Below are 60,948 nucleotides of genomic sequence, written 5' to 3' on the forward strand. Positions count from 1 at the left end.
TACAATGCCGAGGAGCCAAAATACGATGCCGAAGGCAACGAAGAGGAACCCCCGCATTACGATGCCGAGTGCACCCAAGAAGGACAAGAAGAAGAAAAAGAAAAACAAACGCCTTATTATAAGGAAAACGATGAACCCGCAAGCTACCACACCGAAGAGGTTGAGAAGCAAGAAACCGGTTACGAAGCCGAATTGGACGCCTACAACGAACCAGCGGCGTACCACATCGACGAAACCGGCGCGGGTTACTCTGGTCATTTTGGGACCGAGTACAACAACAACGACGACTACGTCGAACGCGTCCCCTGGAATCCCCCCAGGGACGACGGGCCCAAGGGATACAAGAAGCGAAACTGGTTCGCGGGTGCAGATAACGCCGCCGTCGAACCCTTCGAGTATATCCCTCCCTCAGAGCGCCAAAAATTCAAACCATCCGAAGAAATCGCGGACGAGGTCGAACCGGCACCGGCGACATACATCCTGCCTCGACCCCAGCATAGTCCGCGCCTCCCCCTATTCCCGCCACCGCCGGCAAGGTTCCCGGATGCGAAACCCCCATTTTTGAAGAAGAAGGGCAAGAAAGGCAAAGAATTCAATGAGGTGCACGACGATCCGCTCATGAGCCGGGCATCGGGCCCAAGCAAGAGCACCATGTATCATCCGTCGACAACATCGGCGGATTGGAGGGCAGTGGATAGTAGGGACGAGGAGGAGGAAGCCGAGGTGCTTTTCTCGAGCATTACGCTCTGTGCGCTGAGGCCGGAGGAGTTGCCGCTGGAGGCGCAGCAGTTGTATATCGAGGTTTATAATATGTCCAAGGGGAGACGAGTAATTCCGGAGGTTGTTAAGGTGCGATTCATTTCATTTCCTTACTTTTTTGTCTTGTTTATCAGTGAGTGTGCTGACGGACTTGGCCCTGAAATAGGAAGATTTGCAGAGTAGGTTTGAACGGTTTGGGAAGGCCGATCTTCTCACAGGCTACCACCACCAAGATGGCACGGCCATGTACGAACTCAGTCATCTTCGCGAGATCGTCATCGAAGGAGCACGATGCCAGATCTCAGGGGCATCGGCAGCCGACTGGAACAGCAGCGTCCATCACCCGCTTCTCTCTGTGGCATTCAGGAATCTACCCTTGGGAACCAAGATCAGGGTCTGGAATACGTAGGCAGAATCTCCTCTCGGCCGCCAACCGGTCTCTTTGTTCTTCCTTTCGCTAACTCAAACTTTCCAGTTCCGCTGCCTCCATCCTCCCCGACTTCCTCCCCCAAGACCTCCTCACAACCCCTTCCCCACCCGCTGCTCCCTCCTTCTGCATCGCCCTCGAAACCAATCCCTACATCTGCAACTTCGTCCGTAAGCAACCCCCCGATTCCCCCTCCATCAACCAAACGACCTACCCGCCCCTACAAACCCGCCTCATTGCCGTCCCCATCGAAACCACAACTCCTTCCTCCATTTCCCCTCCCGGCACCGTGCCACCTGTAGCCGTCTGGACCTGGGCCTGGATGGCCCGCATCCGCCACTTGGCCCCCTGGGCCCACATCCCGCCGTTGCCCGTCGTCCGGGTCGTCGGACACGATTGGTACCTCTCGTGGGCGTACGGCGAGTGGGAGGAGGCGGAGCTGAGGATGAAGTTTGTTGGGGAGTTGATTGTTGGGAATACGAGGAGCGTGGTGGGGATGTATAAGATTTTGGCGGTGTTGAGGAGGTTGGCGACGTGGGTGGATAATGAGTTTGAACCTTGGGCGAAGGAGGTGTTTGGTTGAGTTGCTGGAGATGCTAGCTTTTGGTTTTGCAGGTGAGGGAAATTGTAAATTAGACAGGCCGCGGACATCACTAGCGAGTTTCGGTGTACGAGTAAAAAAACTCAAATGGATATAATAACTACTTGTTCTGCTTCTGAGGCGCTGGCATCGCGGCTCGATGTGTGCCGATACCACTCGTTCGAGGTTGATAGGCCTCGTAACGCGGCTTTTCACATAACAACCTTGCCATAGGGCGGGAGGGTTTCTGTCCCCTAGATAGATCACCAGTGATGGACGGGCGATCTGCAACAAGGTTACGGATATCCGAGATTTGGATTCTTATCTCGGGTTGGCAATCTTCGTATTCCATGCATTCATTGCTAGTGCAACTGAGGACCTGCAGGTTTAGTAAACTATAAAGCCAAGTCCAAACTGATAGAAGGAGGCAAAGAAAGACGAAAGGAATAAGGGGGAAAAGGAAAACGAAAAAAAAGGGAGCACACGATCTCTTCCCCTTTTCGGCCTCGAACTAATAATAGAAATGCCCCAAAGCTCCGAAAGCCAATCGGGGACAGTCTTGTCTGGAGGTCGGGCAACAACCTGGAACATGAAACGAACGAACAGCCCCTGCGCCGAGATCTTCGAAACAAACGTGCCCCGTCCCATCACGGACACTATTTTATCCGACTGGTTCGTTTTAAGTTATTATCTATCTTCCCCTTGTGATTTTTTTTTCTTTTCTGTGAATAAAAAAGGCGAATGGGGAGCATTAATATCAAATTCTGAGCAGAGAGTGATCGACCCAGCCCTAAAATTATTATCCCAAAAGCTCTTTTCTTTTAATTACATCCAATTCCCCGTGGCTTACACCTTCGTCGACTTGTTCGCTGGCATCTTCTACATGTCTACGATGGCGCTGCGATCACCCGACTCTGAAAAGGTAGCTCGCTATCGGCGGCGGGCAGATTTACTTTCTGAAAACCACCGACGGAAAAGAAGTTTCAGCCGACCGCCGCGGTACCAGGACCAGATACTGCGACTGCGCGAGGAGGGAGAGGACGCAGATGACGAAGGCGGGCTAGACGATGAGGACTGCGAAGAAGAGGGCGATGATGAGGAATCAATAAGCCCTCTCCTAGTTGAAGATGAGGATGAGGGCAAGGATGAGGACGAGGATGAAGAAGTAGAAGCAGATGACGAGGAGCAAGATTCTTCCGATTCCGAAGCGGAGGGAGCCAACGGAGAAGACTCCTCATCATCCTCGGATTCCTCCGACTCTGAAGAAGAAACATCCACCACCGCCATCTTCGCGCCCAGCTCGACCGGACAACCTCTACTCACTTTAACAACGGTCCCGTCCTCACTTCTATCACCATCCCCTCCTACTTCAGCTGCAACCTCGATAACTCGCGAAACTCAGACCTCCGCAATCACCGGGAGCCCAGCCATCTCCAATGACGGCGGCAATAACCTCGTCGCTCTCCTCCCCCCAATGGTCACATTTTCCAACATCGGCCTTCCACCGGCCGACCTCCTAGGCATATCTGCGACTACTCTTCCGTCAACAGACCCTAGCGCTACCGTTCCTGCTGATCCCCAAGTTGGTGATGCGAATGCGGCCGCGCAAAGCAATACAGCCGGCCAAACTACCGGGATCGTGACTGGTGTCGCAGGTAAAAAGCTTTAATTTCAAAGATTTACTATTTCTTCATGTTCTTCATTCTAACGAACTCCTTCTACCTAGCAGGCTTCGCACTAATCTTCACGGGAATCTGGTACTTTCGCAAAAAACGTCTCGCAGCCTCCGACGCAGATCCGCTCACCGAAAAGTCCCCGTCCTCTCCACAAGGAGAGCGAATTTCGCCTCCTCTATCTCTCTCCAGTGCGCAGATGGTCGGTGGGCAGCTTCCGAGGCAGATGTGGTCTGATTCTATGAGGGACTTGGAGGAGCAGGTTCGTGTGGCATATGTTGCTGAGCAGAGGGAGGGAGGACGGGCGGTGTGATGGCGAGGCGGGAAACTTCTAGAGGAACTTGACGTCAAGGACAGGTCTTGGAATCGAGTGTAACAAAGGCTTAATGATCATTTATATAGCAAGTGACTCAATCGGGTACTTGACTATTTTTTTTTCCTTGATGGATTTTTAACTTGCATTGGATCCCTTATCGACTCTCTCCTGGGCGATCTAGCCCGCTACTATGGCGCCAGATACCAAACTCTTGAAGGATCTTCTTGGTGAGTATTCGTAGGAAGGGTGCGTGAATACAGTAACCGACAGTCACAAGAACGCGGCCTGTTGTTGAATATCATTGACGAGGGAGATCCTATTCCCCTAGGGCAAGTAAACTATATCAAATCACGGCTTGGTGTCTACGCATTCTCGGAGGTGGGCCTCCAGAAACAATATCCGCAAGGTTCACGCTGACCTGGAGGACGCCATGGCTTGAAGGTGCTTGCCACCGAGGCTAGTGTCTCGCAGCGAAAGTTGTTTGGCTATCCATTAGTCCATCTCATGCATCACTACTTGGAGAAGATAGAGGAATTATAAGGGACTCGGACGGAAGACGCCTAAGCGAAGATGTCTCAACACCATATCATAGCTCTACTAGTAACGCCACTCCGAGATGTATGCCGTCAAAGCTCGATCCTATGTGCACATCGAAGAAGAAGAGAAAATACTAGCAACAACCTTGACGTGGATTGCACTCTGTAGGAAGATCTCTTAACTTGGCGATACATACTCTATCTGGGCCGAGCGGGGCATATTAGCCTTCAGCTGCCCCGGTGGTGTACCGGGCGTAAGTACCCTGGACCAATAGGAGGATTGACTTATGTCTGGAAGGGTCACGCCCATACTCTCGAGTCTCCTCCTAATAGCTTCAAGCTCGGGAGAATCAGCGCTATGGGCAGCCAAGATGGGGGTTCAATCTGACTCGGGGCGCTGCACGGGAGGATCAACCGGAATACCGGCCTCAACCATGGCGTCAAAGATTTCGATGTGTCCGTATTTGCAAGCGACGATCATCATGTCCAGAATGTACCCATCCGGGGCCTCGTACTCAGCGGCCAGGTCGAGGACCTTGGCCTCGAACACAAGGTAGCGGAAGACTCGGTGGGCGCCAACCCGGGCCGCGTCATGAAGATCGTAGAGCCAGGCTCTTCTAGCTTTCTTACCATAGGGAGTAAATCAATTGACAAATTTGATGACGTCGGCACGATCGGCTAAAATAGCACCATCGATAGCGGGGCCGAGAGGCACGTCGTAGGTCGTAAGCCATTGTAGCAGCTCCATGTCGCCCGCCCAGGCGGCAATGCAGATTGGCGCAGGGACAAGTTCGCAGCCGGGCTCGCTGTGTTCTAGCTCTGCCAAGTACTCGGGTGTAGTGTCGGGATGGAGCCAAGTCGTCTGAGCAGGGTTGGCGCTATGGCTAATACAGAGCGCCGCGAGCTCGCGGTTGCCATGGACACATGCGTGGTGAAGGCCCCACTGCATAGCCCATTTCAACCTGGATCTCGAGTGTCTTTTCTTCGTTAGGTGGTCGATCAACATACGAGCATGGACGGGTCGGTTTAGAATGGCAGCTTTGATAATTGCTTTGTGGATGGTGAGGTCGGTCCGTCTTCGGGGTGGGCCTTGTGAAAGAAGGTATTCCAGCATCGAGGTCTCCTCTACTCGGACAGCACCCAGGAGCGCGTAGTGGGCGGCGGCCCACAGGAAAGGCGTGTCGTGCGCAATAAGTCGCCTCAGCAGCCTTTTCTGATTGCCCACAATAGCCGCGTAGACAGGAGTACCGAATTCGCAGCTCTTCGTCGATAAGACTTGTTTGATATCGTCATCGTGACCGCCACTCTTGATTCCCTTTTCTGCGTCCAAAAAGGGTAAAAGAGGACCGTATATCTCCGGCTTCCCCAGGAGGATGGAAGCAGGCAAGAGATGAGTGGCCCAAGTCTGCTTCGTCTTGTACCTGGATTTTGGATCAAGCTTCTCAAGGATACGCCATGGGAGGCCTATGAAACATAGCTGTGGGTGAAATCGATGTTATTGTTTTTCGGAAGAAATTCCCCAAAGGGGAAATTCTTCCCACGGAAACTAAGAACTACGAGAGGTCATTTCGGCATCTGGCAACAGTTGGCCCAACCTGCCAACCTGCCAACAATAGCCAATCCTCGCCCCAGACAATTTGCCCGCAGAGTAGCTGGAGGGCAGCTAAGCGGTCCTCGCTGGATGTGATGCCCAAAGTGTCGAGAATCCGGTTTAGGAAAGTGGATGCATTGGCGTTCCACTCCGGGTTTCCTGTTGTATATGGGCGCCTTTCGGGGAATCTTGCGAGGAAGAGAACTGCGGAGGAGATGAAGCGTACGGAGCAAAGAGAAACCCGTATTCGGTTTCCATGATTCTTTTCACTTCTGGGAGCTTTTTCTTGTCCTGTACGTATAGGCGGTGAAGAATGTTCTTGTTCTCAACCCACGGGTCTTCAGATAGATACCTGGTAGTCTGAGTCTCCCTGATTGCAGGACTAAGTGCAAGTCGAACTTGGATAGGGATCTGATGAATAGGATGTCCTGGATGATGTGACCGACGAACTGTTGGGAATGTTTACGGCCGTGAGATTGGAGGTCCAGTAGAGAAATTGCGACACTTTACGACTGCCTTTATAATTTCTCAACAGTGAGGTTTTACATTGTGTAAGGCGAGGCTCTGGCTGTTTATACTATGACATGATTAAATGCAGTGTAAGCGAAGTACATCGAACGTACATCCAATTGACATTTCAACTTGACAACTCATACGCACCCCAGGCGCCAATTATTGGACCAGATTTTGGATCAGATTTTGGACTGGGCCGGGTTTTGGATTTGGACCAGACTTTGGACCACATAGATTTTGGATCAGATTTTGGACCAGGCTCCGAGCAGTGCAGGTTCTTGGCCCAGGAGCACAAATACAGCGAATCAGGCATTTCCGTTTCCCGTCATTGTTATTGATGCCTAACGTGATCTCAATGAGGAGAGCCCGAGTACGTTTGCATCGACACCCCCACTAACAGCGGCGTATTAAATCGAAGCACGATCTAAACGGCGATTGGACCGGATCTCTAGGAGGGTATAGGAGGTAGAGAACCCTAAAAATGCTGCAAATTCCTTTGTTCATGTTATGTATGGTTGAATCTCCCATCTTTGTCTATCTAGGCCCACTCTACCGATGTATATCGACACCTTATTAGCTTGAAGCAGCACACTCTCGGGCTATTGTTACGTTGAAATTTGAACAAGTCCTCCGGTGAAGTATCTTGGATGGGCCTTACTATAGTTGGGTGGGGATATTTCCTCCTTAGATATATGCGTCGGCACATGTATCTAGTAGCTGGATCAATACAACGGTTGTATCACCCTTAGCCGGTGAATAGAGTTACGTAGTAGTGAGCCGCACACGACCTCGCCCTGGTCTCACAACCCACTCCTTCTAGAGACCCGCCCCCAAAATCTTCCCAGGTTTTCGACTTTGAGACAACTTTCCCCATCTGTTGCTATTAACCACTGTGTGTATCTAGGTAAAGCGGCAGTGACAGGACACAATGCCAAACTCTCAGGATATACCGCTTACAGCTTACACTAATATTAATAATATCAATGACAATAGTGACTTTAGAGAATATAAGTGTCACGACCACAATAATTAAGGCCGGGGTGGTCAGGACTGGCAGAAGTACGTCGTGCTTTATCAATCTGGAATAGACTGATATCTAGATGCTACCATCGGTTCCTTGGCAATGGCGTCTGGCAAGAGAACTGGCCATGCACTGGGGACTTGTACTTCATCGATGTTCAATAGTACTGAGTCGACATTATCACGCCCTCGGCATGTCTGCGTAGCGCAGAGCTATCCTAGTCCTAGAGCCACTCCTAGACTATTTCAGGCCGTCAAGAGCTGAAGGTCTACTCCCAAGAAGCAACCATGCCGTCGCGGTTCCCATCTCAATGCCTTGAATGGTCGCCATGGCGCCCGACGTGCAGCGCCTCTTACCCACAACCGTGCTAATCTTCTTCCGGCTCTTGTTACCTCGACCGCTGTCGAATAGGCGTCGTATTATCTAAAATAACCTCAACCACTTCGCGATCAAAAGACAGACGAGTGCAAATAAGAAAAAACTACCCGTGATGCCTAGAAAAGCATTTATGTTGTCAATGTCTTGCCAGGGAACTCGGACATTCATTCCGAAAAGAACAAAAATCAGATATCCAGCCATGAAGAGGGCAGCGATGATGGTAACCCTTTTTAGAAGATCATTAGCACGATCTCCCTGGTTAAGGCTATCAATAGACAGTTGGGCCAGATAGTTGCTGTGGGAGCGTGAAATAATCTTCTCGAAGTGGATCAGATTATTTGTCATGGTAATAACATGGTCCTGGATGTCGCCGAGATACAGTCCCATGTCCATTCGAGGCGCGAGGTCGTAGTCTTCATTGCAGCGTTTGATAAAGGAACGCAGGACGTCCGCTTTGCCGCCGAGCAGGCGCATGACGCATATGATATCCTTCCGCGCCATGTCGGTCCTGCGGATGAACTCCCGGTCGTCATCTAGTCGAGCGGTGAATACCTGGTCTTCGATTATGTCCGTTTTGCGTTCAATTTCGTCGATAGCAGGCGCAAAGGAGTCTACAATATCATCTCTATCGACTGTTTTAGTTCCGTGACGCTGAACAAGAAGAGTCGCATACCGCAGTTAAGATTAATTGAGACTTACATCAACGCGTAGCAGACCCAGTCACTGCTCAGTTGTACGTGCTCCTTTAGCGTCGCCATACGCGACCGGACGTGCGAGGCATGGGTGTTGGGTACAAAGCTGAAGCTGATTGTCCCTTCCCGGAACACCACAGCGTACACGTTGAAGGGCGTATAATCGATCCCGTCAGCTTCAACCACCCGTCCGGGGGACCTGAAGCAGGCGAAATAATAAGACGGGAATAGTTCGAACTTCTCCCGGCTTTCCTGGGTGGTTATATCCTCGATTGTCAGAGGATGGATGCCAAAGGCATTGCAGATAGCTTGAACCTCTTCTCCAGTAGGATTTTCCATATTAAGCCACCAGAATCCGTCAGAGTCTTCCTTAGGAAAGCTAAAAAGTTGCCTAATATCCTCGCCTGGGGGGGCAAGGTCACCAAACTCGGCGGCGTAGATCGTGGAGTCTCTAGCGGTCGAAAAGAAGCTGAACCGGCTAGCGTCCGCCCGGCCCTGACATATATCGGTGAGGCCGTTGCCCGCATCCGCCCCATTTAGAGGGGATTGGCCGGCCTGTATATTGGTATGATCTCTATCTCCAGACACTCTGAGAAGGCTCTTCGAGGTAATAGAAGTAGGTAGGAGACTAGGGAAAACGCGAGGACTAGACTGCCTACGTTTTTCCGACGTCATAAGGATTTCCAAATAGTTGAAGTCAATACAGAGCCTGCCTTTGGTCTGCCCATTCTGGAGAGGGTGGCAAACATCATCTTCTTCAGACCTGTCGGCCGGCAAACTGCTTGTGTCTCGATTGACGGTGCGCGGTCTGCCATAGCAACCAGGGTCGCTCCCTATAGTCGTAGTAGAGGGAATTCGTTCCATATTCTTCTTCTCACTCCCTCCTCTATCACCTTCTGGCCGAGGTGTGGGTGTCCCCCGGCGGTGTGCGTCGACCAGCGATTTCGCGAAATCAGGTGAGGGAGGGGAGCGTCTCTCGGACGAAGCAGTTGCGGAATGTAGGCTATCACTCCCGCTTCGGCCGACGTCAAGGGTATTATCGTCCACATCCACTATCTCAGAAGCGCCCGGGACGAGCGACCGGGCTGGTGCGTTGCTCATTGTCCAGCAGTCCGGCGCCCTTTGGTCTATTCAAGAAATTTTGACGAGTGTAGAGCCGCGATAGTACGGTTTCCGCGATGATGGGCGTCCAGATGTGGGGCTCGAAAGCCACGCGTTCGGGGCAAGCTCAGGAATCTTCTCCAATTGACATCCTGAAGTAGCTAAAGCCGCCCCTATTTAGCTAGCTTTTGCATTGCGTACACGCGATGGGATATATGGTACTGTGGAGTCGGTAGAGCAGACCTCCATGTAGAAGGCGGCTATTGGAGAAGTTGGGAGCGACGAACTCTGGTCAGGTGTTAATGGACGCCACCGCTGCACTGCCCGAGGGGGCTGTGCAACCTCTCAATCTCAGCTTCCGACCTGCTTGAGTTCTAACACTCTTTGTCAGGGGCCAAGGCATTTAAAGTTTTTGAATTACCTCGTAGAAATTAGTATAATTTCTCATCGAAATTCACGAAGCAGAATATTCGAGTTACGGCTGGACACTTTTACGGGCCTATATAATACATTGTATGCCCCTATTTAATGCCTCCTCCCTCCTTTGAAAATGTTCAGGCCGAATATACCAGAATATCCCAGAGGTTAATACCTCATCTACTTCTTTATAATGTAGAAATTTGTTTATGCTACGAAATAACTTAGAACGGTACAGATGGCACGTGAGGGGGACGTATGACAAAAACACGGCCCCACGGGGACGGACCAATCAAAGGAAAGTCGAAGGGACACCGATCAATATCGATCGTTGACGGGCCTGGTCCCGAATCAAGTTTTCGGATCCAGGTCCAGCTGCAGAGAAGCTCGCCTTGAGTGCTGCTTCCGGGTTTTGCAACTCGCAGAAACACAAGCTGAGTCACTGTATGCATTGATGAGTCATCGCTGTGGAATGCTGGGTACCAGCTTCTGTTAAGTCTGCAATAACACCAGCACTCCATGTTCCAGACGCCCAATCTTTGTCTCTTCGAAGCCTTCCATAGGATGCGACAGAAGGCCGTTGTATGTAGCTCACGGCTGGCGGCTAACTAAACCCACAGCGCCTTGTGCCTTGTTTTATGTTGGGTTGGAGTGTGATGCAATAAACGGTTCTAGAACATGCCACGCCCCTCCAGCCTCGACCAGCAAACCGCTCCGCCAGACCAAGGTATCGCTCGATATTAACCACTCTTGACTTCTCGGATCGGATTATTAGTTTCGAGATTGGTATGCCATCGCTACATGTAATAACGATACTAAACTAGAAAAATAATAGACTGGTACAATCAGTCATCAGAAGCGTGATCGTACAACCCGCTGCTCGGCTGAATGGCTAGTCCTTGACCGTCCCGGCTTGATGGCGATTTCAGCTTGAACTGGTGGCATGGGTATGGCGTTAATTCTTGTCGTCTCCAACGGTCTCGGTGATTATATGAGCTTGCTCCTATTGGGCTGGATCTATGTAAGTGATACGGTCTGTTTATTCACGATAGAAGCCAGCGGTCCGAATACGAGCGGTGCTGGTGTTCGCTTTGGCCGTGCCCACGCTCAAGCCCAGCCTTCGACTGGTCCCGTATCACCCCCTTGAATTTCAGAAAGTTATTCTGTATAAAGTTTTAAGTAACCCGGTAGGATTCCCAGTCTGAGATCAATTCGTCTCACTTGACGTGTCTATCGAGTGTGGAATTGTGTGGTCACAGGTGCCACAGGATTGCCAGTTGAATGTTTCACGGCGGGTTTCGGACCGGGCGGACCAGGTGGGCCGTACGAAGGTTGCTGGAGAAAAGTTTCCTAATCCCCATTTGGGTAGTCGGAATGGGGCGGACGACACGTATTAACTGAAAGTGTCGGGCTCACTGTCTCATGGTTCGATCATCGGCATAGTTAATACGTCTCCCTTGAGTCAAGACAAGAGCCTCTTGTTCCGTGTCTTAGGTATGTTGCGTGTGACCTTCAATCGACTCACTTTATTAGCATTAACGAGGATCATAGGATTTTCTGAACGCCCTTAGAACTTCAGGCGTGTCGTAGTTCTTATCCCCGTCATAGGTCCACCTTGGGAACCCGAGCCTGCCCTTCTCCCCCCCGCGAGGACTTAGTACGATAGTTAACGGGACATCTTACCCTGTTCAGCTAAAAGGGGCTTGCTTGTACTGCGAGTGTTATTAGGTTGTTTTCAAATTATTTTTCACATGCTAACCACAACGCCGGTTTCTGTACGTCTTCAAGTCCGTCACTGTCAGTGGGGGTTAGGATATATGGTGGAATGTAAATGTTCACACTACACTCTAAGGATTGAGTTTGACTGAAATACCATGTGAAGCTCTATCTCTCGAGATATATAAGTAATAAATTTCAACATCCTGCGGACCTGTTCATATCCATTCTTATCCTCGCCCGTTATTTTCTAAATCAATCTAATAAAGACTTTACCAACTAGCCGTATAATGTTGCTCACTTCAGCTCTCGGTATCCTCGCTCTCTGTGGACACGTTGGCAACTCTGTCCTAGCGCAGACGCTCAATGACCCAGATGGGCTGGTCAACCTGCGGAATCTCGCTCAAGAAATAGAGAGAAGCGTGCCCGACAATAAGTCAATTCCGATTGTCTTTGGTAGGTATTCCTAGTGTTCCCGAATGTAGCTAACAGCAGAACGTAGTGCCCGGATTCTCTGGTTGGGGCGCACCGCTGTTCGGCGCCCTCAACTACTTTGGCGGTGTATTTGACATCCCAAATCTCCTGGTCGAAAGAGGGTATACAGTCATTGTTTCTCCCGTTGCTCCAATCTCCAGCAACTGGGAACGCGCTTGTGAGCTATACAGACAGCTTACATTCGGAAAGTATATTTCATCACTACCTACTTCAATGTTCTTAGCTGATTGCTACTAGATTCAGCACGGTCAATCCAGCGACAAAGTCTATCGACGAAGTCTATGATGTAGACGTTGATTACGGCAATTACTTTGATGGAGATCCAGCTCATGCCCCAGAGCAAACCAGTACCAACGGTAGGAGACGGGCAATTCTGTTTTCGAACTCATCAGACTTTCGTAACTGGACGTGGGACCGGGATCACAAAGTTCATTTTGTCTGCCACTCTCAAGGTGGAAACACGGTGCGCTACCTCATTAGTCTAATGGCCCAGGGCGCGGGAACTCTGCATCGCGCCTACTTTACGGAGGCAGGGAGAGATGACTGGACTATCTCCGTCACAACCCTGGGAACCCCTCACAGAGGAACGACTGTCGTAAATGCCCTGGAGAGTTTCCTTTCTGTAAGCACCCAGGCCTCAGCTCCCGGACCGCCAAAATCTTCAAAGACTAACGAAAGATAGCGATCAAGGCAGCAGGCAGTCGGCCTAGTTGCGAGACTCTTCGCTACAGCGTCCTTCTATCCTCCGAATCAGAGGGCTTATGATCTTCAGCTGGACCACTGGGGGATCCGCAGAGACACAGGGGAAACCTTCCAGGATATGCTCGCCCGGTTGGAATCAGTCAACGGATCAGTCTGGAGATAGCTGAATTCCGACAAAAACGGTCTTTACGACAACAGTATCGAAGGCGTTCATGATCTCTCCCTGAAGGCAATTAATACCTCTGAAAATGTCTTTTACTTCAGCCTATCCTTCCATGCAACGGATCCTTTCCCCGAAGCTTGGCCTGAGTGGGGGATAGACGCAATTGACTCCTTCCCCACTAGTTTAGAGGCTTTTACACGGGCAGTGCTGAGCAGAATCCCAATCATCGGAGGCTGGCTAGCGGATATAATAGTTGGCACGATCACTAGCCTTGGATGGATAATCTTGACGACGATAACCAGTTTTCGCTCCTTCGTGGAGTGGATTACTGAAGCAGTGCTAACTAGGGTTCTCCAGGACCTGGGTTACGATCTTATACTTCCTAGTCCAGGGAGATACATTCCACGAAAGGACGTCATGCCACTATTGCTACCGAGTGTCTACGCAATGGGAAGCCAGGAGCTCACCTCGGCACAAAGGAATATCCTAGGCCCAAACCTGGGGGACTGGTACCAGAATGACGGGATCGTTAACACTGAGTCCATGAGCGGCCCAGACAACTTCGTCAGAGGCATCAACTCCCTACCGGATTTCAACTTTAGCGTTGCCGAAAAGCGGGGAATCTACTGGCACTTAGGCGTCAATGATCGAATGGACCATGCCGATGAGATTGGCGTGTTCATCGAGCAGAGCACGGTATGACCCCGGACTCTACGCTGCTAGAGGTTCTACTAACTCTTCAAGCAGGGAGATCTTACGCAAGAGATGTATCTTAATATCGCGAACCTAATATCGCGGCTACCGGTTAGTTATTAGCTGTTTGCTTCTTCCATTGCTTGGCTTGCTCTTTATCTGTACCCTGTGTCGATCGCTATAATGCTCTCCGAGGAGTCAGATTTGGGTCTAAGGGTATATTGCAATACTTAAACAAAGGAATTAGAATAGTTGGAATAGTGACTTTGATTTAACCTTTAAGACTCCTTAAAGGTACCCCTTTGTTTGTGAGGCATAGATCGGTTTACGATTTTGATTTCCTAAGGCTAGAGTAGCTGCCTCAGACAGAGCTAATATTAGTGGGTTGTTCTCCAGCAGCCCTGCACAGCGGCCCTGCATCTTGAAATATACCTATGCTAGGAATGTGTTTCGGCGCACAAAAACCTATAAAGTAGAGCGTCAGGTTTTTGTCTGGAGATCGGATGAGAGCTATTATTTTGCCCACAACAGTTGGCAGAGGATGATTGCGGGATTTGGCCCCCAAAGGAACAGTAATCATATCGACTTGTACTATTGTAGTCAGCCAGACAATCCCTCCAATGCCGCCACGGCATCTATTGATGATACGCTGGAAACCAACAATGTGAAGTTGAGGCAACCTCTGAGCCCCAATGATGTACGTAAGCAGAGGGGCTGCCGTTGCGAGGTGAAGCCGTACAAAAAAAGAACAGTCAAGAGAACTTCAAAGCGCTTCACTCTCCCGTCACCCGCCACTCCCCATCTGTAAACAATTGAGAATGGGTCACCTTCTTTAAATACCTTCCAGTGATCAAAACCAAATAATTTTCAGGCAGAATCCCCAAGACCGGCACTAACACAAGTCAAGGTTTGGCATGTCGACTTCCAAGGCCCATCTACAAATTTACACCAGTCCGCCCAAACCGGAGGATAGGAGAGAGTTCCGCATCTTTCTCCAACTGCCCCCTGAGCTCCGCCGCCAGATATGGAGAGAGATTCTGGAGCACCCATGTATCATTAGGATACACCTTGATGAAAGCAGCCCCGCAGCCGGAAACATCTCAACTGGGGCAAGATATAGCCATCGTGTCCTTGTGGACACACGCCGACTACATAGCGAGTTGCTCCAAGTAAATAGGGAATCGCGGCACGCAGCCTCGGAATTTTACCAAGTCCGCATACCGTGCTTGTTTCCAAAGGATGGGAGAGGCCGCTATCCTCCTTCAATCCCCAGTATGACTTCCTTCACATTACATTGAGATCAATCTACATGGCCAACTTTCTGTACAACCTCAAGACAACCTACGACCCTCTTCATGTGGGCCTACGCAATTTAGCCACTGACCAGAACCCGCTGACTTTTCTGCTCTACTCGCTTGATGTTCTGAATCACATTGATATTAAATTTAGAGAGACAATTGGAAATATCTATTCACAACTCCACCAAGTCTTCTTCGTCAGCATACCATCGTCCAGACGCCAAGTCTATTATCGTTTGCATAGACTATGGATTGACCGCAACATATTCAACCACTCCTATCCCATCATAGCTCAAACGGGGCTATTTGAGTGTCTACACTAAGACCTATATAATATAGCTCAGGATCTCGACCAAATTTTAAAGCTGACGTTTAATCCTCAAGAGACTATTTACACCTAGAATCAACTTATTAACAAGCTGAAAATAAAGGGATAGCACAAGCTCCGAGCACATATAATAGAGCATCATGACCCTGTTTTAAATGCCCTTTGGTTATCTTCTACATGCTTTACTATCGCCTACGTTTCATAGTCCGTGGATGAAGAAGAGCAGATATCGGCACCGTAGGCAATTACATCGTCTAGCACGAAAACTGAAGAATAGTTAGCAATGCCTATGTTCGTATTAGTGCCAGGAATTAAACTACGTACCACTGCGGGACCAGGAACGACGTAGATGTTAGTTGGCATTTGTCTGTGGAGGATTGTGGCTGTACGACTCTATCCATCGGCACGATTTATGGCCATGGCAAATTTCGCCTATTTCTACAACTAAACATATATACCGTAGTTTACTTCGTTGTTGCTAGTTCTAGTTTTTTGGGAGAGATTGCATGGAAACCGCAACAGTAGCCTCGGACTAGGGAAATCCATTAAGCTTCGATTCTGGCCGGAGAAAAATAGTATGGGACTTTGTGCTACCACGGGAGCTCGCAAGTCACTTTAGTGGAATGATAAACAGGGCCAAGTTGAGAGTAGAAGCGGATCAAGCGATTGAAAGTTGCATTCCCACGTTCATACGAATTTATCAGACCCATACAAAAGACAGAAATGAACAACTAAACCAAAACAGCAGCGACTGAAGTATTTGTCTTGAGAGCTCGATCAATAACTTAACCTGTCGAATAGCCAGTTCTTATCCGATCTATGTCAACATGCGCACCATAACCAACATCCGGTTCTTAACTGAGACCGGTCCGGCCTCTGCCGGACCGACCTGCCACATGACGTGATAGTCCTTCGAGGACGGGTTAGCCCCTTTACTAGCGTCGGCGTAGACAAATGCTCTCCTCGGCACGATGTTCCCCATGTCCTGAGCGCGGTCGACCAGGAAATGGAAGCGGAAACCACCAAGGCTGGAACCGAGAAACTCAGTCCAGTGTGGCTCATTGGCCGGGGTGACAACAAAGGGCCTTTGCCCCGCCGCAAGACTCCTCTGCGCGTCCTCAATAATACCCTGACCTTCACGGTTGACGATGTTGAGCGACCCCATCCACCAGAGAGGCTTTGTCAGCGGGTTCATAACACGGGCATCTTCCCAAGCGAAAAACTGGTGCTCGGAGGTGAAGGGGCGGTCTTCGAGGGGAATCTTCTCGGAGTATCTCCCGAAGGTAATAGCGTCAGGTCCGTCCTGGCGGAAGGCGTCGGTGCCCCACATCATGCTTCCCGTCTGGGAGGAATCTTACCCGGTATCGATGTAAGCCTTAAAGACGGGTTTGTCCCGAGAGAATTGGCCAGATGGAAAGCCATACACCTCCACACGGGTCATGGAGCGGGATGCATCGATTCGCATCTCGGGGGTGTTTCGCATCCAGTCTCTGACACACTCACTGTTCAAGATGCTCGCCTCGATGGGAACATCACTCTGCACATTACGGGTCCATCGATCCACAGGAATTATCTTCAAGTACTCGTCCTTGCTCAGGATGGGCTTCGATTCAGGAACGGGCTGATTTCGCGAAGCAAGGTCAAGCCTGGCCTTAAGCGCTGTGCCCCTTCGCAGAGCGTTCTGCTCAACCTGAGGCAAGGCGGCCGCGGGAAGCGGATCATCTGCAATTTCGGAACCGACGTCGCTGCTCCAGTTTTCATCATCCTGCGGTGATCTCGCACCGGCAGGGACGATCCCTCGTCGCTTCCAATCGGGACACTGTCGGTGCCATCACGGGAACCTGCCGCAGCGTCAGGAGGCGTCCCCTCTCCCTGGATGGGAGGGGATGCTTCACCATGCTGAACGCTGCCCTGCTGAGAAGCCCCACCGTATTGGGAGCCACCGTTGCCTTGAGAGCTGGCGACGCTACCAGGACCACGGCTTCCCCCGGGCCCTCCGACGGCTCCACCAGGAATGCTGCCGCCGCCACTGCCACGGCCGGGGGGGCGGGGGCCCTTGAAGCAAGAGCCACATACGCCGCCTCTCTTTTCATTGGGGATGGAAACACTGCCATCCCTTGCTGGGATAGAGACGGGGTTAGCAGCGCTCAGGACGAGGAGGCCAAGGATAAGGGCCAGAGGGGATGATTGGAGTTTCATGGTATTGACGTGCGGCTGAGATCTAAGATAACTAGACGATAAGGTTTGAAGAGGAAAGATGATTTGAGAAGTTGTGAAATCGGTTGTTTAAAGGAGTGTTTTTGATTTTCGTCAAGGAGAGTGTTTGCTTTGATGTTCGGTGATCTCATGTCGATGGTGCTCTCTCTTTCCACTCGACTGACAGGGAGTTGTTCTCCCTTTAATATTGGCTTGGACTGTTCCATTCCTCCAGAGACAACTCTTCGTTCGAACCTCCTGAAGCTTCATAATGGTAGTTTCAAGTTATTTCGAGATACAGGCTCAGCCAGCGGCCCCCGATTCCTCCAGGTCTCCCGGAAGCCCAAAATAACCACCTACCAGAGTAGGCGACGCAATTCCACAAGTTGCGTGCGAGTGAAAACACGCCATAAACACGCCATTTGAAAAATCCTTGTTTCTATCTTTTATCATCTCGACACTGGAACGGCATCTCTTTCACCTCGGAGGGTGGTAGATGGGGCCGAAAGGAGCTCTCGCGACTGCGAGTCACGGCCGGGAATTATGTGTTCCTGGTCAAGCCTTCAACCCCGCCACCATCGATTCACGTTCGGAGGATTAGGCCTGTGGGGTTCCTGCATTTGGGGGTCTCGGTTCAAGGCTTCCCGTCCAATAACCGCGCAAGACGCGTATTTTAGAACCGCGAGGATGTACCTTCTTGCTTGGCCTTTCACTGCCATCTTGTTAATCGCCAAGGAGATATTTTAAGCGCAAGCTCAGAGTTCGAGGGCACCAACAACATCAACAACTGACTTGAAGGAAGGAGCAAGGCCATTCCATACGATTTAATCCAGGGCTTTACTCTGGGAAACAGTCTATCCGTGAGGCTTCACATGCATCTATTCTTGGAATCTTTTCCAAAAAAAAAAAAAAAAAAGAAAGGAGAGAAGGGGAGGGGAGGACTATGAACTACATAAACGGACACATAGCCGCTTGAGCATGATAACATTCATAACTCTTCTAACACGGAAAAAACTATTGATAGCTATCGTCAATATTCACTGCCTTGCTGAGTCTCCCAAAACCCTCTCCTAATATCTGATTCTCTCTTGTTTCTTTCGGACCCATTCGCTTCTAAGCCCTCTTTCGATCACTTCCTCTCCTCACTTTTCTCATTTCAATACCCGAAACACAACTCCCATCGCTACAATGGCCGTAGTCGGGAATACCATCCTCAATATCATCGGCGTCGGAATCGGTGGTATCGCCTCCATTCCCGCTCTTACTTCCTTCTTTCCTCCTCCCCAGGTCGAAAAGTCCACCGTTCTCATTGGTGCCGGCATCCATGTGCCTGGGGAAGAGAGTTTCAACCTCGGCGGGGACTGCCCAGCGTGGCCCTCTTCGATGTCAACGGTGACTTCATCGGCAAGGCTTCTTCCAACGAAGGCATCGAGGCCGGTGGCTTCCGCCGCCTCGAGGTCCCTGGCGCGAAAAGTCCCGTTTACCTGAAGCTCAAGGCCTCGGGTCACAACGCTGTCTGTATCGCCTGGATCCATATGACTGCGTCGACCACTGATTTCCGCACCTGGAATGCCGGACCTGCAATTTCATGCGGTGTCCCGTGGTATCATAGCCCTGCCATCTTCCCGGGTTCGGATTTCGAGCCCCCGTGTATGTGGATGAGCGATGATGGGCGCTTCATCGATGGCATGAGTGCTCGGCTGTTAGACTTTTCTTTTCCTGGAAGTCAGGATGCCTCGGCTCTGGCGCAGCAATGGGAGGAACACCCCGAGACTCTTTGCCGAGCCCCTGCCCGCCAGCAATTCTACAACTCCACGCAGATGCCTGGCTGTGTGCCCTTCTATCCTCCAACGATGCCGGATGGTAGGGATGGAAGACCGGAGAAGAACCCAGATGGCACGGACGCGAATTTTAACCGAGCTATGGGAATCTGGAACTCTCCCTGCGTCCCGCCCGGCCAGCCTTTCAATAGTGTTGATCTACTCAACAAACCCCTTTTTATTGAAATCCCCAAGAGCACCGCTTTTTCGGATCATCTCAACCTCGGGCCACTTGCCCCATGAGAGCAGGAGACTGAGCTGGGCAATGACAACCCCGATGACGAACCTCAAGACCAAGGACTCCCTGAAATCCCTGAGTTGGTGGGCACCTCGAATCGCCTGCTCCGCCGCCAGTTCATCGCCCGCCGCGAAGCCGTCATCGAAGCCCGGAAGAACGCCAAGCGCGAGGGCCAAGTCTGCACCGATAATCTCGTCATTGCCTAGGCGAATCACCATGGGGCTAAGAAGTTGTGCGAGAGCCAGGGCTCGTGGGGTCCTGATTTCATTTCCTTGTCGGAGATGCTGTACTGCGATATGTGTGAGAAGAACTTGTGGCCTGTGTGTGGCGATAGCGTGGATATGGAGGAACATCCTGAGGCTGGCATGTCGGGCCAGGGCGTAACTGAGAATTGCTTTGATTTGGGGAAACGTGAGATGAGGTTGTCGACTTTGGCTGTGAGGGACCTTGATTTGAGGACGACGGCTGATATCAGGAAGACTTGGAAGAATGTAGATTTGTGGAAGAAGAAGAGGAGCATCTAACGGTGTTGATACTCCAGAACAATCCTTTTGGAGTACCATTTCCCTATGTCCACTTATTTACCAGATTAATATATTATTACCTTTGCCGCCGCGTTCTTTACCATAGATTAGTCGATCTACTTCAATATCTAAATCTAGTACAAATCATCTATACTAACTCCCACGGGCTGTAAGGTATCCCTACCACGGTGATAATACTTATTATACAAAAAGAACGGCAAACTTTCCGCCAGCACTACTACGGCAGGTGCTTCGGGGGAGGGGACTGCGGTAGCTAGAAGTGCGCCACATGTCGCCAGTTCTGACCATTATCAGCAGTGATAGAAAATCATAAGGACTATTTACAACGGGGAACTGTCATCCCTTAAGTACTGCCCAGATCGGGTGTGACGCTGGGGAGTTCTTCCCTGGTTGGATGTCACAGTCACTATATCAATTCTGATGTGACTTGTGATGCTGCAACATTCTCTTAGTTGAAGGAAGGATCTTAGCTTCCTGCTGGCGTGAAAAACTCAGTCTTCTTGTTCGCTCCTTAATGTTACCTCAAATACACAAGGAAAGAAATAAACGTAGATAGGGCGCAAGATGAGGACCTTGTTCAAAAACAAAGGTGAAAGACATTTTTAAGAGGTGGCAGAGACGATTATCTTCTGTTCCATCAACACTGCTATCGTGAGCAGATACGATATCCGATTTCTTCATGGAAGGGCAATGACGTTGCAGGCAATCCGCACTGCTTAGATGGCTACTCGTGAATCTGCAGAAGGGCATGTCTGTGGAACTCAAGCTACCGGGCGACACCTAAAGGGCGTCTTTTGTAAGAAGTCACGGTAATTAGTTCTGCCGCACCCTTTGTTACGCATAACTGAGGCCATCCCTGAGTATGTATTTCTCATATATCATTTAGGGCCCCATGGAATGGTAGATTCAAGTTCTTGTCTTCTTCCTTCCTGCCCAACCGCTCATCCACAAGCAGCTGCCACTTTGACAAGACAAACCGAACCCTCTCGGTTATGCTCTTCATCTCGCGAGGGAGGACGAAGAAATAGAGACCCGCCTCATGTAGTATCAAGCAGAACAGGTGATGGAACTCGATCCAATCGTCCCAATTCTGAGGCATCAGCCTAACACCGTCATCTTCCAACCAGTCCACACCAGCCTCACAAACAACGATCAAGGATTGCGCCATTCTACTCTTCGACTCTAGCCACGCCGCAGACTCCATCATCATCGCCGAGGACTCTTGGCCGGCGTACCTCCTCGCGTAGACGATGGGGTCGATTCCAGATCTGTCGGAGATGAACCAAGAGCTCTGGAGGAGGGCGTTCCTTTCGGCGGCAACTTGCGCGTCTAGAATCAAGGTCTGTAATTCCAGGCTCCTATTTGGCGATGCGCGGATGTCTTCTGTTGCAATAGGGTGCTCCGCGAGGACGGTCCTCGCCACTTCGGAGATGATGGCTGGCTCGTCGATTTTAAGTTGTTGGGAGATGTCGTGGAAGGCAACTCTGAGTTCCCTCACAAGAGTGCTCTTGCCGGTGCATTGGGCACCAGTAATATACACACTGGGAATGTCGGCGTTGGTAGGCATCAATGATATGATATGTGAGGCGAATGTTCCGGTACTTTTCTTTCTGCTCTCGCACTCCTCGGCATTAAGACCGACATGGAGAACACTTAGCAGTGGAGTGAATGAGTTGGCAGACAATCTGGGTTGACACTTGACAGACTGGGGGGGCATCGCCTCCGCACCCTTTGCATATGCGGCAGGCCAACCCTCTCCCATTAAGGATGCGGACTTTTAACCCCGCCCATACCACCGGCTCAGTCAATTTTCATGATGCCATCTTGGGGTCCAGAGCGCCTGTCGTGCAACCCACTCAACCGTTAGCTTCCTGTGTCTGACCAGATCCGGAATACGTATTGGTAAACATGGAGGATTCGGATGAGTTGATTTGCCCAAGTGCATGAGCTTCATCTCTTCCAGCCTAGGTTATTTCGTGTACTTGTACCTCGCCTTGCTTTGTCCTAATTCTTTCAAGGGGACGAGATGATTGCGCCTGGAGTAGCCGGAATCATGTTGCCCTTTATCTCCAACATCACTCCCGCTCTTTGTGCCAAAATTGCCACTCTCCTTGGAGCAGCAGGATGTCTGGACAGAGTTACATCTTGAAGTCTGTGATCAGCCTCGACGACGCAGAATGGAAATTTCAAGTTCCCGGCCTCCCGCGGCCGCAGAAACTAAACGAAAAGGGGTGGGTTAAAAAGGTGTCCATACGAACAGATGCTCGGAAACGTCGACACTCCATGATCCTCACGCTCGAGAAAATCCCAATCAATCGTGCCCTCAAGTCCCATCCTCTCGACCACTTCGTCCTCGTGTCAATCGACCAGTTCCGCCAATTGAAAACCCGACAATCCGATGAAGTTATTCGCGCCGAAGGCCAACTCCAGCCCTCGATATGGTCAGATTGCACCGCCTACGTCACGCGCTTTCTCCGAGAGGGGATATCCATTCAGGGTGTCCATTACAACTTTTATGGACACAGCAACAGCCAGCTGAAGTCCCGATCGTGCTTTCTCCTCGCCGGGCCTAAGGATGAAGTGTCCCGAACCGTCGAGGCGCTGGGCGACTTTAGCAAGATGAAGACGGTCGCGAAGAAGGCGAAAAGGATTGGCCTGCTATTTTCGGCCGCACAAGTCGCGACAACTGTGCCTTACGATCGAGTTGAAGACATTTCTGACGTTGAGAGCCCGGATTATGTCTTTACAGATGGATGCGGATTGATTTCCCCCGGCTTCGCCCGAGACCTGGCGAGGAGGATTAGGATAGTCTTCAGAGACACGCGGTACACGCCTTCGGTTTTTCAAATACGGTACCGAGGATACAAGGGTGTTGTTACAATGGACCCTCGAATGGCAAGAGGAAAGACTTGGCTTAGATTGAGGAAGTCGATGAAGAAATTTAGTGGTGGGAACGACGACTCCTTTGCTGCTGTCGATTACTCGAAAGTATTGATGATCCTGCGAATTTTGCTTTGTCTCGTCTACTTGCATATATATCTGTCCTTGAACGTCTTGCTAACCTCTGTCGTAAGCCTTACACGTACGGTTTTCTCAATGACGAGGCCATCATACTCCTAGAATCCGTCGGTATAGATCGATCGATCCTACTGAGAAAGCAAGATGAACATTTCAACCTTCTCGCCTCCGCCCGTACCGATTTCCGCGCCGCTTTCTGCTTTCTATCATACATAAACAAGCCCCAGCTAGCCGAGAAGGTCCTTATGGAAGGAGTCGAGTCGACGCAGAGCCAGATCAAGAAGTTCGTCAATGCCGAATTCGGCAAGATGTTGAACAAGAAGGAAGAGCAGAAATGCCGCATCTTCGTCCGAAAGTCCCGCTTGCTGTTCGGAGTCTGTGATGCGTGGAACGTCCTCAAGGAAGGGGAGTGCGCTGTCAAGGTCACGATGGAAGGCAACGGTGTTCCCTACGCCCTCAAGAATACCGAAGTCTCCGTCATTCGAAACCCTTGCCTTCATCCAGGAGATTGGCAAAAGTTCAGAGCTGTGGAGGTTGCTGAGTTGGCTCACTTGGTGGATTGTATCGTCTTTCCGACGCGGGGCAGGAGACCTGCTGCCGACATGATGTCTGGAGGCGATCTTGATGGAGACCAATGTAAGTTGCTTTGTGGCCACTTCACCCGCCCGAGCTCCTCCTCAGTGGGTTCCTTCACCGGGTGAGAGCACTGCAATCTTCCCCCAGCGGCGTGCCTCATCGGCCCTCGGGCCAAGATTTAGCGGCTGGGCCTGTGACCCCGTTTTGTCACTTTAGCACTGACGATGCGCGGGGCAATAGTCTTTGTTTGCTGGGACATGGACCTGATCCCCCCAAAGCTCTCCGAGCCCGCTCTGTACCCCGGCGTCCGCGAGCCATTACGCTTCAAGCCCATCACAGACGACGACCGCCTAGTCTATTTTGCAAAGTATACCAATGCATCTCTCGGCCAGGTCAAGAATCTCTACCTCGGTTGGGCTAGGGCAATCGGACCAATGAGTCCCGAATGCCAGGAGCTCAATCGATTGTTCTCTCAGTGCGTCGACGGGAATCGAATCAAGATCCCGGAAAGGTTAAAGACCCCGCCGAATCCACCACCGGATGCACCCCGATTCATCCTTGATGAGCTCCATAGTCGAGCTAAAGAGTCGATACGCCAGCATAACCAAGCGGCAGCACAACAGGACCAAGACTGGGACGGGTATGAGCCCGATGCGGTGGAACTGCTTTTGGCCCATGACGATATCGCCATGTCAGAGTTTGAGGTGTTCAAACTCGCACTCCGATGGTGTCAGCGCAATGAGGGCTCCATCGAGGAATTGCTTCATTTATTTGACTTCAACGCCCTCACCGCGGAAGAGAAGGCATGGGTCATCTGTCGCCTTCCGCCCTCTATCAGCTCGCCAAGCCTCATCATGAACGCCTTATGCTCTTCGAATCTACTTAACGAAAGCGAGCTTAGCCAATACCAGCTAGACATTCCAAGGGTACGATGGAAACGGGTGTACGATTCCGAACGAGGAGATCGACTGGCCACATTCCTGAACGCAGCGACCAAATACCTCGAACTATTCCACCGCAAGCTCATCGTGTTTCGGCCTGACGAAAGGCTCACTCTTGCCATCTATGTCCCCCAGAAAATCGACCGTGCCCAGGACTGCGTCGTGGACGATAAAGTCCGACTCTTTGCCTTTCCGCACTCACAGGGTCACGAGAGACAGAGCCGACTGTCGTTACCTACGAAGATGACGTACCGCCTCTACAGCGATGACAACATTTTCCAGCTGTTTGAGAACGCTCGGAGTAATTCGTGGATCTTTATCTCGCGGCCCGGATCGAATGATAGCGAGTATCGGAACATTGCTGACACTGGTGATAGGAGACGAGCGAAACAAGCAACTATCGATGCAGGGATTAATTTTGAGATACGTGCAAGTATTGCATTGGATAAGTTTAGCAAGGGCCTCCAGAGGCATGTCGGCCGAGTAAACAGATCAAAGGTTTCCGCAGCGGTGAGCCATGGCAATTCCGTATATAGCAGCACCTCGCTGTCCGAGGCGGAGAGACTGATGATGCGTGGACTTATCCTAGGAAATCTACATAATTAGCAATAGAGACGTCAAGTCCATGCAAAACCTCGATCTTTGGCTCGAATACATATCGACCGGCGAGAGGATGCCTCTGGTCCAAGAGACCGTCAAGGATTACACAATACCGAAACTGCATGAGATCCTGTCACCCTCGAACAACCCCCCGAAGTTTCTGGTTCAGATATTGAAGCATCACAAGGTCTCGGTTGTGCAAGACTTGGAAGGAGTTGACGGCTTTCTTCTCGTTTTCAACTCTCTTTTGCAGCTGGATGATAAGGCGACGTTACTTCGCATCTTCGACCACTTACTAGTAAACCTTCACCTCGTTCGCTGTGACCCGATCCTGGCGCTTGATGCCATGGTTGGATTCTTACGGAAGGCTCCATTTCTGGCAATCTGCTTCGGGCGCTTTCCGGACTACGACAAATTCCCCGAAGAGTTGGCTGATGCTATAAGATCATATTTTCCGGTGATCCTTCGAGCATTTATATTGGCTGCAAACGACGCGAGCGAATTCGTGGTCGAACCCTTCAAAGCAATGCTCGCAAGGGTCCCGGACGGAATGATGCTAATGAGAGAGTTTTCCGAGCTCGTGAGGCTCGCCTCGTTGACAGTTCGCTCGGTAGAACTAGTCATGGATCTCCTCCTTGCGTGCCTTGAGCCCGAGAGCGAGCGCGTTCTCTCAGCTGCCCCAGAAGTCACGCACCATTTCGTCAGGAACATGATTGCTATCGCCTTGGATCACGTCGGAGAAGCATCAGAACCCACGAAAAAGCCGAGGAGATATCTGCAACTGCGACCGACTGACAAGGAGGAAGATGGATATCCCATTATAGAAGTGACGTTTCGCATTGACGCTCCCGGCGGAACGCCAGAGCGTTCTTCCCACGTTCGTTTTACAGCATCGAGCTTACCAACTAATGTCTTACTTGGGAAAAGAGTTGAGATTGATGCCTTGGTCACACATTCGGAGCAAGGACTCGCAAGGTTCCAGTGCTTCCATCCTCTCCCCCTCTTCTTCCAAGACTGTTCTTGGGACCTTGAAGACTGCGGTCCCTTTGTGACGACGAAGACAACTTTTGACGCTGTACTTCAGTTTGCTACCGAACGGGAGCAGTGTTGTCAGGTGGCATCTTCCATTCTAGGCATGCCGTCTAGTGGCCTCGATCTAGAGGTCGACCTTGGAAACGGATGGCACCCTTTAGAGAAATTGAACGACAGCCAGAACGCTGCCATTCAAGCCGCTCTTGTGCATTCACTGATGTGCCTCTGGGGTCCACCTGGAACGGGGAAAACGGAGACAATCGTGGAAACCATATGTGCCCTACAAGAAGCCCATAAGGGCGCCAGAATCCTTGTGACTGCCCCGACGCACAACGCCGTAGACAACGCAATGCGGAGATATATTCAACGTATGAAGGAGCGATCACACACAGGCGGTTTGCGCGCACTTCCATTGCGTGTCTCTACCGAGGTAGGCTCAACAACAACAGTGACATTTCTTGAGATCTCTGTATAAATGCTAATACATTTGGATCTAAACAGGTTCGCAAAGTAGCAGAAGATCTTCGCGGCTATACATGCGACGCAATGGCCGAAAAAGAAGTCCACTCCGACTACAAAGCCATGAACGAGGCGCGAAAAAGAGTAAAAGAATCAAAGATGATATTCACGACTTGCATTGGTGCAGGAGTTGGGCTTTTACGCTCGGAGAATTTCGAAATCATCATCATCGACGAGGCGTCTCAGCAGACGGAAGCCGCGTCTTTAGTGCCGCTGGTAAAGGGTTGTGGGAAGGTGATATTAGTAGGCGACCATGTGCAATTGAGGCCTACGGTTCAACAGCATGCGGTTGCTGTTGGATTTGATGTGTCCCTCTTCGAGAGACTCTACAAGGAGCGAGGGACACCGCGAGACGAGACTGAAGATACTCAAGATGACGTCCACCACCGCACCAGCGGGATCCAGCGACTTATGTTGGATACGCAGTACCGAATGCATCCTGAGATATGTGAGTTTAGCTCACGTGAATTCTACGAGGGCAGGTTGAAAACGGGTATTTCCCCGGCTTCTCGACCCTTGTTTGCGTCTGAGTTTCCATGGCCCCAAGCTTCCTCTCCTCTATTTATATCCGGCGACTCACCACATTCAATGATTGACTACAAGAGGATGATCTTTATCGAGTGCGGAGCAAAAGAAAAACCCGGCCAAAAATCAAAGGAAAACGAAGGCCAAGCGCAACTCTGTGCCCACGTCTGCAGATTACTCACTTCGCCCTCTTCGACGAGCCACGATGGAGGGCAACGACGCAACGTAACGAAAGACACACAGTCAATTGCAGTCTTGACGCCCTACACGCGCCAGGCGGACCTCTTAAAGCGCCTTACATCTGGCTTCTCTGGGATCGAGGTTTCAAGCATCGACGGCTTCCAGGGTCGTGAGGCAGATATTGTTGTCTTCGTAACTGTGCGATGTAATGACCATCGGGAGATTGGCTTTCTGAAAGACTTGAGGAGGATGAACGTCGCGCTGACGCGGGCGAGGGCTGGGCTGATTGTTATTGGGCATAGAGGGACGTTGACTGAGGGGACGTCGGATCCTGAGAGTGCCGAGATGTGGAAGCGTCTCCTCGATAGCCTGACCCACGTGGTGATTGAACTAGAAGACGGCAAACAGGGGCCATAGGTAAATTGGATAAGTAGAAATACAAATGCAATACACCACATCCTTGGCCCATGGCCCTAAGATCCAATATAATGCAAGCCAGATCACGTCAAGGCTACTTCTGGCTAGGTGGTTGGCCTCCTGCATATGAGTGATGAAGAGATGCCTCCATGGTATTTTCATGACAATCGCAGCGTATTACTTAAATCAAAGAATCCGTCGGTGCAGAACGTTGGGAAATGCAAGTGAAGCGCTAGTCCCAGCATCAAGGCGGTTTTGCCCGAAATCTGCTTACGACCAGGACCTCAAAATGATGGATTCCTCTCATGATAAGACACCCAAGGACGGAGAGTTGGCGGATGTTACACCAGCGTTGGAAGAGGTACAGACGGACGATGGAACAGGACAAGAACAACTCCGCCGTCACCGATGGCCTTCGCTTTCCACTGTCATTTACGTCCTCGTGTGGGTGGTCATGACAGGGTGGGTTACATCCCTCCAACTCCCAGTGCCCCTCTGCCGGATCTCACTCATTAATACTCCATGTGCTACAGCTGGTGGATTGCAGGACTCATCCTCCATCGCCATGATCTCGGGTGGCTTATTCCATTCTTAGTCTGGCTTGGCCTCTCTATCAGGATCTTCACTCTGGTCTTTCCCTTGAACCTGGCACAAAATGTGCTTCCGCTGCTCCCAACTCGGAAGATCTCTTCTGCCATTGACAGCATTCAGCCTCGTTACCGATTGGCTTTCCTCGCACTTCTAACTCTAGCAGTCGTCCTGGCGGGCACATTCGGCACCCAAGAGACGCCAAGCAACACTCGCGCGGACCGTGCCGTCAGCTTATTCGGTTTGGCTGTCTTCCTGACTATGTTCTGGGTAACGTCGAGGAATCGCAAAGAGATCAGTTGGCGGGCTGTTCTCATGGGAATTTTAAGTCAGTTCCTGCTCGGGCTCTTTGTCCTTCGAACGAAAGCCGGAGTATGGCCGCCCCGTAAACCCCAATAGTTGTCCATCTTCACCTCTTAACGGACTTACTACTGACGCTTCCGACATAGTACGACATTTTCAACTTCCTCGGCTTCCTAGCCAAAAGCCTTCTGGCATTCTCCGGCGAAGCGACCACCTTCCTCACAAGCGCCTCAGCCGTCTCCTCGGGCTGGTTCCTCATCGTCGTCCTCCCACCCATGATCTTCTTCGTCTCCTTCATCCAGCTGCTCCACCACTGGGGCTGGATCCAATGGCTCGTCGGCAAATTCGCTGCCGTGTTCTACTGCCTCATGGGGATCTCGGGCGCCGAAGCCGTAGCGGCCGCTGCGTCTCCGTTCCTGGGTCAGGGAGAGGCCGCGGTCTTGATAAAGACGTTTTTGCCGCTTCTTACGGCGGCGGAGATGCATCAGGTTATGACGTCGGGGTTTGCGACTATTGCGGGGAGCGTTCTCTCGGCGTACATTGGTCTCGGGATTGATCCCTTGGCGCTCGTGTCTTCGTGCGTCATGAGCATTCCGGCTGCTGTTACGATTTCGAAGCTCCGCTACCCTGAGACAGAAGAGCCCCTCACAAAGGGTGTTAGTCGTATTAGAGTGCCGGAGGATGAGGAAGGCAAGGCGTTCAACTCGCTCCACGCCGTCGCTAAGGGATCTTGGACAGGTATCAAAATTGCTGGCATGGTTGTTGCTAGCGTCCTCTGCATTCTTGCCCTTCTCGCCTTGACGAACGGCCTCCTCTCTTGGTGGGGCAGTTACCTGAATATCGACGACCTTAGTGTCCAGCTCATCGTCGGGTATATATTCTATCCTATCGCCTTTTTGCTGGGAGTTGAGAGGAACGGCGATCTTCTCAAAGTTGCCCAGTTAATTGGGATCAAAGTGGTCACCAATGAGTTTGTAGCAGTGAGTAGATACGCTCCATTGATACAGTCTCATTCTGTTCTTCTTCTCTTCTTTCTGTATCTTGTTCTTTTTCTCAAGTCTCGCCTACGAAGCTAACACGAATCATCGATGACAGTACGCCGAACTGACACAAAATGCCACCTACGCACCACTATCGCCGCGCTCGCGCCTCATCGCGATGTATGCCCTCTGCGGCTTCGGCAACATCAGCGCCGTCGGGGTGCAGATGGGGGCTTTGTCACAGCTGGCTCCCGGACGTACAGGGACTGTCACGCAAGTTGCTGCATCGGCGTTGATCTCGGGTGTGTTTGCCACTTTAACGTCGGCCAGCATTGCCGGCATGTTGATGGTTGACAGGGAGTAGAGTTTGATTTGACAAGAATTGCAGGCTTGCCGATCCCGTGCATCTAAGTATTTAAAAACCACACTTCTCCTTACGCAGAAAATTCCCTTACAGCATCGTATATGGGAGCCCGCAGCTGAGGGTGGGGAGTTGGGACTCGGAAGGTTGGGTCTCGGTCCACGGCTAAGATGTAACTAAAGTGCCTATGCCTGGGGGCGCGTGAGGATGCCATCTTTGCTCCTTTGATGGCAATTTATTTATTACGTATTTAGAATTCCATCTTTCGCCATTTGATCGAATCCCAATGCCACCAAGGCGTTGACTCTGAAGTATAGAGTCGGTCATAAGACCAGCCGATCCCAGGTCTTGAAGTGTTTCCGCGCCATGGCCGAATCTTTTCCATCGCATCCCAATAGTTATCGATTTATTATGATGTTCTAGGGCCACGGATGGCTTCAATTTTGATTGAATCAGAGGAGTAGGTATTAAATTCGAAAATTACCCCTTGGCTCCGTTCGAGAAGTCCATCCCAATAACCGGTTTAAGGCCAAACTCCCCCTCCCCCATTGGAAGCTCGGAACGGACACCAAGAGCGCGCCTGGAGCTCCGTCGTATTCTAGTAACACTTCAACGCAGATCTAGATTCCAAGAAACCTCTAGGACATTGGTAGGAGGCCCACGTAGAAAAAGAAAAGGGCGATGTCCCAGATCAACATCAGGAGGGATATGCCCAAGAGCACATGAGTCATTCCTAATTAAATTAAAGTCAATATTATATCGAACTCTCCCGGAAAATGAAGAAATAAGAGGACCATTACCTCGGACGGCTTCATCGTCAATCGGATCGTCATCTAATTTTTCCCTTAGGAATGAAATGATGAGTGCGTGCACAAATGCAGAAGCTTTAGGTACAGAGGCGACCAGGCCGCGCATATTGGCATGGTTGGGCTGTCCTTCGGGCCCTCCAAGATACCAACACAAGATACCCATGAGGAAGGCGTAGGTACTAGTCAAGCCACCAACAGCCACAAGGTAGCCTAGGGACTTGGAGGACATGTAATAGGCGACAAGGCTGAATGTGACCGCGGGGACGACATTGGCGACGAGTATGCAAAAGACGGCTGGATCTGCAGATCCTGCAAGTTTCAAATCCAGCACAAGCACGCAGATCCAGGCAACTATATTAACCAAGCCTGTAAGCAACGTCGCAACGCTGAGCAAAACGAGAACGTTGTTACGGCTGTACTGAGGGAAACGGCGAAGGCAAGGTTGAGCCATTGTGTGGATCTTGTCGGTCAGTGTAGTTCCGCTCAGCTCTGATAGTTGAAGGCGATTAACTCTTGAGAAATACTGGATACTAAGAAATTTGTGCGTTTCTTATTCGCACACACGAGAACAAGTCCATTTTTATAAAGTTTCAAGATATTCATCACATGCCATAGTTGGTTTCTTCTCTTGTGCCTGGCAGATGTCAACGTCAAGCTTTGAGTTCAGCCCCAAAACGACGGGCAAGACACGCAGCCCTTGCCTGCAATTATTAGGTTGGTGACATGAGCCCTAGAAACCTCAAATCTTCCTGGAACATGTGATGGGGATAAACCCACCCATAGCTCGTGAGGGAAAGACTTTCGCGTATCAAGGGATCCAAGAGCCGTGGCTAGGGAGGAAATGAAGGAAAGAGAAATAAGAGAAAAGAGGTTTCCAAAGAAAACACAAACAGAAGGGTTCAAATCTTTCGGTTCCGAGTGCTCGTGATATGGTGCACCAGAAGGCATCTCCTTCCAGGGAGACGTCAGTTGCCATCAAAGTTGACACCCTCAGGAGCGCTCGGGGCGATCGAGAGAAGGCAAAACAATCAGATTGATGGTTGTCCACGCCAAGATGAGCCTACTGACCGAGGACAACTTCAAAAGACAGTGAAAGCCTTTGCGATGTAATTAAATCGTGGAAGGGAAAAGCGTTATACAAGGAGCTGTGAGCTTTTCCACCGCAACATGACAACCACGCGTAAAATACAGCCACTATAAAACCGATAGGACCTCGGCAAACGCATTTTTTACATCTCCCCAATACACCCCCGGTTCCTGGGGAGATAACTGATTTTCACGATGGGGTCGAAACTAGCTGACGAATCGTCATCAATGATTATCCTAGAAATTTACAGAAAGATGGTCGTCGCATTTGGCGACTGGAAAAGTTTTGTCCAACCCAGAACACCCACACCACAAGTTCTCCACGGGATCCCTTGCAACATTGAAGATTTTGTCCGAGTTTAGAGCGGTCGATGTTCGTGGGAAGGTTGTGGCTATGCTTCATGCGCCTGCAAAAATTGTGTGGCACAGCCGAACATCATTGATACATTTCGTGGGTGGCGCTGCAAAGGCGGCGCCCACTGAAACGCCCGTCTCGTCTCGAGATAACTTTTTCAGTTTGTGCTGAGCACTGAGCGTCCGGTCCCCCGTTCCCGTACATCTTGGGGCACAACCGGATCTCCAAGAAATTTTATCTCACCAATACGATATGCGACAAGCGTGCGACTATTCTAGCATGCAGGAAAACGTGAAATCCTCCTCCACATCCTCATTGACCAGGCGGATTGCCAATACTCCGGACTCCTTCTCGTAACATCCGTTCGCTGGCGGCATGAAGATTCTTGCTAAATATACTGTTGCGAACAATAATCTCGCAAAATGCGAGCATCCCACCGAGGTCTGGGCCTCCGAATGCCCAACTTGCCGAGCTCTCCGTGCCGTTGCAGTCCTCTTCTGCGAGATACAATGTCATCAGACGGGGGACTGGGACCCAACTGAGATTTGTCATAGTCTTCTTATGAAGAGGAGTCGCTTGCAGGCTGACCTCAAAGAGAGGCTAGAGTCGATACCGGATACTACGGTTGTCACGCGACTGCCCCTTCTTTCCGCGTATTCTCTGTTACGTTCCACTCCCGACAAGTCTTCAATCCAAGATCTGGAGAGCATCGGCGTGTCCGTACGACGAAGTGTTACGTTTCTACTCTCGTCAAAAGGTGGGTCGCTCTTTTTTTCAACAGCTGGGCAAGGTTGCTTACTCGAGTGTAGCTCTGAAGGATGCCCAGCGCGCATTCCTACTGCGATCTTGGATACACAACAGTGTTGCCAAAAGCGGCGGGGACATCTACAGTGTTATTCCAACGGAACTGTCACTAAACCAGGTCGTTCCCGACCGAGCTTTCCCAACTCGAATCCTGGAGATCACGTCTATGGCCTCATGGCATCCCACAACGTGGTTCCCGGGGCATCTTAATGCTGTCAAGCTGTGGACTCCGCCGCCCGGGTCAGAGGGGAAATACGTGGCGTTAAGCCATCGATGGGAAACTAACGACAATCTGCACATCAATTTGCACCTTACCACGGCTACCATGTCGTCGCTGGAGTCCGGAGTTCCCATCGCCTCGCTCTCGAGGACATACCAAAAGGCCTTGCGGCTCACGGCTACGCTTGGCGTCCGCTACCTCTGGATTGATGCGCTCTGCATCTTGCAGGATAGTGACGAGGATTGGCTACAAGAGTCGCCGAAAATGGCGTCTGTCTACCACAACTGCATCTTCTCCATTTCTATCCATCCATCGGGAGATATATTCCGTCGTTATTACTTTGGAAAACGGAAGGGTCAATCGGGCACGTTTAGGCAAGATGTATGTGAAAGCCTGCTGAGTCGTCGAGGTTGGGTATTTCAAGAGCGACTTTTGGCCCCTAGGACCCTTCATCTTACGTCCCGTGACATCTTCGTGGAAGATGCATCTGGAGTACTGTCGATAGCCGAGGACGGGTATCTAACTCGGCCATTGTTATACGACCCTCTTCTTGACAATAAGCTCAACTTGGAAGACTTGTTTAGGTCAAGCGCAGAATGGTACCATCTTATTGAAAAATATAGTGCGTGCGACCTGACATTCCAATGCGACAGGCTCCCTGCTATTGAAGGCCTGGCCAGGTATTGCGGCGAAAGGAACTGCGACATGGGGACATACGTTTCAGGACTGTGGGAGAATTCGGTCCACCAAGGATTACTCTGGATCCTTGGCCAATGCCCGTCCCAAGAGGTTCCCAAAGACCCCAGGGGTAGGCCGCCTGCCCCGACCTGGTCTTGGGGGCGGTGGTGTGGTAGAATCCACTATCCTCGAGATCTGTCTTCGACTTCTCCTGTACTGCGGCTCGTCGATGACCCGCCTCTACAGTCACCTCCGTTTTGGGAAGGGAATGAGACCCTAGCTCTGGAGGCCCCAGTCTGCGAGCCCAGGGGTAATACAGCTGTCAAGCTACCCCGTAATATCATGTTCGCGCACTATCCTCAAAATTCAACGCCACTCTACTACGTTCCGAATGACCCTCTCAAAGTCTTGATACTCGATAACGAGGAGCGAAGCAAAGTCGCGCTGGGCAACGTTCTTCTCGCTTTTGTCGCCAAGAATGAGGTGAAGGAATATCTTTACGACGACAACCATGATACATTTCTTGAGAAGGTGACTTGCCGGAGCTATTTTCTGCTCTTGAAGCCGGTTGCTAGCAAGCCCGACCACTACCGACGGATAGGGCTGGGGTGGGAATTCGTCACATCCACGGTCAATAAAAGGCGACGACAGAGGATATTCCTAAGTTAGTTATAATGCAATAATTTGCCCTTCTACATTCTAGCGGTTAAGACCTTTGTAAAACTTGGGCGTCAGACTGCCTGAGAGGCCGTAGCAACTCTTGAAAAGTTACTCGGAGAGAAGAATTCGCGGTGAACGACTGAATCGAATAGTTTCGAGCAACGGTTACTTACATACCCACACTAACCAAGGACAGCTCTAGCTCGTAGGACTAGAGCCTGGAGAAAACACGTGATCCTGTCCGTCACCTATTTAAGGGCAGTGTAGGCTGTTTGTCTTGTTGGATTGAGCTGCTCGGCTCCGATAAAATACTAGATACTGAAATCACAACCCTGGAGAGCGTGGACAAGCCTACTATTGGCGCTTCCTATAAATCGAGTTACCTACATATTTTAAGTGTCTTTGCTGAGAATGTGGTATGTCTAGGCTGTCTGTAGATTGGCATCCTCGCCGTTGAAGCCGAGTCCATCCACTTCGGTCGAATCCTTTACAGGAAGTTCAAGGGAAGCAAGCAACATCCCGCCTCATTTGAATCGTACCCAGCTCTAACGCGTCCTGTTTCCTAGGTTCTTCTTTTTGGCTATTAAGATTTGATGAGTGGTGTTGGCCTTCCATTCTTCCCGCCGGCCGGGGCAACGGGTTACACCCCGCGAGGCATTCAGAGGACAGGATTGCTAAGGAGCAAGGCGATTTTCGGGGGCCAAGGCACAATTGACGGGTGACTCGCCCCGGGCAGCAAACATTTCCTTCTCTTCAAAGGGTCCAGATCGGGACCCGAGGACAGTTCGTGACTTCCGAAATAGTAAACCCTGTTACCAGGGGACTCAAGCAAGCATCCCATCCAGATCTAAGTCCTATTTTAGGCTCCAATATTGGATGGGAGACGACGGGAAAGCGTAACAAGGTTCACCTCGGCGTTGACACGCATAAACCTGGATAGTCGTTCTTTCTCTTACTCACCCCGCCGAGGGCGTGAGCCCTGAGAGATGATAGTTAGCGTCTCCGTGGAATGAGACACCCCCTCTGCCACAGTTAGGAGCGAGGTGAGAAACACTACGTATCAATGGATCCAAGAGCCATGGCAGCCAATAGAGGCGAGGAAAAGAAGGGGAAAGATATAGAAGACACGTCTCTAGGGAAAGCATGAACAGAAGAATTTAGTCCCCCCAATTCGGAAAGCTCGTGATATCGCGTTCAAGCGGCCCTGTTGTCCCTGCCTGATTTTCTAGAGCTCATTTCGATGCCCACCAAGCTAAGACTTGTATAGAATGGCTGCCTTTCTCGCCATTTGGGATTTGCTGGAGCTACTACTGTGGGTCTAGGATACCCATTGTCATTATTTTATGTAGTGCTCGGTTCCTTTCGAGTCGAAACATCGTTGGAAGCCCTTAAGCTCTTCGGTGTCACATGATAGATGATAGATTGAAAAGCAATACGCCGAAACACTCATATCAATGGCCAATTGACGTTTCAATCTGAGCACTGGTTACAAATATGATCTGGAGTTATAACGGCCACAGTAGGTTGCGATAATTCACAAATGCTATTGATGGGAAGAGATGTTTAGAGTGTCATCTAGCGGGTTTGGCAAGGGCCAAGTTTCTTTGCGCAATGGCAAACTGTACCTGAGGTTTGGCTGAGGCTTTCGTTCGGGCCCTCAGAAGTATGACCATCCGCTTCGTAATGAACTTGATTTTCATCAGTGGAATAAACTACATTCTTCTCTTACTGCTCACCTTCGAACTACACACTAGATGTCAGTTCTAGACTGAGCTTTAAGGAGAGACGATAGGCGAGAAAAGAGTGGCTGGTCTCACCGGTTCGAGTCCGTCCATGCCTCTGGGCTCACAGGGTAGTCTTCCTAGGAGTTTACCTCCCCATCCGTTTGTATTAGATCGCATGGTTGATTTTGCAGAACATCTGATTTAGGCGACTAGGCACAAAGAAGAAACTAACTTGGGCATGTGATGAATAGCCTGGAACTTTTAAAAGCAGACGTATTTCCATATGCGTGAATAAGCAACGCACAAATTCCCCAGCCTCCCATATTTTCTCAAGAGTTCATCGTCTACGATCATTACAACTGAATACAACGATATCGAACCGATACGATCGACACAATGTATACTGAACCAGCCCTGGCCCGTTTCCCCGAGTATGGCACTTATACCGCTTTGCTCGCCGGTGCAACGTTCCTTGTGTTCGGCTTCGATTCAGTTGCCTACCTCTCCTCAGTCCTGCTACGGTTAAAATTGGAGGGATCTGCAGATCCATTCATCTTTTGCATCCTCGTCGCCAATGCACTCCCCGCGCTCACATTCGGCTTTGTCGCCTACCACATACCCTCCAAGTCCCTAGGCTGCCTTGTGGCCATCGGCGCCTTTGTTCGTACCTATTTCTTCCTCACGGGTATTTCTTGGTGGTTTCTTGGGCCGGAAGGGCAATCCAATCATGCTGAAATGTGCAGCTTGATCGTTTTGTCGCCTCATTGGGCCATGTTGGTGGATGGCTTCATCATGGTCTTCCTCTCAGAAAGAAGAAGGAATGGTTCAATTGATGATTACATCCAAGGTAATTCTACTCCTACTTCCCTTCTCTTCTTGGAAAGTTGACATAATATTGACCTTGGCTTAAGTGTGGACTCTGGTGGTCTTGTTAATAGCCCTTATCGCTGTGGTCATCTACAGTCGCTCTTTCATTGGTCACTGGATGCCTACCGCCGAAGACCTGGAGGTATTTTAGCCTCTAGATCTGTATTGAAAATATTAACGGAAGATCATGCAGCTTCCCGCGGGCTCCTAGTGTCCGTTTCTAGCTTCTACGTAATGGAATGTCCATGGTTTTACATCTGTCATCAGGAGGTACTTCTAAAAGGAAACCAACCAATCGGTAATCTCTAATTTGACACCTGCTGCTCTGATTTAATCACAGTTGAGACCCTCTAGCATATTAAATTAATAGATCTTGGAATGCGGTTGGAGAGGTTCGGTCGAACCCACATAGCACTGCAAGGCAAGGGAAGAGCTCCACGTGTAAAGGGATCCAAGAGTCGTGGCTAGCAAGGACAGAAGGCAAGGAGGAATAAGAAAGCGCTGTCACTAAAGAGGCCACGAACAAAGGTATTTAATTCCTCTAATTTGGAAGGTTTGTGATGCTGTGTTAAAGCGGTGCTTTGTGGTGTCCCATTTCCGCAGAGACGCTTGTTACCATGTCTCAAAGTTCACCCCTCAGGAAGCGCTCTGGGAGATCGAGAGAAGGCACAACAGCCAGATTAATGTGTCCACATTGTGACAACTACATGTAAAATACAGCTATTATAAAACGCATGATTCCTGCACAAACTTGCTTTTTTTACCTATTCACAATACAATGCCAGTTCGTGAAGGGGTCGTTGATTTGCACGATGGAGTCGGAACTGACAACACAGGACACAGAAGACCACCTACGACAGATGGTCGAAGGAGGTATACCTGCTGATGTGCTCGAGCGCGCTGACTGACGAAACGTCATCAGTGATTATCTCAGTAAACAATGGACATCTATGATGGTATGTCAGGCCAAACACACACAGGACCTCCCCTCCTGTGAGGAACTCCTTGCCTATTGGGTCATACTTGAGCGCAGGCACCTGCCCAAGACCATGGTCAATCATCTTGCCAAGCTCGGACAACTCAGACGGTCAGACGATAAGCCCATCACTACCCGCTGTTAAAACGGCGTCACTCAATGGTCGATCCAATGCGCATTTCAGCTCTGTCTAGGCCAGACAGCTCCCAAAAGAACTTGCCTTTCCCCGCCATCCAGCTTCTGTATACAAAGTTGGTGTTATTCCTGCCGTGGAAGACTTGACGGGCTCCCAATAGAGAACCAACGGATAGGAGCGGTATTGGTCATGCACATGCATTCCATTTCCTATCCATCTACTTATTTCACTTCCCCTTGCCCTACGCTCGCTCCGCCTGCTCTGTCTCTAGGCCTCCCAATTCCGGAATCCAATAACTTGGAGGCTTGCAGTGAAGCCATTCAGGAGGATATAAAACAAGAGCAGATAGCAACCCTACAAATTAGCGCGGTGCCTCTCGCCACCGAATATAGCAGTATCGTAACGCGATATTGAAGACTAGAAGGACGAGCACCTCGCCCGCACCCACGACGGGCTTACCGTCGATGTTGGGGTCGGAGCCCAAAGAGAGAGAATAACACCGACTTGTAGTACTGGAAGTGCGTTAGCGGGTCGTATATGCTTGGAGCGGCTGATGGCTAGCGTTGATCTTACCTTGTATACTTCTTTCGAATCGTTTCGGTCCACATAACGACTAGTAACTGTAGTATACAGCTCCTGAAATTGACGAGTATATACTTCTAATGTGCCCCGCGAATTGATATTATAATTCGCGCAGACGAAAAGGAAGAAGTCCATCATCGTTTCTCGGCTTAGATTTATGAGCGTCTGCTTCCACGCAAGAGAGCTTAGTTAGTATCCATTGAAGAGACACTATACGAAGGGTTAGAACTAACTGCTTCCATTTCCCAAATATCCCACCAATATTGATCTCAGTTTCGTCCGAATACTTTGGCTTTATGAAGCAGACCCGCGGCCTCGTAAATACCTTTTACCTAACCTTTTATACCCACCCCGTTTCCCTTTGCCCGATACTTAGTAGAGGTTTTTACAGCTATCGTGATCAGCCACCAGGCTTCTCGTTATAAGCCCATACTACGTTCGAAAGCACACGATAGAATCTCTGCCTCCTTTTCTTCCAACTCCCTCCAGCCCATCCACCCGTCGCTCAAGAAGGCCTTCACTTGGTCTGGTATGCCGGACGACGTTTCTCCAGGATAGTAAAGGATTGCCTTTATCGCCCCATCTCGCTTCGCTACAGTGACGTTTAGGCGGCCCTGTAAGATGCGATTGAGACCATTCTCTAGCTCATAAACCGAGAGACTGCCGAGAGGCGCGCCGGGGTCCGTATTCGCGCTTTGGGAAAGAGCGCCACCTCCTGCCTGGGTGAAGTGTGCGTCCAGGCACTGTTGGATGCGAGCATGCAGCTCGCCAGGATTTAAGGCGGGTGAGGAGAGGATAGAAGAGAGTTGTTGAGCGAGGATGTGGATATGGGATTCTGGTGTTTGGGCGCTCGTGTGGGTGTGGCTATGTGGTGGAGGATGCTGTACCGGGGCGGAAGGCTGTATCGGAACGCGATGCGGGCGCGGAAAAGGCTGTGGTGCTGGGTATAAGGGGGATATAACACCGGGAGCAAATCGGCCTGCAAGTGGTGGGGTTGGCACCCGGTGAGGGTCTCTGTTTTGTCCCGGGTCCGCGGAGATGGGGGAATATTGGATTGACTGCTGGGGTTTTCCTTGGTACTGGCCTTGCAGATGCGAGGCCTGAGGTCCGGGCTCGATTTCCTCTATCTCTGTTGCTGGTGACGAAAAATACCAAAGTGCGAAGTTTGCCAGTGACCCCACTCCACTCTAATAACACAACGCAAGGTAAGAAATTGTAATCGGAAACACGTATGCTCACGGGTGTTAGCGTGGAGGGCGGAACAATACGTACCGCGATGCCGCCGGTTCGAGCTCCCGGGGTATGAGTTTCAGAGGCCCCCGCGGCCACATCATCGCCGGTAGAAAACCTCTCCCGCTTAGCGAGATCTTCCTGGTATCTGACCCACGAGCTCCGTACGGACGATGCCAACAAATCTAGAGGCCCTAGGGTGTTCTTTTTCGAAGTACGGATCCTCTCGGCTGCCGCGTGTTTCCACATCTCCTGTAAACCCTTCCATACCCCATGCTGCGCAATCAGCTGCTTCCCATACTCCCTTCCCCTCCTGTACTCATCTCTAGAGGCACACAGGACAAGCTTCGGATATCTTGAGAAGTATGACCAGTAGGGAAAATCGATCATGCCGTTTGACATTCTCATCTCTTGTCCGCCGTATTGCTTGAGGAGCAAGATCATGGACTTAAAGTCGTCCTGCAGCCATCTTGCCTCCCTGCGAGAGAGAGGAAGCCCGCCACTAGGGACATAATACTGAGACGGGGACTTCTGAAGACGTTTGAGAAAGAGGTACGCCCAGTTGACGCTTGTCATGGCCCCGAGGTTTGGGTCGGCCCCGGCGGCGAGCATCTCCCCAACAATATCGAGACGCCCAAATGTAATGGCGGTAACCAAGGGTGGCATACCCATTGCGTCCGGCTGATTTAGGAGCCCTCGTTGGCCCCGGAGCTCACTCTGCTTCAGGAGGTACCGGAAGCCGGTTATCAGTTCGAGCTCTCCCCGGAAATGATGATTGACAATGCTGTGAAAACAAGTTCTTCCAAGGGTTGGTTGTCCAATTAATTTCCTAGGCTCGAGCCCTGCCGGTGGTTCCAATAGGTAGCGGAGACGGGAGACGGGTAGGCGGGGAAAGAAGCGATACAAGAGCCAGAAGACGTCGATATTTAGCTGCACAACGTTCGTGGAACCACTTCCTCTAGCGAGAAATGTCGCCAGATCAAAATTGCCCATTACAAGAGCAAAAAAAGGAGGGGGAAACTGGCTGAGGGACCCTGGACCCTCCCCCCCTTCGTGATGGATCGGTCCGCGAGCAATCAGCTCCTTCGCGTAGAAGACACCTCTTGGCCCCAGGTGAGCACAGAAGTGCAGGTACGAGACACCCTCTGGGAACTGAAGCTTTCTATGGGTGTCCGCCCCGTACTTCAGCAGGAGTAAGAAGGTTTTTTCTCGGTTGAGATGCATAGCGACCTGCAAAGGCGTGTGTCTGTGGGGTCTGGAAACCAATTCCAGATCTTCCCTACAGCCGGTCTCTAATAAATGTTCAATAACCTCGACCGGTAGGCCGTAGACGATGCTAGCATGAAGCAGGGACATGCCAAACTCCAGGGGCCTTTCCTTCCCCTCGATAGTTTGAAGGAGGTCGATCGTCTCAATCAGGACACTGACGTATTTCGCCCCCAGGGCAACACGGCGTATTGCCTTGCTTGACGATTTTATGGCGAAATGGAGAATACTCTCCTTCATGGACGCCAAGTAACCTCCGAGTCTAGGGCCGGAGGTAGGCGAGACTATCATTATCTTGATGATGCTGGGCAGTAATTCCCTGATGGCAAGTTTAAATGGAGTGCAATGAGAGGCGCCCCCCACAAGCTCGTGGTCGCACCTAATAAATGGATCAGCTCCCGCGGAGAGAAGGGATCTCGCGGCTGTCTCGTTCCGAGCCAGTATTGCAAAGTGCAGTGGCGTGCCATAGAGTGGCAGGTATTCCACTGCAGAAGAATCTCCTGCTGCTATAGTAGCGTGGAGACACGCTTCGCCACCGTTCAAAAGAAGCAGATGTGTAGCACGCTCGACGTCCCCGTCATCAAACGCAAAGACCCAATGCAACGGTGTTTCTCCGTTAGCTGCTGCTATCGCCGGGTTTGCGCCATTGTCCAGGAGGTGTTCGACTGCTTCTAAACTTCCCGCTCTGCAAGCTTGGAATAGGGCTGTTTCACCGGCTCGGTTGGTGATATTGACGTCGACACCCAGGGAGAGTAGATGATCGATCGCGCTGGCACATCCGTAGCGCGCAGCGGCATGTAGCAGGCCGTCATTGTTCTTCGATACCAGCATTTCGCCCAACTTGAAGCCCTCGTTGTCCTCCTCGGCTAGCACATGGCTGAAATATCCTTCGAAAGCATCGTAACGATGCATATGAAAGATATCGTGCTTTTCTTCACGACGTAGGAGCCCGCCATGTCGACGATAGTCCTTCCTTAAGGCAAGAAATCTCGACGGGAAACGTTGCCGAAGCTCCATCAACGAATGATAGCAGCCCTTTCGGGCGAACGCCGCGTATAGCGATAATAGGTCCATCCCGCGAGGATAAGAGTGCTGTAGCAATTCGAAGAATCCTAAAGCATATCGGGCGGCCGCCGCGGTCGGGTCTTCTTCAATCGCTCGCCGGTACCACTTCGCCGCGCTACATTTCGCACCAGGCCATTCCAAGCGTTCAACAAACAGCTCGAACAAGTTCAAGCGAGCGAGCTGACCGATCGCACCGTGCTTGGTCGAAAGCGTCTCTAGTTCTCGGATGACGGAAAGCTGAACGCACATCGGGGCCACCGCATCCGCGAGAACTGATATGTCGACCTAATAGAACTATAAGCAACACCGCGGCCTCACAAAGCAGGTCCCAGGGGGGCCAGAAGTTACATTATGATATTCATATGGCATCAGCGGCTCGATTGAACTGGGCTTTAGCCAGGACACTCCATGCAATAACTCTAGAGAGCGGTTCAAGTCGCGCTTCGAAGCATCGAGTTGCAGAGTACAGTTTAGCACATCAGTAATGATATAAGATTCCTCGGTGCTGCAGAAGGGATCCTTGAGAGTTGACTTTGCCAGTAGAAGGACGCGGTCTTCCACCTTGAGTGTTCGTACCTGTCGATGGAATTCGGCCTTGTCGAGTAAGGCAAGCGTGTTAACATGTCTGAAAGGGTTGGCGCCGTCCAGGGTAACTCTCCAAACGAGAAGTCCGTAACTGTACACATCGGTGAACTTGAGGGAATCCCTAGGGAGGCGATCATAGCTCTCCGGTGCGTCCCAGGGTGGCGTGAAAGCAGGTATGGCTGCGGTATCCGATGGCTCCAGGTCCATTACCGCACAGCCGAAGTCGGCGAGCTTTGCGACTACTTCGGTCTCATCGCCTGTATCGAAGACGAGCACGTTCTCCGACTTCAGATCCCCGTGCACGATCCCGGCGCTGTGCAGCGCCGAAAGGCCGCATGCGACGTCCCGGCATAGCTTCTTTTTCACGGAGAATGGCAAGTTCGGGTAGTCGACTTGGAAGTCTGCAAGGGTGCCGTTCTCCGCGTACTCCATAACAAGGACTGGCCATGCTTGGTCGGGGAAGTCGGGATCGGGCTCCCACACGAGCTGGAGCAGCCGCGCGATATTGTCGTGGGTCCTGAGCGGCCGGTGCGTCAGTGCTCTGACCTCGAGCAGCACCGCGCGGAGGAGCTTGCCCCTTTCGATGACGTCCAAATTGTCGTTGAGATGCCTGAGCTTCTTGTAGACGACGAAGGGTGATCCAAGCCGCAGCCGTCGCTGTATCTGATCTTCAATGCTGACAAGAGAGACGCTGAAGGAAAGGCCTCGGCCTAGAGTCTTGGCTGCCGCCATCGATGTGGGTCCCTCGACGCGGAATTCTTCCCCAGTCTCGTCCTGCCCCATCGAGGTTGCCCACAGGCCGATGAGCTTGAGGAAATCGACTGGCCGGGAATCCTGGTGGCTGACAACATTATGGACGACACGCTCTTCATCTTCAATGAGAGGCTTGTTGGCTGCCGAAATAAAGGCGTCCCGACCGCCGGGTGGGACTAGAGGCACAGGCTCGTCCCGCGCCGTCTGAGAGGCATCTCGTTCATGGGCAGCAGCCCATGGTCCTTGGGGCGCATGTGACGCTCCAACTCCCTGTGCCCTGCGATGCAGTCTCTCCCCAGGTAGGTCGCGAGGCATTCAAAGAATCGTCGTGGTCCATATCTGGTAGATAGACGGGGCTCCTTTTCTCACGACATGATGAGAATGAAATCCGCAGCAAGGCTCTTCAAGTTGTTGACGCACGCACAGATGATGAGGGTGTTCCTTGACCAGGCTCTATGGGCTGTGCGGCGAGAGTGTCGAGCGGGGTAATTAGCACAGCCGCCGCCTCATTTCCAAGACCTGGAGTCGCGTGGCTGGCTGAATTACCCATTCTTGTCAAAGGTTTCGCCACTGGCGGATAAGGCGGTATCGTCTCAGACGGGTCTTCTGGCTCGTTCCGCTATCCTCGACTCCTCTCTCAGCGTATCTGATTACGCCAATCCGTCTCCAAACCCCCCTTTCGAAACAGGAAAAGAAGAAAAGAACCCATATCAAACAAATCACTATGGCGCTATCGGCAGTCGCTCTTTTCATTGAATGCCTCAAAGCCTACAAGCTATTCTCCGCAGCTCACTACATCAACTCTGATCTAAAAACCTTCAAAACCAAGTTCCAAATCGAGGAAACGAGACTGACGCAGTGGGGGTTCTATTGGGGCTATCGGTCCTCCCCAGGAGAGTGTACCCTGGATGCTACCATCGACAGTGCTGGCCAGAATGTCGCCTCAACGGTGAGGCTAACACTCCAGCAGATCTCAACTCTGCTAAAGAAGTACGCTGCGGTGTCGGCAAGGTATGACGGCGACAACAGCAGCAGCGGCAGTGCCTATACATATCGAGGGATGGTGTGGGCGCTCAAGGACAGGGCAGCGTTGGAATCGACCATTCAGAACCTCACGGACTTCAATAACGGTCTCCACCAGCTTCTGCCGAAGAAGAGCGAGGAGTCTCTCGCGCAGGTCGTGGCCTGCACCCTGACCAGGGACAATGACGGTAGTGACCTGGACGACATTATCGCCGCCGCCGCAAGCCTTCAATACGCCGATGCTGCAAAGTTGGCAAGGTTCAAAAAGGCCTACCAGATGCTCACGTTAGCGGAGGAGCAGCAGCATCTCCACTATCCGCCCGTGCTATCCGCTCCCCTCCTCCTCGACGCCAGCTTGTTTAAGCTCTCGACTCGATACTCCTCCACGGACCGTACATTCGCCAAGTTCGACAGCAGTCAGTATGTGATTATTGAGTGGAGAAGTTACCACGCAAGCATGCTATCTGGCAGCCAAACAGCGCAGATAACTCTGCGCAACCGGGTTTCCCACCTCGCCGAGCTCATGAGCCGCCGCACCCAACGTCCAGAAGGATTCAACATCCTAACCTGCAAAGGTTACTTCGATCAGATCTCCTCGGAGCGCTTCGGGTTCGTGTATGACCTCCCTCCAAACTCACCCTGCTCCATGCCGTACACCCTCCACCAGCTCTTCGCGGAGTCGAGCATGCCCCCGCTCGGTACGCGGTTTGGGTTGGCACTGTCGCTGTCAAGAACGCTGAACCTGCTCCACACTAGCGGCTGGCTCCATAAGTCAATCCGCTCCAACAACATTGCCATCTTCCAAGCCGCAAAGACCAATAGACCGGAGTTTGAGAGGCCCTACTTGCTTGGATTTGGATTCTCCCGCCCCGACGGATATGGCGAGGCAACGTTTGGCGAGCAGTCCGCAGTCGCATCCACGAACCAGCTATACTGTCATCCTGAGGTACAGGGCCAGCAACCAAGACGCTATGTGGCAGGGGATGACCTTTACAGTCTTGGTCTTCTGCTCTTGGAGATTGCGCTGTGGATGCCACTGGCTGAGATCGAGGGCAGGGGAGAAACGACGAGTAGCCAAGCCCCACTGAACATGACGAAAATCAAGGCGGCCGTGTCCGGTTTGCCCAGGCGGGTAGGCACAATCTATAAAGAAGTCGTTGAGAAGTGTTTGAATTTCAGTGGAGGAACACACCAAGTAATGTCAGACCAATCGGCTGCTGAGTGGAGCGCGGAGAGGTTGAGGAACCAGAATAGTTTCTACTGGGATGTAGTGAAGAAGTTGGAGGAGTGCAGAGCATAGAAGGGAAATATCTTCGTACTTACGCCATATGAGAATTAGTAGCCACTCCGCTCCATAGTACAAATGAAGTAGTCGAAGCGCTTGGTATGAGGGCCTTTTCTTACGGAAGTCCCTGGCAAGTTCACGACCACGAGGTGCTTTGGGCGTTGGAATCAGTTAGTGGCACCATGCCCACGGGTGGTTGGAGCCCAGCGTTAGTAGTAACTATCTACCACACTACGAAATTTACTCATCTCCTAGAATGTCTTACTCTGAAAGCTGCCAGCAGATATACAGATCATAGCGAAGCGCCTTCCATTTCACTTCAATTTTAGGCTCAATTCCAGAGCGACCAGCGCACCTCAGCCTTTGGAATCCTAGTCGATCGAGGAGGAACCCTCGTGAAGCAGGAAAGCCTGTGCCGGTACTCCAGGACAGTGCTAAATGGGCAATGGTCGTGGAAAGGAACCGCGGGGATGCCGGTATTGAAGGAAGTATGCTTGGGATCGGGCACGACTTCCGCTGTAGTGCCGCACCTAGTCGTGGCTGGCCGCGTTTTCGCGTTGCCGTCGCCCCTTGCCTCAAGTGGAATGGTCCCCACAATTGATTGGCCAACCAGCTCTTATTTTGTCCAGACAGGTCTTGGAAGTCTAATCCAACGACATGCGAAGCGGCCCCCTCCCCCGGCTTACAGCGTTGGGCGGTCACAACCCATCAATCCTGGGCCTCCTGCCGCTCTGGTTCAAAAGATTCCCTACCTCATTTACCGCATCCATATCAAGGCAGAAAGCACTTGAAGGGTCAGAATCTGGATGGACCTGGACCTGGACAAGCAGCGTAGATTCCCTGTCTCCTTCCGGGGTCGGCACCCATTCCCAAAAGGGAATCGGCAATTCTTGACGTGGAGTGTTCCGAAGCAAAATGCTTGTTTGAGAAAGAGCAAAGTTGTTAGGAAGGAAGGAGGCTCTTTCCGACAAGAACCATGAAGAATACGCGCGAGGCTTCCTTGGCAACATTTACTGCACATCATTGCAGCAGCGTTAGAGATGTTGGGAGCCACGCACGAAGGCGCAACCCAATCTCAGAATATGATACCCCAACTGTGCCAAAGGTGTATTTCACTAATCTTTGATTCCTCAATTTCTCTCTTCCTCTCTAGCAATCTTGCAAATAGTGCATCACATCTGTCTCGTCGCATTACTCTCTACCATGACGAAACCAACAAGAGTCTCCCAGAGCCCTCTTATCTCTGTTGTCCCTCTTGGGCGTTCTCTTTGCGCTCACATGGGACCAGCCGGTCCGAATTCAACGCCTTAGGGCATTAGGCCCCGCTTCTTTTGTCTCAAGGTGTTCTTAGCAGTTGCGGTTTCGCGACCGCGAAGAGGCCTACTGGGCGACGTGAATCGGCGGCGAGGAGGCCCTCTGGGCGAAATGCGTTGGGGCGCAGCTGTTTATTTTTCAGGCCATAATGCTGACTTCAGCTTACTTTGCCTTGGCGTTGAATCGGGAGGGCGCCCCTGGCTGGGGCGTGGAGTTTCTTGTTTCCCTCTTGCGCACGCTCCACTGGCTCCTCCTCGTTTATGACGGTGCGTTTCTTTTTGCCTGTTCAATTCGATGAACGATCCCGCGGGGAAGGGAGACGAGCTAACCTGGGCTCTCTTCGGCAAGTTAAAATGCCCTTTATTTCGAGTCCTATTGCTAATGATGTTGGTGTATCTAGGGATTTTGTGGTTCTCTGTGTGTTTCGTGGTGCTTTGGGTGTCGGTCACGGAGACGAGACCGTTCAGAGACGCCCTGGCCACAACATCACACACCCAAAGAAAGAGGGAGGAGGGGCCGAAGCGATTGCAATGCCAGTGGATTAGTGGTAATGGTATTGGTGGGGGGGTGATTCGGGCACCGGGCCCGATACCGGGGATGGTGTTGGTCTGAGAGTGGTTATTTACTCGACCCGAGGTGCCTCTGGGCCATCAAGTACACCATGAGTTCCTTGCCATTATCACGAACACCATTCTGAGTCTGTATCATACACCCTTTTGTACCTGCTGAATGTCGATGTGACTGACAGGGGCTTGCGGTCTGGAAAGAGCCCTGGTCTGAGGGCACTCCTGTTCTCCGATTCTCCAGCCTCTATCCCACATTTTTCAATCAGATCTTCTAATCTCAACCTCCTTGAGCAAGTGACCCACAAATGTAATTCACATACTCGTACCACCTCTCCTGGCCTTCCGATTCCGATTACCGTGTCCGTGACCATGACTCCTACACCGTTATTAGGCTTCTCAGACTATCCAGGGGGGCTCTGGCGTGTCTTCGTCTTTGGAAAGCCTCCACGCGAAGTAGGCTGCCAACTCAGCATCATCTTCGGGCAAAGTGCCATACGGGTTAAGGACAATGCTCAGGAGGGCGTGTCCATTCGTTTTCTTGGATGGCGGTGGGCCACGCCCACTCGACCTCGGCAATTACCCTCCTCTGCTAGCTCTTTCCAGAAACCGGGCTGGCAATTCGGCCTTTCTATTATTACTCTTCGGTATCCTTCTCATACAGTTGATCATCCTCTCTTTCTTTCATGTTCCTCGCTACCACCATCAGTGACCGAGTCATAAATGCTCCACCCGAACGTAACAAGTGCCGACTTCATCTCGGAACAACATGTATTAAACAACCACATCATGACTACCAAAGAGCATGAATATAAAACTTGGAACTAGTATGAAGACTGAACTGGTTGAAGAACTGCTGAAGCCGTGGACGGAAAAAGGAAAGGATACAAGAAGGAAATCTCCCAGTTTACCGACATCGAGTAACGTATTCCCCTTCCATGTTACAAGATGAGCTCTAGATGAGATGTACGTAGAGGCCCTATTGCGATTCCTAGAGCCACAAGTTGTTTAAGGAAAAGGGCGGTGATGAACGCCCTCCTACTCGCTCCTTCCTTCTTTTCTTTTTTTCAGATCGGCGTATTCCTCTTCCCGCTAAGAAACAACGAGGGATTCGTCGCCATGTCTGCCTTATGTTCAACCATGGATTGTAAACGCAGAAGATTTGGATATCTGGGCCCGTTGCACCTTGACTTGGTCCTTCGTACTCGTGCATTCCATACCCCGCTCTCGCCTCGCACGGGGAGAGGACGAACTGTTGCTCTTTGTGCCCTTGTCTTTATCCAGTTCAGCGCTGCGCCGCGATCCACGGTTACATGAGGATTGCTGCGTTTCACAACACACAGGTGAAAAAGGCAGCAAGGGAAGGTGGTGATCCACTCGAGAGCTCAATCCCTCTTCCATCATAGCCGTGAAAGTGATCTCTGTAACTCTGCCTCTCAAGGTTGAGCCGCGGTCACTGAACGTTCACGATACTCGATATACTATGAGAAGAATTTGTTTCTCCTTACAATTCGGATAATGAGCTCATCCAACGATGACGGCCCTGTTGGGGCAAATCTTTGCCGGCGTTGTGAGGTCCTCAGTTTCCTTGATTTAACCCAGGGTTTCGAACACACTAATAATGGCAACGCCCGGGAAGACTATTGCTCAAAGGCCCTTGACTTCAATTTCCACGACACGTTACCGGGCCTGCCGAGGCTAAATATATCTGCTGAAGGCGGCTGTGGTTTCTGCAGTCTGTTGCGGGACACAATCATATCCAAGGATACGAAAGAACCTAACATTATCGAATATTTCTTGGGGGGAAGAGACGAATGCACCATTATTATTACCCTCAAGATTTACTGGGGGACCTACGGACTCGGAGACGTCAGCAACAAACCAATCTCCTGCTCTTCAAGAATGACCATTCTATCAGTCGGCATCTGGAAGTATGACGGGATAGTTTCGGAGTCGGCCCCAGACTCAGAGTTAGATTTAGATGACAACGAATGCGTCTCCCTTGAGTTCTTCCTGGAGGCTTGCAATGGTAAAAATAGTTCTCATTCAACGGCACGGGGTGGCTTCTTGGCTAATCATCTTCAATACTATCTAGGCCACGTTGCCGAACGGCTACGAGTTTGGACTACGTGGCCCAGCCCAGATAGATTTTGCAGCCAAACCATCTCATGGGCGAAGGGGAAAATAGAATCATGCGCTCCCGGACGTTCTCGTCCTGGGATTACAGAGAGTATCGTTCCGACTCGTCTTCTCGACGTCGGAAGCGACCCAATTCGACTCGTGACCCAATTTAAGATTCATCAGGAAAGTCAACAGGAAAGTGGCAACAAGAAACCACCTGAGATTCGCTACACAGCCCTTAGTTACTGTTGGGGGGATGAACATCAGGCTTCACGTCAGCCTGTGACAACAAAGGCGAACCTTCAAGACAGGCTTAGCGCCATCCCCGAGGAAGAGCTATCGGCCGTGCTCCACGATGCAGTCACCGTCACAAGACTATTGTCGGTTCAGTACCTATGGGTCGACTCGTTGTGTATCCTACAGGGTGACAGGCACGACTGGGACCATCAATCTGCTCGAATGCACGAAATTTACCAAAATTCATACGTTACGATTGCAACGCCGGCGTCCAGCCACTGTGGTGAAGGCTTCCGCTTTTCGACATGGAGGAAGACATATATACGCTTGAAATCGCGTCAGAATATGGAAACTCTCGGGGTCTTTAGCTTACAGTACCTACAGAGGTTTAAGGCGCGACGGTGCTTGCCCCCACGTCATTCTGAAACCTATGACAGCGATGTCTACCCTTCTCAATGGGCATCACGTGGGTGGACCTTCCAAGAGGAGCTTATGTCCCCCCGACTACTCATATTTGCACGGGGTGATGTTTTCTTCGGCAGCGGTGAAGAAAGGCACCACCGATCAGGATACCTGGGGACGCACCTGGCGCATGGCCTCCAGGGCATCCTAGAGCCTGGCGCGTGGTATGCCATGTTATCTAATTATAGTAAGCGCTGGAAGGGATTCTCACGTACCTCGGACATTCTACCTGCTCTCTCTGGGCTAGCTGCGGTCGTCATTAGAGAGACAGGAATGACCAAAGAGGACTATATAGCAGGTCACTGGAGGCATATGTTATACGCCGATCTCGTCTGGAAAATAGTAAGCGTTTGCGCTCATCAAAGGCTACGCAGTCTCGAAAATTTTCTCGATTCCCTTAACGAACCAAACGCAAGCACGGATTTGACCCCATCGTGGTGCTGTGTGGGCAAGCGCAGAATAAAATTCGACCACGCAGAGATGTTCTGGGTCTCGTCAGCTCGGCCAAAGTGCAAAACTGAGGCATGGGTTACCCTCAAAGGAGAGAACCGTCTCGGTGAAGTACAAAGTGGCACAGTACGAATTACAGGGAAGCTTGCTCCTTTGGAATCGGATTTGGAGCAGCTGTACAGGCCCAGCGGTGGCATTTATCTATTGCGAGGGCCCTGGAAATTAAGATCAAAGAACGATGGCGACCCTCCCTGGATCTTTTACCTGGACTGGGATCCGTGGCAAGACTTAGTAGTAGATCGGGGAAAGCTGAAAATGCTCCTTACGGGAAGTCGGGCTCTACCTGACGTCGACCTTGCCCTTAACCGTCTGTGTTACTTCGGGATCCTCGTTCACGAGTCCACGCGGGCGCCAGGGAAGTTTTACCGTGTTGGCTGTTTTTCTACTGACCCTAGAGATCGTACTTGCCGAAACACAGACGATCAGTACTTTGACAGATATCCGATACAGACGATCGATATCATTTAGTCAAGGGTCTTTCTCTTCATTGTCACTCATCGCTATTGAGACGGTGGCGGAGGTGTCGGCGGTGGGATGGGAATCGGAACCGCATGAAACAGGAAAAATGGTATCCCAAGACTTCGAGGTGAGAGGCGTCCTTTATTCTTTCTTTCGCTTCTTCACATTTTCATGTTCACAAGTCAAGTTCATCAGTTTCAGCCGCGAGGGGAAAGGTCGGAGTGCGGCTGGTCTTTCCAGACAAATTCCCTCCCGAGTTCGCCTTCCCTCCTCAGAAGTCAGATGAGAAGTTGAGACTGAGGTTTAATGTGGATTCCACACTTGACACATGCGACATGGGGTCAAAAGCGGAAGTTGGGACCCGCACAGCTGCAACATTGATCAGTCAATGTTAAGTTTAGCATATGCACCTAATAAAGTTAGTGGGGTTGAGCCCCTGCGCCTTCTTAATTTCAGTGGGTGGGCCACTAAACCAGCTGTCCGCGGCTGCCTAATGGCCAATGCAGTCCACTATACTTCGTACAAAGGTAAATGTCAATTGATTCTTCCTCGCACCAGCCGCAGGAAAAGGAAGGGGCAGAAGACAATGATTTCATCATCACCAAATGTTTTGCTTTAGCTCTTTCCCTCAACCAATCAACTCGCACTCTGCACTTCATCATGTCATATCGTTATCAATCAATTTGATCTTCCATCTCAACCCCAATTCAGCATCACGTCCAAGCTGCATTTGACCCAGATCAATCATCCCCCTGCCCTGTGTCACACTGCGTCATCCTGTTCGGTGTCTTCTTCCCTCGCTTAGATTTCCAACCTTCCATCGCTGGCTGAACACCGACATCATGACCACCAATTGCTTCTCCTCCACCGCGCCCTTATTCCCGGCCTTCTAGTCAACCATTTAACCCACCATGTCGACCGAAAGCTCCCCCGAGGGCTCGGGGCCCTCTCCTCGCCGCCCTTCCCTCAGTTCCAATCGATCCCGTATCCCACCGCCCCAGTCCCCCCGCCCCCAAGACGCCGACAACTCTGCCGCCGAGAACGAGATCCCAGACTTTACCACCCCCATCACCGTCACGAGTTCCGATCCCACAGCTTACGCGACGGGTCTCCGTCGCCGTGCTACAACAGCTACAGCCTTCCGCCCCTATGAGAACTACGACGACAACGATTTCAACTGGCCAGGATGGCACCCCGGAAGCGAGCCAGGCGTCGACCCAGCCATGCCCCACGGCGGGCATCCGTCTATGACGGCGCTGAACACGCTGTGCGAGATTACAGTCGTGGACATGTCGCAGGATCGAGTCGAGGTGAAGAATTTCGAAAACGACGACTTTATCGAGTTTATGAAGGAGGAGGAGCCGGAGTGGTCGCAGTGTCGGTGGATTAACGTCAACGGCATTAGTTGGGATGTGATTCGGGCTGTGGGGAAGCATAAGAATCTGCACAAGCTCGCCATTGAGGATATTCTAAACAAGTTCAACCGGACGAAATGCGACTGGTAAGTTGAGCGGGAGAAGAGGGCAAACGGCAAACGGCAAAGAAGTCAGCCATCCGCCTTGAGAGAAACACGGGTCTAACGCGAGTGCATGAACAAACTAGGTATCCGAGCCACGCCTTCATGGTCATGACTCTTCAGAAGCTTGTTCGCGTTATCGACCCTGACGAATCCTCCGACTCCGACTCCGATTGGGATGATCTCGTCGATCGAAATACCTCCTCCATCTCTTCCGCCGCCTCTGTGAAATCCATGCCCGTTCGGACCTTCCAACGCGCCACACAAAAAGTGAAGCGCTTCTTCCGCCGCAACCGGCGCAACTCCCTCACCGACGCCGAAAAGGACCTTCCCCCCAACTCCACCAACGACGCATCCAACAACAACAATAGCAGCGGAGCGGATGTTAACGTGCTCTCAGCTATAGACGTCATGCCGAACCTGCTGTCTCTGCAACGGTACCGCGCGTCGAATCTAGCGCGCTCCGAGTTCATGGAACGCCACTCGTCGCTCTCGTCCCGGGGGCTTGCCGTGTCGGCCGAGCAGGTAGCTGTGTTCCTCAACTCGGACAATACCGTCATATCCTTCTTCGAGCTGTCGGCCGACGACGTCGAGAAGCCTATTCTCAAGCGCCTGTCCACACGCGGCACCATCCTCCGCCAATCCTGCGACGCGTCACTCATCGTGCAGGCCATCATTGACGCCATCATCGACCTCGCCGTGCCGCTGACGGCCGTCTACCAAGAAGTCATTGGCGACCTCGAGCTAGATGTCCTCACCACCCCAACCATCCAGCAGAGCCGAAGCCTGTACATCATCATCAGCGAGATCAACAAGATGCTCTCCTTCCTCAACCCTATCGATAACCTCGTCTCCGTGCTCCGCGACCACCGAACGAACCTCACCCAGGAACAGCTCACCACGACGACTGTCCTCCAAAATACCGGCACAGGCGTCATTGTCACGCCTTTAACCTACACATATCTCGGCGACGTACTTGATCAGTGCCTCGTCGTCAGCGAGGCCCTGCAACAGAGCAAGCAGTCGGCCGAGAACTTGATTAATCTTATTTTCAACACCATTTCGGCGGCACAGAACGAGACGATGAAGCAGTTGACCAATGCGACGATTGTGTTTTTGCCATTGACTTTTTTGACGGGGTATTACGGGATGAATTTTAATGACTTTTCCGATTTGGACAAATCAACTCGTTTCTTGTAAGTAACCAAGTAGACACCCTCACCGCCCCCATCCCGTCTCTCTTTCTCTTTCCTTATATTTTTTTTTTCTCTTTTTCTTTTTTTTTTTTTTTTTTTTTTTTTTTTCTTTTTTTTTATTTTTTTTTTTTTTTCCTTCAACCTTGTTCTGATGACTTTCTTGAAATAGCTGGTCTATAGCCATCCCCACCGTTGTTGCTACCATCGTCGTCCTCATGAGGACTCTTCTGCTCTCATGGGCCACATCTTTCGCCCAGAGGCAGCATATCAGATTGACGAGGAGGAAGAACAGGAAACGGAAGAAGGCGGACAGGAAACGTAGGCGAGAAGGGGCTCGGTAGTTGTGAGGAAACCAGTCGTTTTCACTATGCTTTGGGATTGGTCTGTATTCTTGATTTGTATTATCTCGGAGCATGTATGTAGATATGGATTGGATTTATGTGGATTAGAAGCAGGACTATGAGCGAAAATATGGACATGAGTGATACCCGCAACCTCGCCGATCATACACAAGATGCTTCTCAACGTTCCTTCCCCTTTTACCTCGCAGAATCTTGACCATCTCACTTTCCTATCTCACTTTCCCGTCTCACTTTCCCGTCTCACTTTCCCTCCTTCAACCTCTGCCTCGTCCGCGCAACCAGCACCCCGATTTGTGCCCACCTCCTTAGCAAAACTTCCCTCTGTTCCCTCAACCCAACGTCCATGCCCTCCAACTCCTCTATCCTCCCCTCAATAACCCCCAAATACCCCCTCAACACCTCCTCGCCCAAAAACGCATCCACCCTCCTCTGCGCCTCCCTACCACTCTCCCACCCATCCACAAACGCCCTCCAACCCACCCCACACGCGACCCTCAGCGCCACCTGCGTCCGATAACACCCCGCCACGCCCTCATCGAGCCTGTACCGCCCCCAGAACCTCAGATCCTCGAGGACCTTCCTTCCGCGGGCGTCGATGCGCGGTTCGAGGACTTCGTCGAGAGAGATCTCGTCCCATGAATTGTTCTGGGGCACGAAGCCGTATTCTGCGAGGAGGAAGTCGCTGCTGTGGCGCCCGTAGCAGATGTACACTTCCTCACCGACACCGTAGGGTCTATCGGCCGTGATGGTTAAGCCCGAGGACGAAAACGTCTCCTTGCACCCGGAGGAGGCATGGTTGAGCAGATCCGCCACGGGAATCATGACCATCCTATCCGAAGGGTGCAAAGATCTAGTCGACGGCGTAACATGGTAGAAAGACCTCGTATTAACCAAAAACCAATGCCACGCATAACTCTCCCTACTCAGCACGCCACCGAAAGCAGCTTCCACTATCGCCCAATCCGCCGCGAACTTTTCCCTCTGCGCGCGCACGAGATCCCTCGCCGGCCCCGGTAAATAGAGTTGCAGCTCCTCGGGGAAGAAGAAAGGCGTGGAGGCTCGGAAGTCGGAGAGAGACGGGAAGACGGCGCGCCAGGGGGCGGTGGGGTAGTCGTCGTTGGCGAAGATGAGGGCGAGGGAGGCGGCTAGGAGGCCGTGGATGCTGATGCGGGGAAGTTTGCGGGAGATTGTGGGCGGGATGGAGGTGTGTGTGTGGAAGGCTGTGAGGGGGACTTTTAGGATGACTTCTCCTGCCTTTTTAGGTCGGGACGTTAGGGAAGGGATTCCTGGATATATGAAAAAGGGGCGGCGGAGAGGGAAACGACGGGTGAGAGAAGAAGCAGAAGCGAAGGGGCCAAAAAAGGGGGGTCACTCACTTTTATGGGACGGGTCGCTAGGACTCCTATACCCTGACCTGGAATCCGTTGCGGAGATATGCCGTTGAGGACGATGCCTTTGGCCGCAGCCCATTCGAGGAGGTCCTCGGCGACAGACATGGTCGTGATAGTGAGAGGAAGCGTCTGTAGATGAGCCGGCAGCGGGATGACCTTGATTCGCAGCGTCGTTAAGGTTTTCGCGGTGAGGCAGGAAGAACCCCTTACTTGGGCGCCATTACTTAAAAGGGCTCAAGGGACAAGAATTGAGAAATATTAAGTATTAATTAAGTTAATGAGGAGATATTACACCCCGGTGAAGGGATGCTTCCGTATAAGATGTTTTTCATTTCTCTTGATGGTCGAAGCTTCCGAAATTGAGTGAGTTCTGTGACATCAGAGTATCACGTGACGTTGGGCTCCGCTCGCGATGGAGACTTTTGGGGAAGGAGCAAGCAAACCTGTTTCTTAAAGGGGAAAGAGATATCGTGTCATTGAAGTCCTTCTGGGTATGGAATGGGTTTCAATAGTAATACACTACTTCCATAGTATTCATGTGCTTGCACGCTTCTATCCGCGTGAGCTAGATCAAGCATCGAGTAAAATGCCTCTATCGATCCAGTTATCCGATCTCAATCCAGACAAAAATCCCCCAAAACGCCGTGACTGATGATCCCTCCAGTCGAGAAAGTCCCCTCCCAATTTTCCCAAATATTCCATGACGCAAAAGATAGCTGTTATAATCGTTCATCCTCCCCTTCATACCCCGTCCCTCCGCCTATCCCCCCTCCTCGGCACAGCCGGCTCCCTCGCCTCCTTCCGCCCATACAACCGCCTCTGCACCCAATACCCCACCTCCTCCTTTCCATACCTCACCATCTCCCCCAACGGCACATCGAACACTGCATCCAGCTCCTCTAGCGTCCTTCCCTTCGTCTCCGGCACGAGGAACAGCACCATGAAGAACCCGGCCACGTTCCACGCCGCATACCACGTGAACGCGCCGACGTTGGTGAAGGCCGCCTGCAGGCTGGGCCAGGTGACGGCCAGCACGAAGTTGAAAAACCACGTCGTGGCGGTGGCGATGGACATGCCGAGGGTGCGCAGGCGGAGGGGGTACGCTTCGGCTGAGTAGGTGAAGGGGACGGGGCCCGCGCCGGGGGAGTAGACCATTCCGAAGACGTAGATGCCGGCGGCTATGCAGACGATTTGGATTACTGTTGCTTGGGGGAGAAGGAAGCTGAAGCCGGTGAAGAGGAGGGCCGCCGCCATCATCTAGGAAGGTTAGCAGACAAGGAGATGAGGTCTCGGGGAAAGGGCAACAAAAATAAAAATAGAAATAAAGCAATAGGAAAAAAATGGAAAGAAGGACAAGCAGAATAAAAATTCCATATGCTTTCATATGAAATCGACTTACCGGAAACGTGGCGAGCAAAAGGTATCGCCTACCAAACGTGTCGATGGTATAAAACGCCGGCATGGCAAAGACAAAATTGATTATTCCAAACCCCAAAGACGCCGTATACGCATCCCGATGCGAAAAGTTGGCCGACAAAAAGATTTCCGACGAATAATACGCAATAACCTACCCAAGCCTGTCGTCAGCAAAGAAAGCGATAGATAACTGTCTTTGCGTGAGAAATCGCCTTACGTTGACACCGCTGAACTGCTGCATAAACATGACAATCTCCGACGCCAAAAGCGCATTCCGATTCCTCCGATGCCTAACCAGCTCCCCGATCCTGCTCGACTTGGCCCCCTCGATGTCCCGCTCGGTTTTGAGGAGAGTGTGCGCGTAAAAGAGATCTCTCGCGGCCTGCACCTTGGTCGAGCGCAGCTTCACCATGGCGTGGTAGGCCTGGTCGTGGCGGTTCTTGGTGAGGAACCAGCGGGGGGATTCGGGGCCGAGGAAGACGAGGGCGCAGGCGACGAGGGCGGGGATAGCGGCGCTGCCCATCATGAGGCGCCAGGCGAGGCCGGTGATGCCGTTGTCCGGGACGTCAAGGAAAGCGAGGTCGGCGATGTAGCCCAGCTACTTGGGGTTAGTTCTGGTTGTCATGGAGAGACGAAGGTGGTGCTTGACTGTGGATACTTACCATTATCCCGAACGCGGTCCATACTTGCCATTGCTGGTTCCGTTAGTTGGCGCGTTGGGAGGGGGAAGGAGGAGGAGACATTACCATGGTCAACGCCCCACGAATCTCCTTGGGTGCGCATTCGGCCGCAAAGATAGCTGTAACAAGAGTCAGTCAAGCGAAGAGACATACCTCCGAAGTAGCAGGACGAGCTTACGAGCTGTAGCAGATTTGGGCCCGATCCCTAGACCAAGGATGAAGCGGGAGACGAACATGGCCTGCCAACTGTTCGTAAAGGCCTGCCAAATACATGCGAAAGCAGACACTAAGTAGGGTATCGTTAGTATTCGCAGCTGAAGCCAAGGAGGTCAAGTTTGACATACCAGCGCAAGAGATGAAGATGGTACCTCGCCTCCCGAAGACCTTGTTCATAGGCTCCGTCAACCCTTCGTGCAACGTCACGTCAGTATCTCCGTCAAGACATGTCGTACATAGGAAAGTCGAATACGTACAACACCCGATGAAGGCGCAGCACAGGTATGGAGCAGCATTCGTCAGTCCGAGAAGCCAGGTATCCCGGTACGAATCTCCGCCGATGCCGAATTGGTCCTTGTATATGGACTGCGCGCCGTTTACAACAGTCTCATCTACCATCGTTAGCTATTTGAAAGGCAAATTCGATAGGCAGGAGGAGACCTTACCCATTCCCTGGACAGCGGCGCACACAGAACAAACTACTACAGCATTAGCTGGACAACGCTCCCTATCCATGCCAACAAACCATTCAACTCACTCGCAACAACGTAGTACAGCATCAGCGGCTGCCTCCACTTATGCGTCCCCTCCCTAACAAGCGCCATCTTCTCCCCCTCCTCCAACCCCTCCACCTCATCATACATGTCCCTCAAATCCGCCGCCGACGCGCCCTCGGCCTTGGCCCTATCCAACAAGCCCGCCGCTATAGCGCCCATCCTAAAATGCCGAATATCCCGCTCGTCGCGCAGCCCCAGCGCGTTCTCGGCGTAGTCGCGGCCCATGTCGGCGAGGCGGGCGTGCGTCTTGTGGGCTAGCGGGTGGGTCGTCTTGCTGCGCTGCGTGGGGAGGAGCTGCCATTCGTCATTTTCGTCGTCGGAGTCGCCGTCTATGGGGCCGATTTGGCCGAGGTGTAGGGCGGAGGCGGCATCGTCGGAGTCGGAGATGCGGAAGTCGGAGGAGGTGGAGGAAGGGGTCGGAGGCAGCTTGAGCTCGGCTTCGGAAGAGGACGTGGATGCGGCGATTAGGCCATCCGTTGGGGATGGGGAGTTGCGGCCGGAAGAGGGGGGCATTGTGCGTGTCGTCTGGATTCGGCGCGATGGCTATAACGCATCGCAAGCGTTCGGGTTGTGCCTAGATGGGCATTGATCGTTTTGGCCTCGTTGGCGTTGGTTGTCGATTTGGATTTGAGGCGCCGATTACGCATGTCGATTGGATGGCACAGCCTCGTTGATCAGATCAGAGGTTCGGGTCGTTTTAGGGGGTCCAAGCTCCCACTGAGGCCCTCGGATTGGTGGATCCTGAGGCTATCCAGGGCATTGGGACTCTTAAATTAGTGAGTGTTCCAGTGGGGGGCCCTAAAATGCAACCCTGCCAGGCCGTCAACAGCTTAGCTCAGCCCAACAATCTGGGGAAGGCGCCGGCCAGGATAGGATAGGAGCCTCATCCATCGTCATCGAGGAGTCGATCCCACATGCTTTCTCCTCTCGGCTTGGAGCATCGGGAGGGCTATCAACCACGTCTCGGGAGCTCAATTACCGCATCCCCCAGCTTCACCAGAGGTCCACAATTCGAGATATGGGTGAGAGTGCCCATTTCCAACGATAATCCGTCTCGGGGTGGCATCAGCTGGAAATATCTACCCACCTCAACATCGTAGATGGCCTGGTCCTGTCCAGTCATTCATCCCTTCCAGATATCTACCCAGGTGGTCCGCGACCGGTAAGAGGGCCATATATAGCCCATAACACCAGATCCAAGGGCCATATCCCAGAATCGGGCCGTAAGACGATCGAATTCATGATGTGCTGCTATCGCCACTCGAATCTCAGACGTATGCGGTTAAAGCACCCCGAATCGCTGCGACGGCTCCGGTCACTCCATCTTGTCTCGTGATTGCGGATGCCCCATTCTAAATATATCCTTAAATTCATTCTTCCAGCTATTATATCTATCTTTCTCCGGAAACTAGATCCAAGATAGCTTCTCCCCACGCCATCTGCTAGCCATCCGTCACCTCCCGCGGGGACACTCTCTGATAAGTTCCGGACGACGGTCTCCAGGTAAAAGTCGCCTTATTTTTGATTATCATTGTGAATTCAGACTATGAAACTGTACGGTGAATTTGGGCAATCTTGACTACTAAAAATAAGATCAGCCACTTTC

At 51.5% G+C, this 60,948-nt stretch overlaps 15 protein-coding genes and 2 pseudogenes across 15 annotated transcripts in view; 10 read left to right on the forward strand and 7 right to left on the reverse strand.

Annotated features, from left to right (window-relative positions):
* Positions 1-1,769, forward strand: part of SAPIO_CDS4307 (uncharacterized protein) — a gene marked incomplete at both ends in the record, with an annotated part of 3,101 nt that extends 1,332 nt beyond the window's left edge. The window contains 3 exons of the mRNA XM_016786885.1: positions 1-849; positions 926-1,164; positions 1,235-1,769. The exon at positions 1-849 is cut by the window's left edge and continues 1,332 nt beyond it. Of these exons, the coding sequence (XP_016643487.1) occupies positions 1-849; positions 926-1,164; positions 1,235-1,769 (1,623 nt within the window). The remainder of the gene's footprint in view (positions 850-925; positions 1,165-1,234) is intronic.
* Positions 1,770-2,355: 586 nt separating this feature from the next.
* On the forward strand, positions 2,356-3,752 carry SAPIO_CDS4308 (uncharacterized protein; the record flags this gene model as incomplete). The annotated part of the gene is made up of 3 exons (XM_016786886.1): positions 2,356-2,438; positions 2,754-3,421; positions 3,493-3,752. 3 exons carry the CDS (start codon positions 2,356-2,358, stop codon positions 3,750-3,752), a joined length of 1,011 nt encoding a protein of 336 aa, XP_016643488.1.
* Positions 3,753-4,670: 918 nt separating this feature from the next.
* Positions 4,671-6,140, reverse strand: SAPIO_CDS4309 (uncharacterized protein; the record flags this gene model as incomplete). The annotated part of the gene is made up of 4 exons (XM_016786887.1): positions 4,671-4,912; positions 4,982-5,755; positions 5,895-5,968; positions 6,109-6,140. 4 exons carry the CDS (start codon positions 6,138-6,140, stop codon positions 4,671-4,673), a joined length of 1,122 nt encoding a protein of 373 aa, XP_016643489.1.
* A 1,516-nt stretch (positions 6,141-7,656) lies between these two features.
* Positions 7,657-9,587, reverse strand: SAPIO_CDS4310 (Uncharacterized protein; the record flags this gene model as incomplete). The annotated part of the gene is made up of 3 exons (XM_016786888.1): positions 7,657-7,839; positions 7,957-8,419; positions 8,494-9,587. The coding sequence occupies 3 exons, from the start codon at positions 9,585-9,587 to the stop codon at positions 7,657-7,659; spliced, it is 1,740 nt and encodes a 579-aa protein (XP_016643490.1).
* A 2,423-nt stretch (positions 9,588-12,010) lies between these two features.
* On the forward strand, positions 12,011-13,782 carry SAPIO_CDS4311 (uncharacterized protein; the record flags this gene model as incomplete). Its single annotated transcript, XM_016786889.1, has 3 exons — positions 12,011-12,156; positions 12,453-12,837; positions 13,438-13,782. 3 exons carry the CDS (start codon positions 12,011-12,013, stop codon positions 13,780-13,782), a joined length of 876 nt encoding a protein of 291 aa, XP_016643491.1.
* A 2,434-nt stretch (positions 13,783-16,216) lies between these two features.
* On the reverse strand, positions 16,217-17,598 carry SAPIO_CDS4312 (uncharacterized protein; the record flags this gene model as incomplete). Its single annotated transcript, XM_016786890.1, has 3 exons — positions 16,217-16,752; positions 16,903-17,089; positions 17,182-17,598. The coding sequence occupies 3 exons, from the start codon at positions 17,596-17,598 to the stop codon at positions 16,217-16,219; spliced, it is 1,140 nt and encodes a 379-aa protein (XP_016643492.1).
* Positions 17,599-18,783: 1,185 nt separating this feature from the next.
* On the forward strand, positions 18,784-20,177 carry SAPIO_CDS4313 (uncharacterized protein; the record flags this gene model as incomplete). The annotated part of the gene is made up of 4 exons (XM_016786891.1): positions 18,784-18,890; positions 18,965-19,458; positions 19,660-19,847; positions 19,899-20,177. 4 exons carry the CDS (start codon positions 18,784-18,786, stop codon positions 20,175-20,177), a joined length of 1,068 nt encoding a protein of 355 aa, XP_016643493.1.
* An 892-nt stretch (positions 20,178-21,069) lies between these two features.
* SAPIO_CDS4314 lies at positions 21,070-21,765 on the reverse strand (annotated as a pseudogene; the record flags this gene model as incomplete).
* Positions 21,766-22,481: 716 nt separating this feature from the next.
* SAPIO_CDS4315 (uncharacterized protein) lies at positions 22,482-28,006 on the forward strand (the record flags this gene model as incomplete). Its single annotated transcript, XM_016786892.1, has 7 exons — positions 22,482-22,937; positions 23,273-23,852; positions 24,033-25,216; positions 25,323-26,210; positions 26,418-26,795; positions 26,867-27,332; positions 27,663-28,006. The coding sequence occupies 7 exons, from the start codon at positions 22,482-22,484 to the stop codon at positions 28,004-28,006; spliced, it is 4,296 nt and encodes a 1,431-aa protein (XP_016643494.1).
* Positions 28,007-28,295: 289 nt separating this feature from the next.
* On the forward strand, positions 28,296-30,241 carry SAPIO_CDS4316 (Uncharacterized protein; the record flags this gene model as incomplete). The annotated part of the gene is made up of 4 exons (XM_016786893.1): positions 28,296-28,468; positions 28,540-28,966; positions 29,044-29,877; positions 29,993-30,241. The coding sequence occupies 4 exons, from the start codon at positions 28,296-28,298 to the stop codon at positions 30,239-30,241; spliced, it is 1,683 nt and encodes a 560-aa protein (XP_016643495.1).
* A 635-nt stretch (positions 30,242-30,876) lies between these two features.
* SAPIO_CDS4317 (uncharacterized protein) lies at positions 30,877-31,498 on the reverse strand (the record flags this gene model as incomplete). The annotated part of the gene is made up of 2 exons (XM_016786894.1): positions 30,877-30,971; positions 31,039-31,498. The coding sequence occupies 2 exons, from the start codon at positions 31,496-31,498 to the stop codon at positions 30,877-30,879; spliced, it is 555 nt and encodes a 184-aa protein (XP_016643496.1).
* Positions 31,499-33,617: 2,119 nt separating this feature from the next.
* On the forward strand, positions 33,618-34,859 carry SAPIO_CDS4318 (uncharacterized protein; the record flags this gene model as incomplete). The annotated part of the gene is made up of 2 exons (XM_016786895.1): positions 33,618-33,781; positions 34,166-34,859. The coding sequence occupies 2 exons, from the start codon at positions 33,618-33,620 to the stop codon at positions 34,857-34,859; spliced, it is 858 nt and encodes a 285-aa protein (XP_016643497.1).
* Positions 34,860-36,970: 2,111 nt separating this feature from the next.
* SAPIO_CDS4319 (uncharacterized protein) lies at positions 36,971-37,592 on the forward strand (the record flags this gene model as incomplete). Its single annotated transcript, XM_016786896.1, has 2 exons — positions 36,971-37,259; positions 37,486-37,592. The coding sequence occupies 2 exons, from the start codon at positions 36,971-36,973 to the stop codon at positions 37,590-37,592; spliced, it is 396 nt and encodes a 131-aa protein (XP_016643498.1).
* Positions 37,593-39,554: 1,962 nt separating this feature from the next.
* Positions 39,555-44,584, reverse strand: SAPIO_CDS4320 (uncharacterized protein; the record flags this gene model as incomplete). The annotated part of the gene is made up of 4 exons (XM_016786897.1): positions 39,555-40,322; positions 40,408-42,981; positions 43,045-44,249; positions 44,455-44,584. 4 exons carry the CDS (start codon positions 44,582-44,584, stop codon positions 39,555-39,557), a joined length of 4,677 nt encoding a protein of 1,558 aa, XP_016643499.1.
* Positions 44,585-44,758: 174 nt separating this feature from the next.
* On the forward strand, positions 44,759-46,357 carry SAPIO_CDS4321 (annotated as a pseudogene; the record flags this gene model as incomplete).
* Positions 46,358-52,919: 6,562 nt separating this feature from the next.
* On the forward strand, positions 52,920-55,042 carry SAPIO_CDS4322 (Magnesium and cobalt transporter CorA; the record flags this gene model as incomplete). The annotated part of the gene is made up of 3 exons (XM_016786898.1): positions 52,920-53,509; positions 53,611-54,720; positions 54,901-55,042. The coding sequence occupies 3 exons, from the start codon at positions 52,920-52,922 to the stop codon at positions 55,040-55,042; spliced, it is 1,842 nt and encodes a 613-aa protein (XP_016643500.1).
* A 280-nt stretch (positions 55,043-55,322) lies between these two features.
* SAPIO_CDS4323 (uncharacterized protein) lies at positions 55,323-59,855 on the reverse strand (the record flags this gene model as incomplete). Its single annotated transcript, XM_016786899.1, has 10 exons — positions 55,323-56,336; positions 56,459-56,629; positions 57,221-57,730; positions 57,873-58,040; positions 58,107-58,487; positions 58,636-58,688; positions 58,748-58,855; positions 58,914-58,976; positions 59,043-59,177; positions 59,324-59,855. The coding sequence occupies 10 exons, from the start codon at positions 59,853-59,855 to the stop codon at positions 55,323-55,325; spliced, it is 3,135 nt and encodes a 1,044-aa protein (XP_016643501.1).
* Between the last annotated feature and the right edge of the window lie 1,093 nt (positions 59,856-60,948).

This window comes from Scedosporium apiospermum, assembly GCF_000732125.1.
Source record: "Scedosporium apiospermum strain IHEM 14462 chromosome Unknown SEQ_SAPIO_0091, whole genome shotgun sequence".
Lineage (NCBI taxonomy): Eukaryota > Fungi > Ascomycota > Sordariomycetes > Microascales > Microascaceae > Scedosporium > Scedosporium apiospermum.